General features: G+C 33.4%; 2 protein-coding genes across 2 annotated transcripts; both read right to left on the reverse strand.

Moving 5' to 3' along the window:
- Positions 1–31,912: 31,912 nt before the first annotated feature.
- LOC139900288 (uncharacterized) lies at positions 31,913–32,839 on the reverse strand. The gene has a single exon (XM_071883075.1). It carries the CDS (start codon positions 32,837–32,839, stop codon positions 31,913–31,915), a length of 927 nt encoding a protein of 308 aa, XP_071739176.1.
- A 1,697-nt stretch (positions 32,840–34,536) lies between these two features.
- Positions 34,537–35,541, reverse strand: LOC139900289 (uncharacterized). The gene has a single exon (XM_071883076.1). The coding sequence runs from the start codon at positions 35,539–35,541 to the stop codon at positions 34,537–34,539; it is 1,005 nt and encodes a 334-aa protein (XP_071739177.1).
- Between the last annotated feature and the right edge of the window lie 36,548 nt (positions 35,542–72,089).

Below are 72,089 nucleotides of genomic sequence, written 5' to 3' on the forward strand. Positions count from 1 at the left end.
GACTTTGAGTTTTTGAGATGAAGAAGAAAGGCGTGGAAACAAAGAAATAAATATAGGTATAAGATGGGTTTAATTCCAGAAAGAAAGAACGGAGCAGCGGTCTGGGGTAGTTAATGTAATCGAGAGGTTCGGGGTTCGAGTCCCCAAAGGGACAGTATTTTTTGGGGAATTTCCTTTGAAGGTAGCTTCATTTCATTTATTATTATTATTATTATTATTATTATTATTATTATTATTATTATTATTATTATTATTATTATTATTATTATTATTATTATTATTATTTTTATGATCAATTATTATTATTATTACTATTAAGATTATAATATAATTATTATCATTGTTATTATTATTATTATTATATTTTTTATTATTATTATTATTATTATTATTATTATTATTATTATTATTATTATTATTATTATTATTATTATTATTATTATTATTATTATTATTATTATTATTATTACTATTATTAATATCATGAACATTATTATTATCACAAATATTATTATTATCATTAACATATAATATTCTAATTACTTTCTTGATCAAGCATATTTCCGCCTAGGATAGAAACACGCTTGAGTGCAATAGATGAGGGTTTTATTAATTCAGCGGCGTTAACCTCCGGTCCGGTTACCGTGATAACCCTAGCCGAGATGATGATCTCGGGAGGGTGGCTAAGGGCTGACCGCCGGCCGATGGATGGCGCTCCGATTGGCGGTGAAGGGAAAAACCCTACCAAGAGTGGTAGGTAAAAACCCTAGAGAAGAATGTGTATTGAATCTCCCCTAAATGCTTAGATTACCCCTCTATTTATAAGAGGGAATTAGGGTTTGAGGAGGAAGACTTGACCGCGGTCCATGGACCAAGTCCAATTACTCGGCCCGATGGGCTCCGCACATCATCAAGTCCCCCAAGTTCGGTGTGACATAGTAATGTCATATCGAAGTTACAAATATGCCACCCCAAATAACTCATCACATAACCTGCACCGACTACGAAGTCAAGCGCAATGCATAACGAATCCACATAGTAATGTGATGACTCGATGTAATAATTCCGCAAGCCATGCGGTGAGTGAGAATCCGTAGGGTGGAACCCTGCACAGTACGGCCCACACATCATAACTATGCGCGACAAAGCCTCGCGCATTGCAATTATGTGTGATACGAACAAATGTGACGCATGCATGTTAAACGCAACTACTCGCGATGCATCCTTGCATTTAACGCAATGCAGCGATGTGAGCATGCTAACTTTCACTACCATCCGCAATGCACAAAGCAGCGATGTAGCAAAAACAAAACTGAAGGGATACTGATAGTATACCATCACTCCCCCAGTTCGGTATGAAATGTGAAAACATGTCATGGCGAACTATAAATAAGACCACGTCAAAATAACATCCTGAAACAACTAGCTGATCAGAACTTATAGTTGTATACAAGGTATATAAGAGTCACGAAGTCCGGTCTCAGAGTCATATTGAAGCATCCCTACCACATATTTGTGAGGGGTATTAAGTAACCATGCGCTTACGCAGCGTAATCATGGACATTTATGCTTTTGATTGTAATTGCCTATCATCGCGAATTAAGACAATTCACACAATGCGCGCATAAGTTAACCAAAACTTATGCACAATTTGGGCACTGCGTAAAATAAACCAATATTTTAACAAAAAGCCCGTGTGCGAGTCCGCACGAAGAAAGTTTATACTCATAAGTTACAGCATCACTTGCTCTGTCACGTACTAGGGGTGCACTTAGTTGTGTGGTAAGGCAATGCTAACTAAAAACAAACCAATGTTTTTATACTTAAGAGTTTCCCCAAGTAAACCAATACTTAGGATAATTTAATATGCACAAGCAAACCAAAGCTCGTATTTTAAGTCGACTTGGCAGCCTTCTAGTATGCGTGGCGCTTGGCTAGGGGAAACCCAATTCCCTTCACCTGCCGTTATATTCTAGCCTTGTAACCAAACAGGCTTCTGCCGCGCGGGGGCTAGAGGACACCCCTTAAGTAGGCAGGAACCGCACAATAAACTATTGATAAAATATGTGCGAGAGATTTATTGGCATTTGAAAGTTATTATATCCGCGACGCGTTTAATCTTTCCATGAACAATTTTGAGGACAACAGGATTCCACTCTTCGGTTCGTAAACCGTAGACAATCCTAGCGGGATTACGAGTAATGTGGGGTTTAAGGATCTTAGAATTTAACTCTCCGGTCCTGCTACCGTGAATAACCCAGATCGATATGATGATATCGATGGGGTGGTTAAATGTTAAGTCCACCATCGATAACGTTCGTTGATTGACGGCCCAGTGAAGGTTGTAGGTTACCGTCATGAGAGACTCTCCTGTTAACCTTAACCACGAATGATGATAATGATGGTTTACGTAACTTGACTATCGATTCGATAAAGTATGGTTTACGTAATGTTGCGTCATGCGTCGAATGATCGTAATCATGTGACAAACCGGGAATAATCCGTATAGCTAATCATACAGTTAAAACCCAAAAACCAATCGCGAAGACTATTCTAGGCAAGGAAGTAGGCAAGAAGCCATATGAAGAAGAGGTGTATCGTGGCCGTAAAGAACATAAGATGATAATTTGGGTGATCAAGTCCTACTAGATATACATTACCTCTTTAATGTCGCCGCATGCCAAATGAGGTGTGGCCATGGGTTTACGCAGAGCCACCATGGTCTTAAGCAACGTGTGAAATGCACAAATGAAATGCCGCCATGGGCTTACATGGAGCCGCAATTGCGGAAAGTAAAGTGCGCGCAACACATGAAAAGTGTTGCGCTACGCACAAATAATCATGCAACCATGGCCTTACGCGGAGCCGCCGTGGTGCAAAGGAAAAGTGCGCGCAGTACACACAAAGTGTTGCGCAACGCACGAATAAGCTTGCGACCATGGTCTTACGTGGAGCAGCCATGGCACAATGCGTAAAAGTGTTTTAGGCTTAGGGTCGTCGCCAAAGGAAACAAATCTTCCCTATCAGTTAAAACCATATATCCATATATCCTGGTAGACCCCATTTCAATACTACTAAAGTATTTAGTGGTGTTGAAATCCAACATCAAGTTGACACCACCTTCAAGGGTGATACATAAACGCGCAAATAAATTCTAACAGAAAAGAACTGCGCAAAGCATTACATAAGGAACTGCGCTCGAATGGGCGCGCAAAAGGGGCAATGAAAAGACCGTGCATTGCGTTGTGTAAAATACCCTGCACAAATAACCGCTCAAAGAACTATGCAAGGTGCGCGAAGTAAAACTGCGGCCATGGGCTTATGCGAGGCCACCATGGCGCAATGTGCGCGGATCACAGAAACTGCGGTCATGGACTTACAAGGAGCTGCCATGATGCTAAGAATAGTGTGCAATGTGTTGCGTGTTGCAACTCGCACGAACAAATTGCAGCCATGGGCTTATGCGGAGCCGCTGAGGCGCAATGTAAGGTTGATCTAAGCATGTACAACGTACAATAGAGTCGCGAGAAGCGCGAATGGTGCTATGCGGGATTAATGCCATGGGTGACATTCAACGCGTAAAAGTAGTATGGAAAGATACCGTGTATTGTTGAAGCGTGTTGCGGAATATTTGCGTCATAACTCTATGCCTTTACCATAAAGAAGGAAATGAAGTGCGTCAGTTCCGACAAACTAGTATAGTCAATGACGACACAACGAAACATGAAACGGGAGCGACCCGGTGTTATATAGAGGCATAATGATGCTCCTTCCAAAGGGGAGATATTCCTAAGAACACAAATTATGTAACTGGCCACCAAAAATAAGTTATACTGACGCACATGACAATGGAACACGTCTTTTCCACTAATAACCTAGTACCATGCTAGCCCCCATTTCAATACTACGAAAGTATTTTGTGGTGTTGAAATCCAACATTAAGTTGAGACCACATTTAGGGACAATTAACGCGTATGGAATTTTAGTAGAAATACTAGCTATAATTTGTAAAGTAAGGACCGTGCAAATTACTGCACAAAGTGTTATATTAACCACCACGCAAAGGAACGGGTGAATGACCGCGTGGAAAACCCGAAAAAACATAGTGCGATGAAAAATTGCGCAAAAAGCAACGCTACATACCGCACCAAGAATCGTGCGAATGGGAGCGCGACGGGCTGGGGAAAGGATTGCACAAAGATCCGTGCAAATGCAACGAATAATCTTATAATCACTGTCTTACGCGGAGCCGCCATGAGTTTATTGTAAAGTGCGCGCAAAAAGCTGCACGAGTTGTGCAAATAGCGGCGTAAATGGGCTGGAGAAAGAGGCGCACAAGGCGAGCAAAGAACCGCATTAAGCATGGTGCAAACATACGTGCAAAGACCCACGCTACATACCGCGCTGAGAATCGTGCGAATGGGTTCGCAACGAACCGTGCAAAAGGATTTACAAGGATCCGCGCAAATGTGCCTTATAAACACCCTCACGGAAACTTGCACAAACTACAACGCAATGAGCCGTGCAAACGGGACGCGCAAACAAACTAGCAAGTTGTGCAAAAGGCTATGCGAATGTGCGCGCAAAGAGCACAAAAATACTGCACAAAGTGCTGCGAAAACGAGAGCTGCACAAGGGATGTGCGAAGGATCATGCAAAACATATAAACTGCACAAAGTGTTGCGCAACGAAAGTATACTGCATTTATGGACTTAAGCGGAGCTGCCGTGGAAAAATGCATATCACATCACGATTTAATTGGTGTATATATCTTGCCTATCAAAATTTAACCTCATACAATTCAAAATACCACTTCAATTATCTTATAAAAAGAAATTATGAGAATTTTGATATATATATATATATATATATATATATATATATATATATATATATATATATATATATATATATATATATATATATATATATTACGTGGATAAATAACAGAGATAGGTGTAAAACGTAAAATTTTCGGTACAACCATATATGTCTTCCTTCTAAAACATCATCAGATTTTATCAAATCTTTCCCAATATCACGCAAACGCGTCCGAAATACAATCCTGATAAATTTTATCAGTTTCGACGTGTATTATAATGGGATGAAAATGAATTTTGTGCAAATCAATTAAATGATCGAATAAGACGCAACTAGCCATGACAGCTACTAAACTCAAGAACCGCCGACTTCCCAATCAAATCACTGGAAAACTAACATAGTGTAGTAATTCATTTGTTTCAATAAATCCTGAACTGACGGAGTTCAAGCCATGGATGATATGTTGAACTCTCCATCGAACTACACAAAGGGTCGCGCCCATGAAGGCATAAAGCTGCATGGCCGCGCGAAGAGCGCCAAAGAGCTGCGCATATGCCGGGCAACGGGCACGCAAAGTGCTGCACAAATGCCGCGCAGAGGGTCGCAAAAACTGCGATCAGGCATAATGATGATAACCAATTGAACATGCACGTTCCACAAGGACACAATTTGGGTCGGTTAGATTGTCATGGTAATCCTACCATAATCATGACCATATAGTCCAATATACATGTAGTACAAGTAAAATGGCTACCTTCACAAATCCACAATAACATCAGATTCTCTGATTATAATAATATTTTAAATGTGTGGATTGTCTGTAATTTTGCTTCATAAAATGAAATCCAAATATAATTATATTTAAAATATATTTGTTTCCGAATATAGATTACACGTCGAGAAATATCACCAACAAACCCCAATCTTGGCAACATTGCCAACCCATTGAATAATTTTAAATAATTCCAATTTAAATTGATAAAAAATCACTTAACAAATTCAGATAGTTAGGCAAATCAATTAACTAATTTTAATCAATAAAGTGATCCCGTTAAAAACGTACATTAGTTAAGTAATAGTATCAAAAAAGATACGTGGGTTGTTTGCTAAAATCATGTGATATTCCGATCTCTTTGGCAGTTGTACCTTCATATATATTGTACTTTTCAACAATAAAATATGAAAACTAACTTACGTTGATATATTCCTCTAGAGATTTGTGAATCCTAAAATAACAAGAATACCAAACTAGAGAAATAGCACCCCCAAGTTATATTTGATTTTTAGTGTCAACAGCAAAGTTACTAATGTTATTATCAGAAGCGTAAATATTAACGACAGGCTTCTTTATACGGAAGGGATTGGAGCGGAATTTAATTCGTTCGATGTCAACTTATTTGACATATATATCAAGAACATGCAAGTCAAAACCAAAAAATTTCTTTTAGTTATCCGCACACCAAAGTCACTTGGGAAAAAATTATATATTTAGTTGATGTGTATCCTTTATTTGAAAAGTCAACATAAATATTTTTGTTGTTTCTGTGTTTCGTACATACCCAGAAGAATAAAGAAGATATGCTTCCGTTTACTTTAGAATTTTTTCCAAACTCTAAAATCATGACACTGTATATTGTGTTTCCATAACAGAAAACAACTTTTGATCTGCTAATGCAAAGTATGCGATAACAAAAATAGAGAACTTACAAATATGAGTTAGAACCGACTCATTAATTCACTCGATGATAAGAACACAAAACATGTTGTCTCAACTCTCAATGAAAGCACCACTTGATCAAGCATATTTCCGCCTAGGATAGAAACACGCTTGAGTGCAATAGATGAGGGTTTTATTAATTCAGCGGCGTTAACCTCCGGTCCGGTTACCGTGATAACCCTAGCCGAGATGATGATCTCGGGAGGGTGGCTAAGGGCTGACCGCCGGCCGATGGATGGCGCTCCGATTGGCGGCGAAGGGAAAAACCCTACCAAGAGTGGTAGGTGAAAACCCTAGAGAAGAATGTGTATTGAATCTCCCCTAAATGCTTAGATTACCTGATAATGCTAAAAACGAACATATATTTCATAGCATTATTCCTCAAGAAAGACAAGCTTTTAGTTGCAATTGTTCTATTTACAAGAGATATTCGTTTAAATAATAAAAGGTGAAGACAAAAGACAGATTCGACGAATTGAAGACGCAAACGACCAAAAAGCTCAAAAGTACAAAAGACAATCAAAAAGGTTCCAATTATTGATAAGAAACGTCTCGAAATCACAAGAGTACAAGATTCAAAACGCAAAGTACAAGATATTAAATTGTACGCGAGGACGTTCGAAAATCCGGAACCGGGACTAGAGTCAACTCTTAACGCTCGACGCAACGGACTAAAAATTACAAGTTAACTATGTATATAAATATAATATAATATATAATTAATTATATTAATTATATATATATTATATATATATAATAAAAACCGTCGGCAGCAAGAAACTCCAAGGGTGTGAGCTGTAAATACCTCTCCGCGACTCGCGGAGTTTTAAGGGCATTTTGCCGCGAGTCGCGGAGCCCCAATTTTCAACTCTGGCTATAAAGCCAACCGAATTCTGATCAAATTATATCATCTTTTTTTTTCTTCCTCTTCATACGTAAATATATTTATATTTATAATTTATATTTTAATTTTAATTATAATTCTAATAATAAGGGTATGTTAGCGAATGTTGTAAGGGTGTAAGTCGAAATTCTGTCCGTGTAACGCTACGCTATTTTTAATCATTGTAAGTTATGTTCAACCTTTTTACATTAATGTCTCGTAGCTAAGTTATTATTATGCTTATTTAAAACGAAGTAATCATGATGTTGGGCTAATTACTAAAATTGGGTAATTGGGCTTTGTACCATAATTGGGGTTTGGACAAAAGAACGACACTTGTGGAAACTAGACTATGGGCTATTAATGGGCTTTATATTTGTTTAACTAAATGAAAGTTTGTTAATGTTAATATAAAGATTTACAATTGGGCGTCCCTATAAATTACCATATATACTCGATCGGACACGATGGGCGGGGTATTTATTTGTACGAATAATCGTTCATTTAACCGGACACGGGAATGGATTAATAGCCACTAGAATAATTAAAACAGGGGTGAAATTACATTCAAGGGTAATTGGTGTAATTGTTAACAAAGTAGTAAAACCTTGGTTTACACGCAGTCGATAACCTGGTGTATTCATTAAACAAAGTATTAAAACCTTGTTACAATTCGAATCCCCAATTAGTTGGAATATTTAACTTCGGGTATAATAATAATTTGACAAGGACACTTGCAATTTATATTTATGACTGATGGACTGTTATGGACAAAAACCAGACGGACATATTAAATAATCCAGGACAAAGGACAATTAACCCATGGGCATAAAACTAAAATCAACACGTCAAACATCATGATTACGGAAGTTTAAATAAGCATAATTCTTTTATTTCATATTTAATTTCCTTTATTTTATATTTAATTGCACTTCTAATTATCGCACTTTTATTTATTTTATTTTATCGCACTTTTAATTATCGTACTTTTTAATTATCGCAATTTTATTTTATCACATTTTTATTATTCGCAATTTCATTATCGTTATTTACTTTACGCTTTAATTTAAGTCTTGTATTTATTTTATATTTTACATTAGGTTTTAACTGCGACTAAAGTTTTAAAATCGACAAACCGGTCATTAAACGGTAAAAACCCCCCTTTATAATAATAATATTACTTATATATATATTTGTATTTTTATAAAAGTAAACTAATATAGCGTTGAGCTTTTTTTAAAGATTTCCCTGTGGAACGAACCGGACTTACTAAAAACTACACTACTGTACGATTAGGTACACTGCCTATAAGTGTTGTAGCAAGGTTTAAGTATATCCATTCTATAAATAAATAAATATCTTGTGTAAAATTGTATCGTATTTAATAGTATTTTTCTAGTAAAATATAAACTATTTTATATACACCTCGTTCGACATCAAGTATATTTTTGGCGCCGCTGCCGGGGAACTATCTTAAACGCCGGAAGCGCAACGCTAATATAAAAAAAAAAGATTTTAAGTTACTTTTATTAAAAGTCGTTTTTGTAAAAATACGTTTTAATTATTCAAAAATATAAAAAGAAAAACAAAAAATATTAGTATTTTTAAGATTTTGTTAAATATTTAAGTTTTATAAGTTTCTTTATTTCTATTTTAGTTTATAAAAATATAAGTTTTATTTTAAAATCTTTTAATTATTTAAAAAAAAACAGAAAACAGAAAATAAGAAAAAATAAAGAAAACGCGTAAAAATTTCAAACCTGTCAACAGAATTTCTGAACCCCGCGACTCGCGGGGTTTTCTTCTTTAATTGCCGCGACTCGCGGAGGGTTTCTGACAGGCGACAAGGAAGCCCTAATCGAGCATTAATTACGGGATATTATTAATATTAATTATTAATTAAACCTTATTATTATTATTATTATTATTTTTAGTTTTAGTTTTATTTTTACTTTTTATTTATTTATGTATTTAGTATTAATTAAGTTTTATTAAAATTGTAAAATTAGTAGTTTAATAAAATAATAATATAAAAATAATATTTTTTATAAAAATTGTACTTTTTACAACTTTTTGTATATTTTTATATTTTGTACCTTTTTAATCGTTGTAGCATAATATTTGTATTTTTTAGCTCATATTTAATTTTAAACTTAGTTTTTGCTATAGTTATTTTTACTCCTAGATTTTTAGGCTTTGCCGTAGAATTCCTTAAGTGCTTTTTCTTTATACTAAGATTTAGGTGCTTTAGAATTTTGCGACGCCTTTTTAAGTTTTAGTTTCTTTTTAAGTTATTTCCATTTGGGATTTAGTTTTTCCTGTAAGCTTTAATATTTTTAGACCTTTTACTATGTATCAATTATCATTCCAATTAGTAATTTCAATTTGCGATTATAATTTTAAGTTAGTTGTAGTAATAAGGTTAAATTAGTTAAGTATTTTTAAGTTTTTATAAGTTTCTTTTATTTTTCCGTCACCTTTTATTTTTCAACCATTTTTTCTTTTTCGACATTTTTCGACGCGCAATCTTTTTCTCTCTTATTTCTTGCTATTCTAGTTTTTAGGACTTAGAATTTTTTTTTCTACTTCTTATCTAAATTTCTTAAAATTACGAAAATTTATTTTGAGTGGTTAAATTGATAGACATCAAAATTTTCTGGTTCGTAGTAATAGTTGGATTTGTACGTGGACCGGGTTATTGGAGCCAAACAGTCCTCAATTATATTGAGACCAAACGAATCCTGCCCCTCTGCTGCATCTTTTGGCTATTCGAAACGTGGGCAAAATCAGAAAAGTCTATTGATTGGATAACTTATTATAATTTTTCTTTTCTTTTTAAAAACTAATAGGATATTCAGTGAATGCACCGAGCAAGACGTTCATCACCTTTTGTACGTTCACCACCTGTAACTCGATCAAGACATCGTTTAACAAATATAACCGCCGTTGATTTTTCTTTAGAATCGTCATCCAGTCGACCAAGTACTTCAGTTCAAATTTCCGATAATCCATTTTTTGAACCCAACCTCACAATTGAGAATCCAAAAAATATTCAGGAACGGTTCGTAGATCCTGAACCATTAAACTTTCCTCCGGAACCACCAATCATTCAAACAGAGATTGTTGAGGAACGAACTATTAAAACAGAATCATCTAGTGATACCGATTCAACAAATTCAATTATGGAGAATCTGGAACCTTTAAGTATGGAAGACCGAATGAGAGCTAAACGCACTGGCCAAGGTCACGCAATTACTCATCCAGACATTAATGCGCCAGATTATGAAATCAAAGGACAAATTCTACACATGGTGACTAATCAATGCCAATTTAGTGGTGCGCCGAAGGAAGATCCAAATGAACATCTACGTACCTTTAATAGGATCTGCACACTATTTAAAATACGAGAAGTGGAGGATGAACAGATATATCTCATGTTATTTCCCTGGACTTTAAAGGGAGAAGCCAAAGATTGGTTGGAATCGTTACCTGAAGGGGCGATCGATACATGGGACGTTTTAATTGATAAATTTCTTAAACAATTCTTTCCTGCATCTAAAGCCGTAAGACTTCAAGCAGAAATTGTTACGTTCACACAAAAGCCAAATGAAACTCTATATGAGGCGTGGACAAGATATGGAAAGTTGTTAAGAGGATGTCCGCAACATGGTTTAGACACCTGCCAAATAGTACAAATATTTTACCGAGGATGCGACATCACTACAAGGAAAGATATAGATATAGCAGCTGGTGGTTCTATTATGAAGAAAACCGAAACTGATGCTTACAAAATTATTGATAACACTGCTTCCCACTCACATGAGTGGCACCAAGAAAAAGATATCATTAGATCATCTAAAGCAGCTAGAGCCGATTCTAGCCATGACTTAGATTCCATTTCCGCAAAGATAGATGCTTTTGAAAGACGAATGGAAAAGATGACTAAGGATATTCACTCAATACGAATTAGTTGTGAGCAGTGTGGAGGACCACATTTGACAAAAGATTGTCTCAGTATTGAATTAACAATGGAACAAAGAGAGAATATTTCATACATAAACCAAAGGCCTGGAAATAATTATCAGAATAATTATCAACCGCCAAGACCGATTTACAATCAAAACCAGAATTATAACCGAAATATTCCATACAACAACCAACAAGGTCCTAGCAATCAACAAGTATCCAATAATACTTATAATCAGCAAAGACCTAATTTTCAAAACAAACCACCACAACAAACCGATGATAAAAAGCCGAATTTAGAAGATATGATGACAAAGCTAGTTGAAACTCAAACGCAGTTTTTCACATCTCAAAAACAAACCAATGAACAAAATGCTCAAGCATTTAGAAATCAACAAGCTTCTATTCAAAATCTGGAACAAGAAGTAAGTAACCTAGCAAGGTTAATAGGTGAAAGAAAACCGGGAAGTTTACCTAGTGATACAAATGCTAACCCCCGGAATGAAACAGCTAAAGCTATTACCACAAGAAGTGGTACAACACTTAAACCACCTGAAATACCTGTAACTTCTGATGAAACTATTCCTACTCCACAAGAACCACAACCTGATCAAGATAAGGAAAAAGAACCGGTAGTTGAAAAGGTTAATGAAGATAACACAGTTAAGGATAAACCTTATGTTAAACCATACCAACCACCACTTCCTTATCCGAGTAAAATGAAGAAAGAAAAACTTGAAGCCGAGCAATCCAAATTCTTGGATATGTTTAAACAGATAAATGTAAATCTTCCTTTCATTGATGTGATTTCAGGAATGCCAAGATATGCTAAATTCTTGAAAGATCTAATCACGAATAGAAAGAAAATGGAAGAACTCTCGGCTGTTACTATGAATGCAAATTGTTCAGCAGTGCTGTTGAATAAGATACCAGAAAAACTATCTGATCCAGGAAGTTTCACAATTCCATGTTTTCTGGGTAGTCTTAGTTCAATAGAAGCATTGGCAGACTTAGGTGCTAGTATAAATCTAATGCCGTATTCACTATACGCTAAACTAGACCTTGGAGAATTAAAACCAACCAGAATAAGCATACAACTAGCCGATAGATCAATAAAATATCCTAGAGGGATAATGGAGAACATGCTAGTTAAAGTGGGTACTTTAGTATTTCCAGTAGATTTTGTTGTTTTGGACATGGAAGAAGATTCTCAAGTTCCTCTCATATTAGGAAGACCATTCTTAAACACGGCTAAAGCAATGATAGACGTGTTCGGTAAGAAACTGACCCTAAGTATAGAGGATGAGAGTGTTACCTTTTCAGTTGATAGAGCAATGCAACAACCACAATCTGCAGATGATACATGTTATTATATTCAAACTATAGATGCACATGCAGAATTATTAAAAGAATTTCCAGAATTACAAGGAACAGGAGAATGTTCTTTAGGAGAAGGTAATGAACCAATTGATGAAGCTGAAATGTTAGCTACACTTATAGCTAATGGATATGAACCAACAACAGAAGAAATTCAAATGCTAAAAGAAGAAGACAGATATCGATATAAATCATCGATAGAAGAACCTCCGAAATTAAAGTTAAAGCCACTTCCAAACCATTTGGAATACGCTTATTTACATGGTGAATCTGAATTACCTGTAATAATATCGTCTTCTCTTACTGAAAATGAGAAATCACAACTCATTTCTGTGTTGAAAGCTCATAAACCAGCCATTGCATGGAAGATTCATGATATTAAAGGAATAAGTCCTTCGTATTGCACACATAAAATCCTTATGGAAGAAGGTCATAAAACGTATGTGCAACGCCAACGAAGACTAAATCCTAATATGCAAGATGTAGTTAAGAAAGAGATTATTAAACTGCTAGATGCAGGTTTGATATATCCAATTTCTGATAGTCCATGGGTAAGCCCAGTTCAATGCGTACCTAAGAAGGGTGGCATGACTGTCATCACAAATGAGAAAAATGAGCTTATTCCTACTAGGACTATAACAGGATGGCGTGTATGTATTGATTATAGAAAATTAAATGACGCCACCAGAAAAGATCACTTTCCCTTACCTTTCATAGATCAAATGTTGGAAAGATTAGCCGGAAATAGTTACTATTGTTTCCTAGATGGATTTTCCGGATATTTTCAAATTCCAATAGCACCCGAAGATCAAGAGAAAACCACATTCACGTGCCCTTATGGTACTTTTGCTTACAAACGCATGCCATTTGGACTTTGTAACGCCCCTGCAACCTTTCAAAGGTGTATGATGGCGATTTTTCATGACATGATAGAAGAATGCATGGAAGTATTCATGGATGACTTTTCAGTCTTCGATGATACATTTAAATCATGTCTAGTTAATCTGGAACGAATGCTAATTAGATGCGAAAAATCAAATCTAGTACTTAATTGGGAGAAATGCCATTTCATGGTTAAAGAAGGCATCGTTCTTGGACATAAAATTTCAAAAGAAGGAATTGAAGTGGATAGAGCCAAAGTAGATGTAATTGCTAAACTTCCACATCCCACAAATGTAAGAGGAGTTAGGAGTTTTCTAGGGCATGCCGGTTTTTACCGACGTTTTATAAAAGATTTTTCTAAAATTGCCACTCCTATGAATAAACTCCTAGAAAAGGATGCGCCATTCATCTTTTCAGATGAGTGTATCAAATCTTTTAATATTCTTAAAGAAAAACTCACTAATGCACCGATCATGATAACACCAAATTGGAATCTACCATTTGAACTAATGTGCGATGCAAGTGATTTTGCAATGGGAGCCGTTTTAGGACAAAGGATTGAAAAACGATTTCAACCTATATATTATGCTAGTAAGACATTACAAGGAGCACAAACAAACTATACAACTACTGAAAAAGAACTCCTTGCTATTGTCTTTGCTTTTGACAAATTTCGATCATATCTAGTTCTAGCAAAAACGGTGGTCTATACCGACCATTCTGCTCTTAGATACCTATTTTCAAAACAAGATGCTAAACCAAGATTAATCCGTTGGATCTTACTCTTACAAGAGTTTGATATTGAAATCCGAGATAAAAAGGGAGCAGAAAATCTCGCCGCTGATCATCTTTCTCGTCTTGAAAATCCCGAATTAGAAGTTCTGAATGAATCGGCCATACAAGACAACTTTCCTGATGAATATCTATTGAAGATAGATTATAAAGAAATCCCATGGTTTGCAGACTATGCAAACTACTTAGTTTGTGGATTCCTTGAAAAAGGATTATCGTACCAAAGACGAAAGAAATTCTTCAGTGATATAAAACACTATTTCTGGGAAGATCCACATCTGTTTAAAAGTTGTCCCGATGGAATAATATGCCGATGCGTATTTGGAGATGAAGCTAGTAAAATTTTAAACCATTGTCACACAGGACCAACAGGAGGGCATTATGGGCCTCAACTAACAGCAAGAAAAGTTTATGAAGCTGGATTCTATTGGCCTACAATTTACAAAGACGCACACCTTCTTTGCAAATCCTGTGATGCATGTCAAAGGACCGGAAAAATAAGTCAACGTGATGAAATGCCACAAAATGTCATCCAAGTATGTGAAGTATTTGACATTTGGGGTATTGACTTTATGGGTCCATTTCCAAAATCTCATAATAATCTATATATACTCGTAGCCATTGATTATGTATCTAAATGGGCGGAAGCACAAGCTCTCCCAACTAACGATGCACGAGTTGTAGTCAACTTTTTAAAACGTCTTTTTGCAAGGTTTGGAACACCGAAAGCTTTAATAAGTGATCGGGGTACTCATTTCTGTAATAATCAACTTGAGAAAGTTCTTAAAAGATATGGAGTAACTCATAAAATCTCCACCGCATATCATCCACAAACAAGTGGACAAGTTGAAAATACCAACCGAGCTTTAAAACGTATTCTAGAGAAAACCGTAGGATCAAATCCGAAGGAATGGTCCATTAAATTGGAGGATGCACTCTGGGCTTTTAGAACAGCCTACAAAACTCCAATTGGAACCACACCTTTTAGACTTGTTTATGGAAAAGCATGTCATCTTCCAGTAGAAATTGAACACAAAGCATTTTGGGCTTTGAAGACATGTAATCTTGATTTACATGAAGCCGGACGTCTACGATTAAGTCAACTAAACGAATTAGAAGAATTAAGACATGAAGCATACGAAAATTCGTTAATCTATAAAGAAAGAACGAAGAAATGGCATGATAAAAGAATCAGAAGTTCAAAAGAATTTAAAGAAGGAGACAGAGTTCTTCTTTTCAATTCACGATTCAAGCTATTTCCTGGAAAATTGAAATCAAGATGGTCTGGACCATTCATAGTCAAAAGAGTTTTCCCATACGGAACGATAGAATTGATAAATTCAAATGGGATTGAATTTAAAGTTAATGGTCACAGAGTTAAACATTACATACATGGTCCGATGGAAGTCGACAACGAAGTTAATCACAATTTCGACACCACAGCTAACTAAGTGTGGGGAGAATCAAGTCTTTAAAGGATAATATGTATTTCTGTTAGAGTTAGATTGTCTGTTTTCGTGTAGTTCTCGAAAATGGAACACGTATGGTCTTTCCCTAGCAGACCCTAAAGAACTAGTCTTCTCCCCCCATTCTGAATTTTTATTTTTTTTAGGTTTTTACGAAATGAAGACTGCCTGTGAACTAAACCATGGTCTAATGCTACACGCTTTGATCACTAAAAGAAATAATGACATACTACCGAGCGAATTAGTATCAGTAATCAGAGAAAGAATGGACGGAGTTAGAAAAGGATCCAGATGCGAAGATAATAAGTTACAATTTGGTAAAGGAAAATCAAAATCCGCAGCGAAAAGAAGAGCACGACACCTAGAACGATGTCACAAATGCGGAAAATGGTCACATGGAGGTAAATGTTCAAATAATCAAACCTATTCAAATACCGAATTTGTTACTTTATGCAGAGACGGACCGTTCATATGTTTAGAAGAAAAGACAATGAATGCTCGAGGTTACGCCTATGCAGCCATGGAAAACCAATTAAACCGACTATCTTATGAATATAATAGATCATATAACTAAGAAATCTATTTCACAGGTATGTCTGTACAGTTTTTATTTTTATTTTTATTTTTAACCTTTTGATAATAAACGCTAATTTGTTCGCTAAAAAGTATTAAATTGGTATTAAATAAAATTAGGTTTGGCGACCGAAATTATTGATATCATTCAAAAATTTATTACATCACTGCGAAATTTAACGTTTATTCTTAAGGTATAAATATCTTTAATCAATCAACCCAAAATATTTCAAAAATTCGTCATGAGTTAAATTAGGTCTTGGAACCGAAATTACTTTACCGAAAAGAGGGGCGCATATTTTTGATAATATTTGATTGATTAAAGTGGGATAAAAAGAAAAAAAAAAGATTTTTAATTTTATTATGTTTTTTTTTTATCTTAATATTTAAATCTTAAATTAATATTGTAAACTTTGTAAAAACAATATATTTAAAATTGTAAATATTTGAAAAATTAATATAAGTTTGGTATGAATTTATAAATTTTTAAATTAAGTTTGGTGTGAATTTTTAAAATATTAATTTTTAATTTTATGCATTTTAAATTTTGAGCTTGGTGTGAATTTTTAATATTAATTTTGAATTTTATATTTATGTTGTGTGAATTTAAAAACAAAAATTTACTTTATCTCATTAAGTTAAAAATATGATTTTTAAAATTCGTCGTAAGTTGAAGACTAGGTCTTTGAACCGAAATTGCTTTACCCGAGGGAGGGACGAGAACTTTTATTATCATTATTTTTAATCTTGTTGATTTAAAGTATGCCAAAAACATTAAAAAACCCAAAAATCTTAGCTTTTAAAACAATCACTACAAAAAGACAAATTTTAAAATTTTGTCGAAGGACGGACTAGGACATCGATCCGAAACGACCTCGTCCTAAATAACAAGGGAAACAAAATTTTAAAAATTAATTTCTTAATTGTTTATAAGTTAAAGATTATATATAAAAAAAAAAAAAAAAAAAAAAAGGGTAAACTCCGCGACTCGCGGAGTTTGCAGTGCAAACCTCCGCGACTCGCGGAGGGACCAAAACCCAGAAAAAAAATAAAATGAGCTGCACGATCAGTTCACTCAAACCACACAAAAACACACGAAAAACACAGCGAAATAGCTGCGAAAACCACCGAAAATCACCCCCAAAAATCTCAATTTTTAACCGTTAATCACCAAATTTTTTGCTAAAATCATGTTGAGAAGGATGATATCTAAGAACTACTCAAGAAAAACGGTAAATTTCTACACCTAAACACCATTTAATTCGAATTTTAGTGTTCTTGAGCTATTTTTCCCCAATTTGATTTTGATGCTTTTTAGTGTAATTAGACTTAAATTGTTTATGTATTATGCTTGTATAACCTAGATTGATGCTGTTTAACATGATTAGAAGCCTTAAACTTCAAATTTTGAATAATCTAGGGTTTGTGTTCTTGAGCAATTTGGGGCTTTTTGATATAAACAGGTTATGGCCGATTTTTGTCATGAATTGTTGCTAAATTGAGTAGTATAACATGTCTAGGTAGTTAAATGATCCAAACTTTGAGCCTAAACATGATTTTGAGAATTAAAGTGGACTTTTTCAAGTCCAAAATTCATGAACTTGATTTTTGAAAGATAATGCCATTTGAGACTTGTTTATTTGCTAGTAATGATTATTTTGACATGTTATTTGAGTTGAATGCTTATGAACTTGGCAAAAATTTTCGTATATGCTTATTTGAAAAAGTGTAGATTTGATAAAAATGTGAAAATAAGCTTAAGTTTGATATAAATTGATAATGTCATTGTAATTATTTTGATTGATGATTTTGCTGACACTAATGCATATTTGGATGCACAAAATTTGTGTTTAATGTGTTTTGCAGAATGAAAGGGGTGAATCTTCATCCCAAGCCCGCCATGCTCCTGCTGAGAACTTGGAACAACAGGAGGTAGATAACTACTACAAGCAGGATGTACCTCATCCAGTCATGACCTTTTCAGATATGCACTTGGAACAGTTGCACCCGAACCTGCGATTTGACAGACTTTGGATAGATTATCCAAAATATCAACGGGGTTTGCATACTCTTCATTCCAAGGTTGTTGAGGTACCGAGGGTCATAGAATGGGGACCCTTGGAAGCTGTAGAATTGGCCGGGCCAATTAGGGAATTACTGATACAGAGGTATGGTAATTCTTCTTTTAATGACTGGATATGTTTATTCACCATACGCAGACCTGTATATAAAGTATGGTGTGAAGAGTTGTTATGTAGTATAGAGTTGAATGATCGGGTAGCTAGTTTAACCGATCGTTCTTTTATTAGATTTTTGTTAGGCGGTTCGATGCGCCACATGTCTTTACTGGACATGGCTCAGGCTTTACGTATATATACGCCTGAAGAATTAGCGTCTGCCGATTGTAGAGGATTGATACTAAACGGTAGAAGGATAGATGAGAATTTTGATACACACGGTGTGTGGAGTCAAATGACAAGCCATCACCGTTTCAAAGGGGGAAACTACTCTTATTTGGATATAGATAGAGCCGAATTAAGAGTAATACATAGGTTTTTAGCTAATTCGATTACACAAAGGGGTAAAAACAAAGAAAAGGTAAATGAACAAGATTTGTTTTACCATATGTGTATTCGAGACCCACAGAGCGCTGTAAGTATACCATATTGTGTGGGTTATTATTTATCAGCTATGGTTCGGGGGATGCGTCCACATAGCATAATAGGAGGTGGTATTTTTATTACTTTGATTGGTGAATATCTCGGTGTGGATATAAGTCGGGGGGGATTATTAGTAGAAGAGCCGGAACCCCGCGACACTATAGGTTTAAATGTATACCATGGTGCGAAAGTTTTGAAGCGGCGAAATAACGCCGCAGTACGATACAATGGTAGACATCCACAGGTAGAGAGAAACCAGGAACAAGGTAATGTAGGAGGGGGGAATGAGATGCAAGAAATGCATAGGTTTATAGCTTCTCAAGAATACGAAAATGCTAGACAGAGAGCATTTGAAGATTGGCAAGTTCATCAGAACCAGATCATAGCACATTGCCAACATATAGGTAGAAACTATATTCCTACACCGAAACCCGTCTTCCCTCCTTGGTCGATAGAGATGTAGCCACCATATCCTACGTATGACCCTGCCGAAGCATTCTATAGCACTTATGGTTATGCGTGGAACCCCTATTGGTACCAATATCATCCTTAGTTTACTTATTATTTTTTATTATTTTGTAATTTGTAATTATTGATACATTTAATATTTTTATTAATATTGTAATCATTTTTATAATTATCTAACTTTTATTCTTAGATTTTAATAATTTTTGAATGTGGGGTAATAAACCAAACTTCAAAAATATGTATATATGTTTGCAGTTTATCTTATGTACACAACAGGGTAAAACAACGCATTTTCAAAGACTGGCATTAAGTTCAGCAAAAGCAACTAATTTTGACGACAAGATGCAAAATACATGTGAAATAACAACAAGACGGAATGAACAAATGATGTGCACCATTTATCATTCAGCAAACAAACGCCAATATATTTGGAAACTTTGGTAAAAATTTAATCATTTTCACACAAATCACCCTCAATAATTTAAATTGTTACTGATTTCTTGCAAATGAGGGCATTGCAAGATCTTAAGTGTGGGAAGGGATTAAATTCTTTCGGATTTTAAAATTTTTATATTAAACACTTGGTTACCATTAAAAATACTAGTAAAGCAGTAGTTGTATTAGAATCTAGTGCTCTCTGATAATAAAGAACAGCCCTGGTCTTATATACTGACTACCCAATTCTAGTAAAATTTTTCAAAATTTTCAATTAAATGAATTCAAAATCATGTTTATACATATTTATGAACGATAAAACTAGGTTTTAACACCGAAATTATTGTTACCTCGGAAAGGACATAAATTGAGAAACAAACTAAAATGTTAAAATTCATTTAAAATGGAATAGAGGACGATAAAAAGAAAAATAAAAAGCCAAGTGTGGGAAAATTTACCAAGTTATTTTAAACATATGTCACATATATTTGTAACAAATAACTGAAAATACTTTTGCTTTGAACTAAACTAAACTGTTTTACCCGATGAAAGAAAAGAAGAGATGGATCTACACGATGAATCAATTCCATCATTAAAAGGAAGTAAAGTCTTCCGAAAAAGAAACGCGCTTCTTGATTTAGGTCATGAAGTTGTCGTCCAGACCAGCTGTAGGTTGACGAAAAATCTAGAAAAGTCATCACCAAAATCAGCAGGAAATCCACGGACCTCAGCATTAAACAGGGTCGCCAAGTGGTCAGATTTATCCTAACCATGAGAAGGATTTATCTCGTACAATGGGGAGGCACCATGCAAATTAGCTGGATAAGACTAATGAATCAGATCCCCAGAAAGGATAATCTCCTTAAAGATTAAAAATCAGCTTTTAAGACTGATATTACTCAATCCTAGAGATTGACCTTAAAGATTGAGAATTACAAACTCATGGAATTCGATGATATCTAAACTCGAGCTTAAACGAGAAAATATTTTGATCAAAATTATAAACCGATTTGTTTTCTGAAAACCCTATTTTCAATGCGTTCATTACCATTGAACGTAAAATCCTAGGAATTCACCTGGAATTCATTAGGTCACCTGAACCAAATCGGGTGTCAACCGTAAGAACGGTGGTTGCATAGCATGGTCAAAGACAGGACCTTGTGCCAGACCGACAAATTATAAGGGTGAGCTTTACTATTGCTCCTACCAAGGATAGTAATTGCGTCCGACACGTTATAAACCATAATCAAAAGCATGTCACGGGACATTGCCTTAACAGTTGCTTGTTCAACGCTTTCCTTTACAACCGGACGGTAGTTTGCCGAAAGGTAATATACGGGACAAGTAAACTGGACGTGTTGCTTTCCAAATACAAGGTTAGCAAGTGGGTGACACAAAACCGCAAGTTTTGAGCTAAAATTTTCAAATCTGTAACCCACCAAACCCACAAAAATATTTTGCAAACACCGGTAAAGGTTTATCCCGGAAAACTTATCTAGGGTAAAAACTAGATTTAATTTTCAAAAAAATCAAATGTTTTCATAAAGATCCAATTTCCTTAATGGATCTAAATTTTTATAGTCATGTGGGACTGTAAACCATATCGTTACTACCATTGTTTATACCGCCGTATAGAAATCACTGATGTACAAAGTGTGAAGAATAAAGAAGTGATTCTAGTATTTCAAGACGATATTGCTTGAGGACAAGCAACGCTCAAGTGTGGGAATATTTGATAATGCTAAAAATGAACATATATTTCATAGCATTATTCCTCAAGAAAGACAAGCTTTTAGTTGCAATTGTTCTATTTACAAGAGATATTCGTTTAAATAATAAAAGGTGAAGACAAAAGACAGATTCGACGAATTGAAGACGCAAACGACCAAAAAGCTCAAAAGTACAAAAGACAATCAAAAAGGTTCCAATTATTGATAAGAAACGTCTCGAAATCACAAGAGTACAAGATTCAAAACGCAAAGTACAAGATATTAAATTGTACGCGAGGACGTTCGAAAATCCGGAACCGGGACTAGAGTCAACTCTTAACGCTCGACGCAACGGACTAAAAATTACAAGTTAACTATGTATATAAATATAATATAATATATAATTAATTATATTAATTATATATATATTATATATATATAATAAAAACCGTCGGCAGCAAGAAACTCCAAGGGTGTGAGCTGTAAATACCTCTCCGCGACTCGCGGAGTTTTAAGGGCATTTTGCCGCGAGTCGCGGAGCCCCAATTTTCAACTCTGGCTATAAAGCCAACCGAATTCTGATCAAATTATATCATCTTTTTTTTTCTTCCTCTTCATACGTAAATATATTTATATTTATAATTTATATTTTAATTTTAATTATAATTCTAATAATAAGGGTATGTTAGCGAATGTTGTAAGGGTGTAAGTCGAAATTCTGTCCGTGTAACGCTACGCTATTTTTAATCATTGTAAGTTATGTTCAACCTTTTTACATTAATGTCTCGTAGCTAAGTTATTATTATGCTTATTTAAAACGAAGTAATCATGATGTTGGGCTAATTACTAAAATTGGGTAATTGGGCTTTGTACCATAATTGGGGTTTGGACAAAAGAACGACACTTGTGGAAACTAGACTATGGGCTATTAATGGGCTTTATATTTGTTTAACTAAATGAAAGTTTGTTAATGTTAATATAAAGATTTACAATTGGGCGTCCCTATAAATTACCATATACACTCGATCGGACACGATGGGCGGGGTATTTATTTGTACGAATAATCGTTCATTTAACCGGACACGGGAATGGATTAATAGCCACTAGAATAATTAAAACAGGGGTGAAATTACATTCAAGGGTAATTGGTGTAATTGTTAACAAAGTAGTAAAACCTTGGTTTACACGCAGTCGATAACCTGGTGTATTCATTAAACAAAGTATTAAAACCTTGTTACAATTCGAATCCCCAATTAGTTGGAATATTTAACTTCGGGTATAATAATAATTTGACAAGGACACTTGCAATTTATATTTATGACTGATGGACTGTTATGGACAAAAACCAGACGGACATATTAAATAATCCAGGACAAAGGACAATTAACCCATGGGCATAAAACTAAAATCAACACGTCAAACATCATGATTACGGAAATTTAAATAAGCATAATTCTTTTATTTCATATTTAATTTCCTTTATTTTATATTTAATTGCACTTCTAATTATCGCACTTTTATTTATTTTATTTTATCGCACTTTTAATTATCGTACTTTTTAATTATCGCAATTTTATTTTATCACATTTTTATTATTCGCAATTTCATTATCGTTATTTACTTTACGCTTTAATTTAAGTCTTGTATTTATTTTATATTTTACATTAGGTTTTAACTGCGACTAAAGTTTTAAAATCGACAAACCGGTCATTAAACGGTAAAAACCCCCCTTTATAATAATAATATTACTTATATATATATTTGTATTTTTATAAAAGTAAACTAATATAGCGTTGAGCTTTTTTTAAAGATTTCCCTGTGGAACGAACCGGACTTACTAAAAACTACACTACTGTACGATTAGGTACACTGCCTATAAGTGTTGTAGCAAGGTTTAAGTATATCCATTCTATAAATAAATAAATATCTTGTGTAAAATTGTATCGTATTTAATAGTATTTTTCTAGTAAAATATAAACTATTTTATATACACCTCGTTCGACATCATTACCCCTCTATTTATAAGAGGGAATTAGGATTTGAGGAGGAAGACTTGACCGCGGTCCATGGACCAAGTCCAATTACTCGGCCCGATGGGCTCCGCACATCATCAATTATTAATATTATCATTACTATTATTTTTATCATTATTAATATTAGTTTTAACATTAACATTATTATTATCATTATTATTGTTAATATTATAAAATTACCATTATTATTACTATTATTACTATTTATAAAATGGTTATTAGTTATTGTTGATATAAAAATATTACAACTTTTCATTTATCAATATTGTTTTATGAAAATATATTTAAATACATATAACATAACTATATGAATATATTTATAATAAATACTAATTATGTATCTAAAGTATATAGAATAAAAAAATAGCTAATTAAGTTATTAATGAAACATATTATTACTGAAATAACAGTTAATAATATTATATAAGTTTGTTCGATTACTATTATGTGTTTTAATATATACAAAACTAATATAGGTTCGTGAATCCGAGGCCAACCTTATACTTGATCAATGATGTTATATGTATTTTTACTACAAAATACAGTATGGTGAGTATATAGTCCCTTTTAAACTCTAAATATTTTGGGATGAGAATACATGCATTTTATGATTTACGTTATGGACACAAGTGATCAAAAATAAATTCTATGTTGAGTTGTACCATGGCATATTTCTTTATACTTGGTAGCTAATATTTACATGAGGAATGTAAACGCGAATCTTGTTGATAGATCTATCGGGCCTGACAACCCCAACCGGGCTGGACGACCAGTTTTCAACGGTTGCACAGTACTTCGTTTCTGTATACTACACTTGGTACGGTGTAGTGATTATTTAAGAATATGCTGTGATGATTTAAATGTTAAGTATGGTTACCAAGTGCTCAACTACTTTTACATACACTTGCGAGTGTATTATGTTTAAATATATGAAATCTTGTGGTCCATAGTTATAATGCTGCTAGCAACAAAACCTATATATATCACCAACTTTATGTTGACATTTTAAAGCATGTTATTCTCAGGTACGAATTAAGTCTTCCGCTGTGCATTTGCTCATGTTAAGGACATTACTTGGAATCGATCATCGCAATCTTATCAACTATTGTAAATCGTTTATAATCGATATGGACGTCGTTCGGATGGATTAGTAGCGGTCCTTTCACTTAATCCTTCTAACTTGACTTTTAAAATACTTCAACACATGTATTATGACAGTATGTCAAGCTAACATAAGGATATAAAACTTGTAAACACGTAGAACACCTTAAAACTGAACATACGCCGTCATAGATCATCGGGGGCTGTTTTGGGTTTGATTTTAAAAACCTATCTTAAACTTTGAATTAAAATATTTCCTTTGGTGAAAAATCTTATTTTATATGGATATGAAATATATCCAAAATCCATGGTTAAACTCTAACTGGAAGTATCTTTTTCAAAAGAGTCATCAAGATGTCGTTCTTACGACGGATATGACTATCTTCTTGTATTTGAAACCTAAGTTGTATTTTTGACTATAAACATATACTTTTTCTGTTTAGATTAATAAATAACGGTTCGATACAAAACCATGGCAAGTCGAATCACTCAAAACGGATTTGTAACGAAGAAATTATGGGTAAAACAAAATTGGATATTTTTATTTGTTTTTAGCTACGGTTTTGATTAATAAAAATGGATGCTAACCTTATCCTAGCTAACTTACCTTGTATCCTACATGTATTTATACATGTCTTGTTCCCGAACTTATGGAAATACAATTTATAACAGTCGTGATTAAGTTCTACGACAATATATTATAGTCTTAATAAAGATCGTAAGGCACTATATATATATATATATATATATATATATATATATATATATATATATATATATATATATATATATATATATATATATATATATATATATATATGACTTGATCACCGTGGATTCGTATACAAAGTTTTGACATATCATTTTGACTTCTTCTATATATATATTATTGGAACGAACTATTAGACACCATTGGCAGTAATCTCGAGTTAGCTGTGGGTCGAAGTGGATTCAAAAATATTATATACTTTGAGTTGTGATCGAGCCTGAGACATGTATACAATGGGTCGCGGATTACTTCAGACAATATACATATTATTATGTGTCTTATTATATTAAGACAATATATTATAGCGTTAGTGAATTCTAACACAATATACGCATTTATATTTATATATATATTTATACTGTTGAACTATTGGACTATTGGACTACGAACGTTGAACTACTAACAATGGACAATTAAAATTATCACAAGTATCATAAGTATGGAATATTAATTATATATATATATCTTGACACAAGAATATTATTATTAGGTTCGTGAATTTGTCAAAAGGCCAAGTCTTATCACCATCTATTCGGAAATCATCACAAGTGAGTTATAGTCCCATTTTTACTATCTAAATTATTTTGGGATGAGAATACATGCAAAATTTATAAATGTTTTACAAAATAAGCACAAGTTCATGGGACTACATTCTACGATTGATTTGTTATACCGGATATCTGTACTTATTATTATTATGCTTGGTAACCTAAGAATTAGTGAAAAACACTAATTGACGTGAATCCTAAAGGTAGATCTACGGGCACCAACCACCCCCATTTTCGAATAGTGGAAATGCTTTAGTACTTCGAATGGTTCTTGTCATACATTTGAATAGTGGAATGTATGATGCCAGATATCTTAAGCGCTCTATGTTAAGGTCGGTTACCAGGTGACTCATCGTATGAATGATTTTTGCAGTTGTAATGATCCTGCGCATTTAATTAAATGAAATCTTGTGGCTTATTAAATGTTATAATTACCATATAGAAATTAAACCTATGACTCACCAACATTTTTGTTGACATTTTAAGCATGTTTATTCTCAGGTGAATATTAAAAACGCTTCCGCTGTCGTATGCCAACCCAAGGTCAAGATTTGGAGTCGGCATAATTATTTATATTGTTTAAACTTGCATTCGGAGTATTTGTTGTAATATATTTGATCATGTTGTAATGGGTTATGTAAAAACTTATTTATTTGAGAAGATTGTCTTTGATAGACAATCTAAATTATGTCATTAAGACCTTTATTCAATAATAAAGGTTATGGTTGTTTTTAAAAACGAATGCAAGATTTGAAAAACGTCTCATATAGAGGTCAAAACCTCGCAAAGAAACCAATTAATATGAAACGTGTATAATTAATATGAACGGGGCATTTCAGAATATTTGTGCCGTTATGTCACCCACACATATATAAAGTTTAAGTACTCTTGTATAGTATGTAAAACATAAAAAAGCGCATGTATTCTAAGTCCCAAAAATAGTAAAGTAAAAAGGGAAGCTGTAACTCACAGTGAATGTGCGGTAAAAGTCGATATGAAAAGTATGCAAGTAGTAAGTCGGTCCGAAAGGTCGTCAACCTAAGTCAAAGGTCACTAAGTCAGTATATTGTCCCCAAAAGTTTAAAAGTGATTAAATTAAGTCTTAAGTATCATCATCATCATTCGTAAAAGCTAAAGTAAGTTTTCAACAAGAATAGAGATCGAAACAAAAGGCTGATTTCGGACAGCTGCTACGACCTCTATACAAACTGAAAAGATGCGTGGTCAGTGTCCAAGGCTCCGTATGTGAGTCCTCTAACCTCTTTCCAATTTTCAGATCCAAACTCAATGTCGTTTGACCGTGGTGACGGTTCAAGCGCGAGTAGGTTAGAATTTTCAGCACGTCGTTACAAAGGCGTAGTGACTTTCGGAAGGCTATAAATCCTAAACCGTATATCGAATTTAGGTGAGTCTTAAACGAAAAGTCATCTACTCGAAACGAACTATCTGAAAATAAATTTTCCAGAAGTCCTAGGTGTCTGATCAGACCCTGAAAAACCGTAAACAAGTGCTCCGGTGGGTTTCTTAGTGCTTGATGCTCATCACGGTTCTCATCCTTGATGCGTGTAAGCTTCAAGTGTACAACTCTTTGATGTTTTAGCATCACTTTGACCAAGTTTCAACCATCAACACACAATGTCAAGACTAAGCAAGAATACAACTCACTTAAGAGTTTTAGAAGGATGATGAACCAAAGTTACATCATGTTCTTAGTCTTAACACAAATACAAGTTCTATCTACAACTAAAGCTACAAACTTTCATTCAATCAAACAAGTAAGAACATAAATTTGATCAAACAAAGTAATGGAACCCTAAGCTAGAGAGCTTGGATCCTTAACAAAAGTTATGAGATTTCAAAGCTAGAAAGCTTGAATCTTTTATGTTCTTGAAGATCTTCAAAGCAAAAGGCTAGATCTTCAAGTTCCATGAAGATCATAAACACAACTTTTTATCTTTTAACAAAATAAAAGAGATCATAAGTTAGAAAACTTAGATCCAACAAAAGTAATGAAGATTCAAAGCTAGAAAGCTCGAATCTTGAATGTTCTTGAAGATCCTTAAAGCATGAAGCTAGATCTTCAAGTTTCATGAAGATCATAAACACAAGTTTTGATCTTTTAACAAAAATAAAGTGATCTTAAGCTATAAAGCTTAGATCCATCAAAGTAATGAAGATTCAAAGCTAGAAAGCTTGAATCTTTAATGTTCTTGAAGGATTCAAATCAAAGTTTGAATCTACAAGATATAACAAGATCAAAAAGCTAACAAGCTTGATCTTATAAAGATGATGATGATGTCGTGATTTAGAGAAGAAGAAGAAGAAGAAGAAAATTTAAAACTTACAATTTTTAGATTGAGAAAGACTAGAGAGAGAATTAGAGAGTAAGTGTGTGTAAAATGAGAATGAGATCAAGTGTAAAATGGATGAGAATAGTTTGGTATTTATAGTGGGTATTGGTGGTGGTGGCCGTAGGTTTTCATGGGGGACAAGGGGGATAACTTTTTGCTTTTTGATGGTGGTGGTCTAAAGGTGGTGCTTATTGTTGGGATCCCATGCAACATGTGTGGTAATGGTTAACAAAAATGCTAGTATATTGGCTCTTATAAATGGGTTTTTGTCCTACATCTTAATGGGTCATAATCCATTTAAAATTGGGCTAATTAAATGGTCCATTAGCTAGAATAGGGTGGGTTAAAGTCCAATAAGGTAGAAAGTCCAACAAGACTAACTAGTGAGCATAAGTAAATTACTAAGCGTAATTAAGCAACCAAAAATCCAAGTAATTGTTATTAGGAAATAACAATTAGTATTACGTAGTCATAATATTCCGATTATGACAAAAGTTAAACGTGTACCAAAACATATAGCTTGTTCTAAACGTCCAGTGACACTAACGGTCATAAAAGCATTCGAGGATCAAGTTAAGTAACTAAGTACTTAATGGCACGTTGTATGGTATTAATGAAAGTAATTAACATGAAATAAGATCCCAGAATATAAACAAACACAGTACGCACAAATACGCAGTTTCGTGAAAGTAACAAGTACAAAAGTAAGTCGAAAAAGTCGGGTCGTTACATTTATGGTGAAAACAAGTTACTTTTGGTTGTTGTCGTGTATTTATTGGTGCCATATGTGCGAAAAGATAGAAAAAGAAGCAAAGGTGTAGCAAATCTGAGCTTGGCGTGAAAACACGGCATACCGGGCGTGAAAACACGTTGGAGTAATTTTGAATTCAGAAGAGAAGAGTTGTGGGCGTGAAATGCCAGGTGTAAAAACACAGTATCATTGACGTGTTTTCACGTCGTGGTCAGTTTTTGAGCCGTTGCAGTTTTTCACAAGGGGGAAAAGTGTAAAACTCTAATTAGGGTATTTAAAGGATACATGCATGAAGTTTAGAGGAATTCGTCACTTGTTGAGTGCATAAGCCGTAACCTAACATGATCTCTCTTAAGCTCTTCAAACTTCGTCACTTTTCATCACCATGATACTTGCTATATATACTAATTGTGGAAGCATTATTAATAGTAATCTTGATGATATCTTGGTGACATCATAATGTCATTATACAATAAGTTTTATTTATTTATTTATTGTTTTACAACTTATATTAGTTTTATTAAAACTATGAGTATTGAACGATTAGGTTGTACGCTCGTAGTGAGATTTCATATCATAAATAAATTTGTAAAATATATTTAAAAGATATCACTCTTTTGTAACATGATTTTTTTAATTTTGTATGCCTACATATATTTATCGTTAATTTGTGTATTTTAGTTGTAAATTTTGTCTATTAGTATATATATAAATAAATTACGATATATATTAATCATGGAAGTCCCATTAATAGTATCCTCGATATATGATATCATAATATAATTATTTTTTTTACATTTTATATTTATTTTTCTAAAACTATGAATATGAATATCGAACGATTCAGTTGTACTCCAATAATGTTATGTATCATAAATTTATTTATAAAATATATTTTAAATACGAGTATATATATTTCGTACAACATGCTTTTTTTAATTTTTATATACTTCTTGGGACTATGTATATTTATCGTCAATTTTCCTGTATTATACTTATAAATTATTAACATTGTGTTTAAGGTATATACTTAAATCATTTCCTGTAACAACATGCGGACATCTTCCCGCCCGTTTTAATACTATTGGTTGATTAGAAGTTTTACTTAACAAAAGGATTTTTCAAACTACAACCTATACTGTTTGGATAAATCTTCCAGACAAAAGACACAGAAATTATATATATATATATATATATATATATATATATATATATATATATATATATATATATATATATAGGGAAACACTTTTGTAGGAGAAAGGGAAATAAATGTTGATTTTTTTTCTTTTTTTTAATTTTCTATATTTTCTTCACAAATATTAAGCTTGGGTGAAAATATGAATATCTAAAAAATATATTTTGTGATAAATGTTATTATTTCAACCAGAAAACGCTCGAAGAAATAACATTCATCGTGATGCATGTTATTCTTTGAGCGTTTTTTCATCTTATGTGAAGTGTTTTTTCTTCAAAATTTAGCTCGATTTAGAGTTTAGTGTTTGGACTTTAGGGTTTAGTGTATTAGATTTAGTTCCTAAACCCTATACCCTAATCTTTAAACCGTTCGTGTTAAAAAACTCAATCTAAATTCTAAACCATAATTTCTAAACCTTAAATGTCAAAGTAAAATTGGATTTTAACCGAAACCAAAATGAATTCAAATTCGGTATTCGGTTTTGGTTTTGATATTTGAATTCGGTTTCGGTTTTGTTTTCGGTTTTTATTATAAAAGTTTCAAAACCAAAAAAATCAAACTGAATAATTCGAAAATCAAAAACCGAACCGATGAACACCCCTTGTTAGATGCAGACAATCTTTTTTCCTATCATAAAATAAAAAGAAGTCATTTTTTCACAAAAAATTATAGTTTCTCTAATAATATTCATAGTCTATGAGTTATTATAACGACGACTTTTAGGAGTGTCGATAAAGTGTATAAAAGCTTTGTAAAATTAATAGCCCAGTGATTTAACAATATTAAAAATTAAAAGGTAAATAGTTCCTCTAGAAAGTGCGGGTGACCTACTCACTTATTCAAAACATATTGACAAGTTATTGGAGTGAAAAAGAAAATATGCAATGAAATATAATTGAACAAGTAACTTAACAACTTAATGATGACAATGTAAATTGAATATAAATAAACGGGGTCCAAACCTAAACAGGCCCATACATGTAAAAAGTTAGATTTTATAAGGTTGGGCCATAGTATATGACACCTCAACCAAGCCTCAAGGAGCCATGAAAGTTATGTACGTTATTAATTATTTGTAAGTCGATGAAGCATCCCATTAATTCTGAAAATTGTCGCCTTCTTATTTCGGCGATAAACAAATAATTTACATATAATAGATCTAAAGATCTAAATTGAATTACTGCTGATAGATCTAGTAATCTGTTTGAATATATTTAACGTTCTACGTGAGAAACCGTATATTAAACGAATATTTTTTTTTTTTTTTTTTAAAAGCAAGCAAGTATTATTGATAACAAAATAGAAACAATGGTGAGCCTTAACAATCAAAAGGACACACCAAACACAAAAAAGTAATTACATACTCGATATAATTAGGTTGCGAAGATATCAAACCCGCACGACATTATGGATTAAACTAGTCTAAGATACATACTAGGATCATTTAGCCAAGTAAGCCAATCAAGACGACGCCCTTTTGATCTTTTTGAAATCCATTCAAAAGATTTGATTTGAATTTCAATCAAACCGACTGAAGAGACCCATTTTTTCTCTCGAAAAATCATGTTGTTCCTATTCTTCCAAATTAAGTATGAGCAGACCCATTCGACGGCTTGCCATACCTTTTTACCAAAATTTGTAGTAGAACTCGGGCAGTTACCACGACAGATTTCGTTTAAGCTTAAATTCGACATATTACCAAATCCCCACCACGCAAAGACCTTATCCCAAACCTCCATAGCTTCTTTGCAAAAGACTAAAGAGTGGGATGTGGTCTCCAAATCATCATCGCACATCGGACATCTTACGGAGTGAAGATCTATCCCTCGATTATCAAGCTCCACCCTAACCGGAATACGACTTTGAACCGCATGCCACACGAACACTTCTAGTTTCTTTGGAACAAAATTATTTCTCATTGTCTCATAATTAAGATTATTGTTTTCAAATGCTTTTTCCTCAATAAGACCAGTGAGTTTTTTAACTGTTAGTTGCCCATCATTTGCAAAAGACCATTTCCATGAATCCTTGTGTGTACCATCAAAGTTAAAATTGGAAATAAGTGACAATAGTGCATCGAATTCACCTTTTGTTCTACCATACGGATACCGTAACCATTCCCAATTAAACATCAACGTTTCTGACTTCATGTTGACTCGATCGCATAACAGCACATCCTTCTTTGCTTCTAGCCGATATAACCTTGGGAACAACAGCTTTAGTTTTTCTCCCCCGGCCCAAGTTTCGTCCCAAAAAAGTGTTGAAGAACCATCTCCAATTGATTTGATGAAGGACCCTTTAAAGTTTATGTTCATATCATCAAGCTCGTGACCTGCCATAACAATATTACGCCAAGTGCTTGGTTTTGAAGAGCGAAGTGATTCGCTATCCAACCCCAAAGCACCACATGAACCGTAGATGCTTCGAATAATTTTGACCCAAAGTGACTCGGTTTCGGTTTTAAACCTCCACCACCATTTTCCCAATAAAGCAAGGTTTTTATGTTTTAAAAGCCTAATATTTAACCCGCCCAAATTATAAGGTGAAACGACACGATCCCATTTGACCCAAGAAATTTTGGAACCCGAACCCGACCCGCCCCAAAAAAACGCTCGCCTCACACTCTCAAGTAATTTAAGGATACAGTTCGGGGCACGAAAAATCGAGAAGTAATACAACGGTAGACTATTAAGAACCGATTTGATAAGAACCAATCTTCCACCAAATGACATCGATCGCATTTTCCAATTTGAGAGTCGCGTTTTAATTTTATCAATAACCGGAATCCAACATTTCTTTTTGCTCATATTTGCACCAATAGGCATCCCGAGATATGTGAACGGAAATGACCCCACTTGGGAACCAAATCGATTTGCCATACGGTTAACCTCATCTTGACTCACGCCTATACCATAGATACAACTTTTATGGAAGTTAACTTTTAACCCCGATGCCAATTCAAATCATTTGAGGAGGTTTTGGAGACTTAACGCATTCGCCCGAGATCATTCACCAATAAAAATGGTATCGTTCGCATATTGTAAATGCGAAACTAAAACTTTATCGTTCCCGATTTCAACCCCCTTGAACAAACCCTTCTCAATGGCCACTTTTGCTAAGATGTTTAACCCTTCCGCTGCAAGAATAAAGAGAAAAGGGGAAAGAGGGTCCCCTTGTCGAATGCCTCTACCTAAAGACAATTTACGCGTCGGGGATCCGTTTACTAAAATAGAAATAGATGCCGATGTAAGACATGATTTAATCCACTTTATCCATTTCGCCCCGAACCCCATACATCTCATAACATCCAAAAGAAAATCCCAATTGAGACAATCGAAGGCCTTTTCAAAATTGACTTTGAAAAGGATACTTTTTTGTTTTTTATCTTTTAAATATTCTATACTTTCGTTCACAATTAGAGCACCATCCAAAATATACCGAACTTTTATAAAAGCACTTTGTTCCGAGCCGACAAGAGATGGGATAACTCGTCGTAATCTATTTGACAACATCTTGGCAATTATTTTATAATAACTACCAATTAGACTAATAGGACGAAAATCACCGAGACCAAGGAGATCTGATTTCTTTGGTATTAATGTAACGAATGAAGAGTTACACCCTCACAAAAATTCACTTTTTTCCCCAGAACCACATTATAGCATTAACGGGTGCCTTAGAGCTCTCACAATCGAAAATTGCATCATGAATTTCTTTTTCATCGAATGGATGTTCTAACGCGGATGCTGAATCATTAGACAAGGAAGGATATGATAAATCTTCCATGGAAGGCCTTTCAATAATTGGTTCCGCAAAATTTCGCTTAAAATGTTTAAAAATTTCCTCCTTGATATCAACAGGCGAAACATTCCATGCACCATTAATCGTCAACCCTCGAATATTGCATTTATTATTTTTTTCTCCTAATTACTGAGTGGAAGTACTTAGTATTTTCGTCACCTTCTATCACCCATTTAATACGAGCTTTCTGTTTTAACATCTCCGTTTTCAGCCTCTCATTTTCTAACCATTTTTTTTATTCTTTCCACAAGGCCTGTTCTGTATCATCTAATAACACGCTTTCTGCCTTTAATTCTAAGTTAATCGCAACACTTTTCAAAGCCTCAATATCCCCATCAATACCTTTCATATTGTTATAACTCCAATCCTTTAGCGCACTTTTAACATTTTTAAGATGATTTCTGAACATACAATCCTTACGTTGAATCTCAGGGACCGAAATTTTCCAATTATCTTGAACAAGCTTATCAACACCCTCGTCACTAAACCAAGCATCGAACACCTTGAATGGTTTTGGTCCAAAATTTCTCTCATCATCTTTTAATACAATAGGACAATGGTCCGAAAATTTTCTTTCTAAAGCAACCACGGTTAGATCACTCCATATAAAATGACATTTATCGAAAACTAGGAACCTATCAAGCTTACTAAATTTAACCCCATCATCGCTAACTCGAGTAAAATTTCGCCCACCCAATGGAATTTCCATCAGACTATTACTTGCAATAAAATCATTAAATCTTCTAGCCTTGTATTCAAGGAATTCGCAATTGGACCTATCCGATTCTTCTCTAACTTCGTTAAAATCGCCACAAATTATCCAAGCTTCATTTTTTTTTCCTTCTAACATACTACTCATATTATCCCATAGTTTGATTTTTTTGGCATCATCATGGGGACCATAAACATTTATTATATTAATTACCTCATTTGTATGCTTTAGAATACCACGGATGCTAATTACACAATCAAACATGAAACAATCAGTAGCTTCAAAAAAACTTGTATCCCATATTAGAAGCGGCCCCCCACTCTTTCCAATTTTCTCTTTTTGCACAAAATTACATTCTGATGACCCCCAAAGTTTATGAACCCAACTATCCTCAACTAATTTTATTCGTGTTTCTTGTAAGGCTACAAAAGATGGTTTTTCACTTAAAATTAACCTTCTAGCCCACTCAAACTTATCAATCTTTCCCCCGAGACAAAAACCCCTTATGTTAAGCGAAACAATCTTCATGAATAAAAAAACAAAACAATTTTGTGATAAAGGTCTTTACTGGAAGGATTTTCTCTCCCTCCACTTGAGACCTAACTTAGTCCCATATTCCCTAACCCCAATCGAAGGGATTGACTGATGAGACTTAACAAAAACAGAATTATTTGAATTGCTATTAGATGATTCTGTTGATGACTTACTTTTTACAGCGCAACTGGAGCACTTCGAACGAAGAGGTTTATCATCAGGTTTCATCTTTCGCGCTGAGTTCTTTAAATTAATCATCTTAAACAATGAGAACCAAAAAATAAACAAAACGACTCAACAATAACCATTGATGTTTTTTGAACTCCCGCGTCTTAATTCATCTTGGCACAAGTGAAACACTACAAAAATGAAACGCCTTGAAATAATTGATGGGCATGACTTGTGAGACGACCCGTCCTAATCCATATGGACGAATACATTACATTTGGTAACATTGTGAGGTATTTGACCTCTATATGATACATTTTACAAACATTGCATTCGTTTTTAAAAGACAAACTTTCATTACAACGAAAGTTGACAGGCATGCATGCTATCTCATAATATATCCAAACTATGAATGACTTGTTATCAATCTTGATGAACTCAATGACTCGAATGCAACGTCTTTTGAAGTATGCCATGAATGACTCCAAGTAATATCTTTAAAATGAGCAAATGCACAGTGGATGATTTCTTTAATACCTAAGAATAAACATGTTTTCAAGTGTCAACCAAAAGGTTGGTGAGTTCATTAGTTTATCATAATCATTCATTTTCATCATTTTAATAGACCACAAGATTTCATATATTGACACGCGTAACTCGCGAATTAAAATTCGTTCATATGGTGAACACCTGGTAACCGGCCTTAACAGGATGCATATAGAATATCCCCATCATTCCAGGACTCACATCGGACATGATAAATCAAAGTACTAAAGCAGTTCAAATTCTCTGACTGGGGCTTGTTAGTGCCCATAGATCTATCTTTAGGATTCGCGTCAATTGGTGGCAATTATCATAAACACCAATTCTCAGGCTACCAAGCTAAAAAGGGGCATATTCGGTTTGATAATTCAACCATAGAATGTAGTTTCGATCACTTGTGTCTATTTCGTAAAGCATTTATAAAAGCAGCGCATGTATTCTCAGTCCCAAAAATATATATTGCAAAATCATTTAAAAAGGGAGCAAATGAAACTCACAATACTGCATTTTATAGTAAAAATACATAGGACGATACTGAACAATGTAGGGTTGACCTCGGATTCACGAACCTATATCATTTGTATATTTATTAATACACATAATTGTAAGCGAATACATTTTATATAAATAATAATTTATTAGTTGTATCATTTTTATATTAATGATATATATATGTCTCATATATTCTTTTTTTTATATGAAAATATTGATTTTTATTATGTTATATATCTTAATATATTTTTTAATATATATTAGTTGTTTGGAAAGATAGTTATTATAATTACACTAAATATGATAATCATTATAATACTGATAATGTTAATAATAATACTTAAATTAATAATAATAATGATTTCAATAATTATAAATATGATAATGATACTAATATTAGTGATAAATTTAATAAATTATATTATGATAGTAATAATAAAACTAATAATACTTAATGTTATTATTTAGTGATAACAATAATAATAATACTAATTATTCTAATAATCATATTCTAATGTTAGTTATAATAATGATGATTTTATTAATCATTTTGATACTAATGCTAATAATAATAATGGTAATACTAATAATAATAATGGTGATAGTAATAATAATAACAATGATAATATCTATAATAATACTTATGTTACTAATACTAATAATAATAGTACTAAAAATGATACTAATGCTAATATTTATGAAAACAATACTAAATTATATTATTTTTATAATAATTATAATAACAATTTTAATCATAAAAGAAATGATAATAATACTAAATGATAAAATTAGTGATAATAATTATATAAATAATACTTATAATAATACTAATGATAATAACAATTATAATACTTATAACTATGGTAATAATAATTATAATACTAACTATAACAATAACAATAATAATCATAATAATAATAATGATAATGATGATGATAATAATAATAATAATAATAATAATAATAATAATAATAATAATAATAATAATAATAATAATAATAATAATAATAATAATAATAATAATAATAATAGTAATAATAATAATAATAATAATAATAATAGTGAGACCTACCTCACAAAGAGTGCCAAAAAAATAACATTGCTGCCCACGCCCTGGCTCGGGCTTGAACCCTCGACCTCTCGCACACCCGAATACCCAGTTAACCACCCGTCTATTTCTGTTTTCCTGATTAGAACTCCATTCGATATTATTTAACCCATGATTTATTCCTGTTACAATTTCTTCTTCATCATCAACAAGACAATCGACTACAGATCAAATCTTTCGGGGTTATAATCAATAACAACAACTAAATAAAGATTTGATTTAAAACAAGAATTGAAACGAAATTGGGCTGTCAAGGTTGATTGAAAAAAAAAAATGAAACATAATCAAATACGAAGAACACGGTTCTAAACTCTAACTCTGATTTTGAAATTAAAGACGTTTGAGACAAAACTTTCTACATGAAATAGGTTTCATATCGTTCATAGAAACTGTATGAATCATCAATTGTTCCAAAATCATTAAAACGAACTCCAATTTATCCATGAACACTTCGGTTGACTTTTGAAAACCAAAACTTTGACCTTAAAATTTGAATTCGATAATAAAAATTGGAGATTAAGACTTTACAGATAGTTTTAGTAATTAAATTATAACATAACTGCATTTAAGGATTTACAAATGTTTTTAGAAAACAAGGTTTTGAAAAAATTGAACAAGAACAGGGCCTTTCGACAGTTTCATGTTATGTTTTTGGTTTAAATTAGAAAATTTGAATTAATTGTGGTTAGTAATAGATAATGATAGTGAAAAGGAAGTGGAATGATTCAATTCTAACTGTATTGATCGATTATATATATAAAATCGTGGGTGTTCAATTTTCTCAATCAGAGAAATAACAAAAATAATAAAACTCTAAAGGTTGATTCAGATTGCCGATCAAAAACAAAATGGATTAACAGTGTGATAGCAATATCTAACAAATTCGTTCACTTTATACAAAGTTATATAATTTATATGCATAATACAATTTTTATTTATATTTTTATATATGTCTGTATATATATATATATATATATATATATATATATATATATATATATATATATATATATATAATTGTGTTTATGTATCTGATTACATATATATATTTGTATATAATTCAATATTTTTGGGAAATTAACAAGTAATATTATATTAATACAATTAATATTAATAATAATAATAATAATAATAATATTACTAATAGATATAATATTATTGATAAAGGAATTAATAATAATAATTGATAAATAATAATATGATAATATTAATACTAATAAAAATGATAATTTTAATAATAATGATCATAATAATCAATTAATAATAATAATTCTTAATGATATTGGTAATATTAATATTAGGCAATAGTACTAATATTATTCATATTAGTTAGAATTATAACTTTACTACTAGTTATAATAATGATGATATTAACAATGATAACAATTATTAGTAATAACATTAATACTAATAATAATAATAATAATATATCAATTTATATATATCAACTTTCATATTTATGTATTATCTATTGATATTAATAATATATCTAACATTGACTTTAATAACAAAAATATTTTTATTGTTAATGGTACTAATAATATTATTAGTCATTAATTTTACTGGTAATAATAATATTAACAATAATAATATAAACATTTATATTTATCTAATTTCATATATATGTATATATATATATATATATATATATATATATACTTTATATAATAATAGTGATGATAAAAATATTAATATTAATGGTAATATTATTAATAATAATGAAAGTAATGATAATAATATTAATATAGCATTTAAACTTAACATTATAGTTTACTTTAATATGTTACAATTTATTAATTATATCATTTTTACCAATAATATAATATATTGAATCTGTAGTATTTATTTTATTTTTAATATTTCTTATGTATAGAATTTATACATACATATATATGTATATATATATATATATATGTATATATATATACATATATATGTATATATATATATATACATACATATATACATATATATATATACATATATATATATATACATATATATATACATATATATATATACATATATATACATATATATATATATATACATATATATATATATATACATATATATATATATATACATATATATATATATATATATATATATATATATATATTCATATGTATATATATTTACATATTTATTTACACATAAATGTTCGTGAATCGTCGGGAATAGTCAAAGGTTATCTGAAACCATGTAAATAGTTCAAAAGTTTTGAGACTCAACATTACAGACTTTGCTTATCGTGTCGACATCATACAAAGATTAAGTTTAAATTTTGGTCAGAAATTTCTGGATCGTCACAGTACCTACCCGTTAAAGAAATTTCGTCTCGAAATTTGATCGAGGTCGTCATAGCTAACAATAAAAATGTTTTCATGACGATTATGAGTTGATAAATAGAGTTTTATCATCATTGAATAATATGGATAAAATAATTTGATTACGCGATGAGTATAAGTGAAGCTATCACAAAAGAACGAAATGAGAAAAATAAAGTCTTGTCATATCTTTTGACGTAGACATGATTGATTTTCGAAGTTTAAGGGATTTAGAGAAATCTTTGAAATCCGAATAAGATTTGATTCTTCGGTGAATAAGAAAATTAAGATCTCTTTAATTAAATGCGAGCATCTGTCTTGATTGCTCTGTCTGATATTTCCAATATAAATTATCTCTTCCGTTCCATTATTCTCACCATTCCTATACTTTCTTTCTTAGTTCATACATTCAAAAGATTGTGAAAATGCTTAATCCCGTTCTAATCCTTGATATTTTCCTAATTATCATTTATGTCATCCTTCTTTTCAATCTTCCACCAGAAAAATCTGTTTACTTCTACTATTACCTTGGGTGATATTATTCTTAATTATACCGTGTCTTTATATTGCTATTCGTATTAATATCCACGGTTTGTAACCTCCGTGTTGTTATTGGGCTTAATATTTTCTCTTATATTTTGCAGCTCTTTGCCTTTTTATTCTCTTCTCGACCTCTAGTAAAGCGAGTAACGGTCTAGAATTCCTAAGTATGGAGTTTCGAATGAACTTAATGTTCTAAACAAGAAATAACGTAATAGCACAATTTGACTTGTCAAATTACCAGAATCACTGAGAATAGAACTATCAAGAATATACTTTCTTGATATTTTCAGAAGTTAAGCAGAATGAAAGATTTATGTAACATGGCACATGATGACGTTATGATCTGTGAATCATCACGTTCCATTAGAACTCAGCATGACTTACTGTAATATAATCACGTTGATCAAGTGTCATTATATTATACTAACTCATGCTTCAGTTCCCAACACTACTTCAAAATCATTCATATTTTAAACTCAAAGGTTTCAGAATTTAGAAACTAAAACAGTTTCCCTTCTGACGTAACACTGATATCACGAAGAGATAAATGATTTCAGATAAGAATAGCTACGAAAATATCTTCAGAAATATGGAATATATTTATAATGAAAGATATGATGGTATCTTAGAATTTCTAATATCGATTGATGATGATGAAGATTGTCCGTAAAGGTTTAGAGTCAGGAGCAAGGTATTCGTTAATGACTTCGACAGATACTGAATCATTTGGATTCTTTTAAGGCACGTTTAGTCCTTGTGATTTATCCACAGCCTCCTTCATGGTTTGCTCAATCCATTTTCCAGTTCCAACTTTTCTGAGCTTTGCCAACATACTATTCTTTACCATTAAACTTTCGTCTGTTAGGATCGTTTATAGTTTTTGCTGCTTCATCAGCAATTTTCAAAATTCCGTGTATTGATTCGTAGACTGGGTGCTTTTCAGAATGGAAGGTCATAATTCTAAGAGATAAAGGTTATATGTATACATATAACTGTTGTTGTGGACATGCTGCGAAGTTTCAAAATACTGATTGATGATTCTCGGTAATTGGTATGGCAATTCTCGTTATAAGATGTGGTTGAGTATATGATAGGGTTTCGATAAAGATGATGATTTTTTGGAAAGTTAAGGATCAACAAAATTGTTGATAAGTTTACTACTAAAGTAGTGGTACATAAACGGTTCCTCGGTAACGATGACGAAAGGCAACCTTATATATCAAATTTATAATAGAGTTTATTCGAATGAAAAGTCGAAATTGATTTGCTGAAGCTGTGACAAAATTGGCTACTTTGGAAAGGGATTGCAAAGTGATTTTTCGGTAATAACAACACTAAAGGAGCTAACACAGATACGTGTTAAACGTTTACTCAGGTTCCGAGTGCTTTCAGTTGCATAACTATATGTATCAATCTTTTCTTCCGTAGATGAAGTGTGGTTGGTTCATTCTCTCGATTGAGGTGTTTTCAAGAATTATGAAAAGTTTGAACGCAGATTGTAATCGTCAAGATACAAATGAGGTTTAAGATGAAATCAAGTGGCAAACTTGAAGGAATGTTTAGTTTCATATGTTATAATCAATATTTTAATCCATTTTAATTGTCCAATGTTGGTAGTCCATAGTTAACAGTCCACAGTTAGTAGTTCCATAATTCATATGTATTTTAATATATAATATTCGAATTAATTAATACGTATCGTGACCCATTGTATACATGTCTCAGACTCGATCACAACTCAAAGTATATATATTATTATAGAATCAACCTCAACCCTGTATAGCAAACTCAAACATTACTGCATATAGAGTGTCTATGGTTATTTCAAATAATATATATAGATGCATCGATATGATATGTCAAAACCTTGTATATGTGTCCCGATATTTAAAATGCGTAAATAACAGTATTTAAATGACGATAAATAAAGTGCGTAAAATAAATAACAGAAATTAAATGACGATAAATAAAATTGCGAGAATTAAATTTGCGATAAATGTAATAAGGAATTAACAGTTAGCTAGGAACAGTTAGCTAGGATTTTGTTAGCGTGATTTCTTAACAAAATTTCTCATAGTTAATTTGTTTGTTTCTAACAAATTTTATTTTGTCCAATGTTTTCTTCATTATGCCACTTGTTGGATTCTGATAAGTCAAAATCCAAATATGAAATTGAATGAAAATGGTTATTCTGGGGTGAACGGTGAAATGTCCCGTTCATATTGATTATAAACGTTCCATATTAATTGATTTCATTGCGAGGTTTTGACCTCTATATGAGGCGTTTTTCAAAGACTGCATTCATTTTTAAAACAACCATAACCTTTATTTTATCTATAAAGGTTTAAAAAGCATTACGTAGATTATCAAATAATGATAATCTAAAATATATCGTTTACACACGACCATTACATAATGGTTTACAATAAGAATATATTACATCAAAAATAAGTTTCTTGAATGCAATTTTTATATAATATCATACAAGCATGGACTCCAAATCTTGTCCTTATTTTAGTATGCAACAGCGGAAGCTCTTAATAATCACCTGAGAATAAACATGCTTTAAACGTCAACAAAAATGTTGGTGAGTTATAGGTTTAACCTATATATTTATCAATCGAAATAATAGACCACAAGATTTCATATTTCAATACATCCCATAAATAGAGATAAAAATCATTCATACGGTGAACACCTGGTAACCGACATTAACAAGATGCATATAGAATATCCCCATCATTCCGGGACACCCATCGGACATGATAATTTCGTAGTACTAAAGCATTCCAAATTCCAGAATGGGGCTTGTTGGGCCCGATAGATCTATCTTTAGGATTCGCGTCAATTTGGGGGTCTGTTCCCAAATTCTTAGGCTACCAAGCTAAAAAGGGGCATATTCAGCTTCGATCATTCACCCATATAAAGTAGTTTCATTTACTTGTGTCTATTTCGTAAAACATTTATAAATTTGCATGTATTCTCATCCCAAAATATTAGATTTTAAAAGTGGGACTATAACTCACTTTCACAGATTTTTACTTCGTCGGGAAGTAAGACTTGACCACTGGTCGATTCACGAACCTATAACAAATATGTCATATATATCAAAGTATGTTCAAAATATATTTACAACATTTTTAATACGTTTTAATGTTTTAAGTTTATTAAGTCAGCTGTCCTCGTTAGTAACCTACAACTAGTTGTCCATAGTTAGATGTACAGAAAATAAATTGATATATATTATCTTGACCCAATCCATAACCCAGTGTATACACGTCTTAGGCTAGATCACAACTCAAAGTATATATATTTTTGGAATCAACCTCAATCCTGTATAGCTAACTCCAATATTACTGCATATAGAGTGTCTATGGTTGTTCCAAATAATATATATAGATGGGTCGATATGATATGTCAAAACATTTACATACGTGTCTATGGTATCCCAAGATTACATAATATATTAGAATACATGTATAATACAATAAAAGTTAGCTAAGATATGATTTGTATAGAATTGTTACAATATTTCCCGTAGCTACAACAATCAAAAAATATCTAATCTTGTTTTACCCATAACTTCTTCGTTTTAAATCCGTTTTGAGTGAATCAAATTGCTATGGTTTCATATTGAACTCTATTTTATAAATCTAAACAGAAAAAGTATAGGTTTATAGTTGTAAATATAAATTACAAGTAATTTTTGTAAGAGGTAGTCATTTCAGTCGAAAGAACGACGTCTTGATGACCATTTTGAAAAACATATTTCCACTTTGAGTTTAACCATGATTTTTGGATAAAGTTTCATGTTCATAAGTAAAATCATTTTCCCAAAAGTACAAATTTTAAATCAAAGTTTATCATAGTTTTTAATTAACTAACCCAAAACAGCCCGCGGTGTTACTACGACGGCGTATGTCCGGTTTTACGGTGTTTTTCGTGTTTCCAAGTTTTAAATCATTAAGTTAGCATATCATATAGATATAGAACATGTGTTTAGTTGATTTTAAAAGTCAAGTTAGAAGGATTAACTTTATTTGCGAACAAGTTTAGAATTAACTAAACTATGTTCTAGTGATTACAAGTTTAAATCTTCGAATAAGATAGTTTTATATGTATGAATCGAATGATGTTATGAACATCATTACTTCCTTAATTTTAGTAGGTAAACCTACTAGAAAAGAGAAAAATAGATCTAGCTTCAAAGGATCCTTGGATGGCTTGAAAGTTCTTGAAGCAGAATCATGACACGAAAACAAGTTCAAGTAAGATTTCCACTCGAAATAAGATTGTTATAGTTATAGAAATTGAATCAAAGTTTGAATATGAGTATTACCTTGTATTAGAAAGATATCTTACTGTAAATAAGAAATATTTCTTGAGGTTGGATGATCATTTTACAAGATTGGAAGTAAGCTAGCAAACTTGGAAGTATTCTTGATTTTATGAAACTAGAACTTATAGAATTTATGAAGAACACTTAGAACTTGAAGATAGAACTTGAGAGAGATCAATTAGATGAAGAAAATTGAAGAATGAAAGTGTTTGTAGGTGTTTTTGGTCGTTGGTATATGGATTAGATATAAAGGATGTGTAATTTTGTTTACATGTAAATAAGTCATGAATGATTACTAATATTTTTGTAATTTTATGAGATATTTCATGCTAGTTGCCAAATGATGGTTCCCACATGTGTTAGGTGACTCACATGGGCTGCTAAGAGTTGATCATTGGAGTGTATATACCAATAGTAAATACATCTAAAAGCTGTGTATTGTACGAGTACGAATACGGGTGCATACGAGTAGAATTGTTGATGAAACTGAACGAGGATGTAATTGTAAGCATTTTTGTTAAGTAGAAGTATTTTGATAAGTGTCTTGAAGTATTTCAAAAGTGTATGAATACATATTAAAACACTACATGTATATACATTTTAACTGAGTCGTTAAGTCATCGTTAGTCGTTAGATGTAAATGTTGTTTTGAAACCTTTAGGTTAACGATCTTGTTAAATGTTGTTAACCCATTGTTTATTATATCTAAAGAGATGTTAAATTATTACATTATCATGATATTATGATATATTAATATATCTTAGTATGATATATATACAGTTAAATGTTGTTACAACGATAATCGTTACATATATGTCTCGTTTCGAAATCATTAAGTTAGTAGTCTTGTTTTTACATATGTAGTTCATTGATAATATACTTAATGATATATTTACTTATTATAATACCATGTTAACTATATATATATCCATATATATGACATCATATAGTTTTTATAAGTTTTAACGTTCGTGAATCACCGGTCAACTTGGGTGGTCAATTGTCCACATAAAACCTATTTCAATTAATCAAGTCTTAACAAGTTTGATTGCTTAACATGTTGGAAACACTTAATCATATGAATATCAATTTCATTTAATATATATAAACATGGAAAAGTTCGGGTCACTACAAACGGATTCGTATATCTTGTGGATGTAAGTAGGATAGTAAATGACTGTTGAATCAGATTCGAAGAATGTACAGTGTAACTTATTAGTGTGAAATCTAAATATTCCTCGGGCATTATCTACCCGTTAAAATATTTTCACCATTAACAGTTTGTACGAAAGGATTTTTAATTACAATCTTTATGAAATCCTATATACATATATATTTTCTTCAGATGTAATCATGGATTTAATGAGTCAATTATGATATTAATCTCATTTGATTTATCGTTAGAACTAGAATATATATAATCTCTAAAACACTAGAAATTACATAATCGTCATGCAGAACGAAGATAAATGAGGTAGAATGATACGTAGATAGATGATTATGCTCGAGGTACATAATCGATACAGAATGTTTCTCCAATGATGTTATAGATTAATACTTCATCGGTTTGTTGTTGGTACTCCTTGGTATCTATGGTGCGTATGATATTGATGTTCGAGGTACAGATCGTGATGTTGAGGTGTGTGATGTTGAAACTTGGGTTGTTGATGTTGGTGGTACTGTTGGTGCTGGTGATGTTGCTGAAGCTGGTAAGTTTTGCACCATATTCTCTAAATTGATTACTCGAGCGCGAAGCTCGTTGACTTCTTCTATTACACCGGGATGATTGTCGGTCAGAAAGAGCGGATGAATAAGGTTTAGAATTTTAGATAGAATATAATCGTGGTGAGATACTCTGGAAATGAGTGTGAAAATGGTGTTTTGAATGGGTTCGCTGGTAAGTGCTTCAGATTCTTTGACAAGAGGGGAACGTGCGGGATGGAAAGGTGTAACAACCCAAACCGTTACCCAACCAAAAATGTGCCATAAAAAAAAAATTAAACTGAACTGTCCAGATGGGGTGCGTGGCGCGCAGCCCCACCTGTGCGCGGCGCGCACAGGGCCTGGCAGCCCGCTGTCCACTTTTTCTAATTTTCGTAAAAAGATCTCTTGCTTCTCGACACTTTTGGACGAAACGATTTTAACCACATGTTATATTAGGTAAAACTAACACGTTCCAATAACAAAAAGAGTTTTACGACACCGGGCCCACATATGCCCAAATTACCCATTAAGTACAAAGTACAAGTTTCGACCACATGACTTTTAATACAAAATAAAGATCCAGCATGGTGATTGGGAATATGCTACCTAATCCTAATCAAATCTAAAAGCAAGATCTTCTAAGCAACTACGCAAGTCCACTAGTCCCCACGCTTACCCGAGCCACCGCATCCATGCAAATCTATAAAAATGTAAACAACGAGAGGGTAAGCTAACGCTTAGTGAGTGAAAATGTACTACATAAATATATATGCATAAAATGGACACGCCACACAAATAACCAAATACTGCATACCGGAGCATCCAAGCATAAAGGCAAGCTAAGCTAAGCATTCCGTACAATCACTAAGCAACAAGTTAAGGATACATCAACAAACATAAGTTCACCAACGACGATGTGAACAACACCAATAAGCTACACCCGGAGGTTTAGCTACATAACAACAATACGACAATATATATATATATATATATATATATATATATATATATATATATATATATATATATATATATATATATATATATATATATATATATATATATATATATATATATATATATAAAAGTATATATAAACGTCCACGGTTACCCCTTAACCCAAATACCGAAAACCGAATATCACAATGAAGATTGGCCGAACTACACGAGCCTTAGTAAATCCGCATACACACGAGACAACTATCTTCACTAGCACAACAACATCGAGGTTGGCCGAACTACACGAGCCTTAGTGAATCCGCAACCACACGAGATCACTACCTCAATAAGATGATCGAACTACACGCGTCATCGTGAATCCGCATCCACACGTGATCCACTTCACAACTCAATAAGATGACTGAAAACTACACGCGTCATCGTGAATCCGCATCCACACGTGACTCACTTCTCAATATCGAAACTCTTCGCCATTGGGGTTATATCATCCACATCACAACCACGTGTGATAACGTACACACAAGATGTGCACTTCGCCAAAGGTGGCCAACCAAAACGCACAACCGTGCCAATTGGACCTATACACAAGTCCATCAAATCCACCTATATGTGAAGTGAGCTCTATAACCAAGAACCACTTCACCCGACCCGCACCCATCCTACACATACATATGCGCACTGGATATTAACACTCACCTTATCGCCTTGATGAATGCCACCGAATAATCCGCAACCCGTCAATGGAAAGTACCTATTCCATTATCACAAATACAACAACACACTTAGAGTGGATTTACAAACTAACTCAATTCAACACTTAGTGCAAATTTGACCAATTGCACTTACAAACACAAAACGCGCCCAACCTAACCAATAATCACTAACACAAGTGAGAATGGTCCTTATATGCCAATTTAACCCAATCGTAAGTGTTAAACACTTATGATTCTCAAAATCACCCATAAACCCTAATTTTGACTTATTTCAAAATTAGTCTTTCAAATACACTATAATGGGTTCCAACACTTCCATAATCACTAAACCTAGTGATTAAACCCAATTACAAGTCCTAACCATGGCCAATTTGTTCATCAACCCAAAACCCACCAACAACAACAACCATAAACCTGATTACTAGCATCACTAAACTCACTTCAAGAGTTTAAATGGGTTTATCTACAATTTAAGTTCAAACCCTAACTTGAATATCAAAATCAAACAATGAAATTCGGAGTTAGAACTTTCCACAACAACCAAAACGTAGCTAGGAACGAGGTGAACAACTTTAACACTTGAGCTTTTGATCAAACCAAGCTTCTTCTTCTCCAAAACCCCAATTCTCTCTAGAAATCTCCCTCTCTCTAGATAGTTGAGAGTGTGTTTATGGATGTGAAAATTATCCAACAATGGATCCAAACTGATGGAATTCAACATAACAACAAGTTCATAATGTTTATATAATCACAAAACTAATTTTATGAGTGTTAAGTCAAGCGGAAGCATTATTTCATTTATAAACAAGTGTTTATGTTAAACCATTTTGATTGAATTCCATGTTAATATCAAGTCTTGAAAGATATGCTTACAAATAAGATGAGAAGATAAGAAATGTACCTCCTCAAGCTAGTTGAGGGTAGTTTTCAAGCAAGCAAGATGATGAAGAAGATGATGAAAATTGAGCTTCAAATGGATGAAACCTCAAGTGATTATACCCCAAACTTATCACCAACACTTTGCACTTTGGTTAGGATTTTGTCACACTTGAAAATGAACCTTCAAATAAACTCAAGACCACCTTCTTGATGCCAAAAGAATTCGGCCAGAATTACCAAGGAAAGAAAAGAGAGATTGTTTGATTTATTACTTGATATTTGATAATGCATGTGTGTCATTCTTTTGGTCAAGGAATAAATACATAAGGTGTTGTGCATTTTGAAACTCACAAACAAGCATGGGTGGACCTCTTGGTTCTCACAAAAACCGTCCCCCATGGGGATTTATATAAAATATTAGCCTTTAAATTTAATAAAACTAGTTCCATTTTAATTACCATGTATTTGTTACTTGTTCCATTTTAATTACCATTTTATAAAACCTTTTATAAAATGTATCATAACACAACTATTTAATCTTATAAATAATTAATTCCATATCATATAAATTATCCAAATAATTTATCTCAAGTAATAATATTTTAGAAAACCGATTTTCTAAAGTCCAAGTGTGGCGTATTTATTTAACACCCAATCGTTAAGATTAAATACATATAAGGTGTTGGTAAGTTTGTTATTGGGTATGACCCGACTTGGATCATAACACATTAGCCACATTAATTTAATATGTCTCTCGGGCATACGGAATACCTTCAATCTCCCACTTGCACGAGAAACATAAGAAATTAATGCAAGTGATGGATACCACCTAACGACCGTCCATCACCCCCAATATGTTATGACTTTGTGCCATTCAATAACATCATCCCTTTCGAGTTCCCACCTCGAATATGAATAGGTGAATCTTTCATCATTTCCTTTCATCCTAGATGTCATGTTAAATCCAAGAGATACATAGTGATTACTCTCTTCTAGATTTAACTTTATCAGGCCTTAGACATCTGACTCTCAACGAATAAGAGGGACAAATTCCATCTTGACTACATACGTCCTAAATATAAATACCTTGCATCATGCCTGAGCTCTTCCTTGTGAACTACCATATTTCAGAATAGCGAAGGAAGGAATCAAGGCACGATACCTGGTAAATATCTGAACCCAATATGTATCTCAGGTCAGAGGATACAATGACATTCGCCTTTACTCAAGATTACATGTGATCAACCACAAAGGCTCTATTCAGTAAATCTTGAGAGCGGGTCTTCCAATATTTGTATCCCACAAATATCTATGAACCTTGGTAGCAACCTTGCACCACATTCAACCTGAATGTATACCAATCCAAGTTCATAATAGTCTAAACCTCACACTTGTTCCCACAAATGTGATCGACTACGGAATTTAGAATAATTACTTATTCATGGATAAAATATGCAAAATGAGAACATAACTCAAAATTAATACCATAATTATATTAATGAGTTTGAACAATTTCGTTCCATTACAATACTTAAAACAGATCACAACCAATCACTAGAATATTGAAGCCCTAATGCACAAACATGCCTTTGATGTTTTGCACCATGTAAGAGTTTCGTGAGAGGATCCGCTATGTTAAGATCTGTGTGAACTTTGCGAATACATATCTTTCCCTTTTCAACTTCATCCCTTATGTAGTTGAATCTCCACTAAATGTGACGTGTCTTTTGGTGAGCACGAGGTTCCTTGATTTGAGCAATCGCACCCTCGTTGTCATAAAAGATCTCAAGAGGGTCCTGAATGGAAGGGACTACTCCTAAGTCGTCGATGAATTTCTTCATCCATGCAGCTTCCTGAGCTGCCAATGAGGCGGCAATGTACTCTGACTCTGTAGTGGATAACGCAACAACATCCTGTTTTGAACTCTTCCAAGAGACCGCACCTCCATTTAATGTGAAGACATAACCGGATTGTGATCGAGAATCATCACGATCAGTTTGGAAACTCGCGTCCACGTAACCTTTTACAGCGAGTTCCTCCTCACCAGACCCATATATTAGAAACATATCCTTAGTCCTCCTAAGGTATTTCAATATACTTTTGACAGCAATCCAATGACTGTTTCCCGGGTTATTCTGGTATCTACTTGTCAGGCTAAGAGCGCATGACACATCTGGTCTAGTGCATATCATTGCATACATGATTGACCCAATAGCAGATGCATACGGGACTTTATTCATTCTCTCTTGTTCATCTTTCGTGGTAGGACACTGAGATGAACTGAGAAGCGTTCCCTTTTGAATAGGTACCAAACCTTTCTTAGAGTTCTCCATCTTGAACCTTTTCAAGATCTTTTCAATGTATGCACTTTGATTCAAACCTATCAGTTTCTTGGATCTATCCCTGTAGATCCCAATCCCCAAAACGTATTGTGCTTCTCCAAGATCCTTAATGGAGAAGCATTTACTTAGCCAAGTTTTAACACCTTCCATTGCCGGAATATCATTTTCAAATAACAATATATCATCCACATATAGTACAAGGAACATGATAGTGCTCTCACTAGCTTTCTTGTATACACAAGCTTCATCACCATTTTTAATGAAGCCAAATTTCTTGGCCTCCTCATTAAAACGATGATTCCGCATTCTAGATGCTTGTTTCAATCCGTAGATTAACTTCTTTAACTTGCATACCTTTTTGGGATATTTTGGATCAACAAAACCTTCAGGCTGAACCATATAGACAGCTTCCTCAAGATGTCCATTTAGGAAAGCGGTCTTGACATCCATTTGCCATATTTCATAATCATAATGAGCAGCAATGGCAAGTAATATCCTAATAGACTTTAGCATTGCCACAGGTGAAAAAGTTTCATCATAGTCAACCCCTTGAGTTTGAGTGAAACCTTTTGCTATAAGTCTAGCTTTATATGTATCCAAGTTTCCATGTATGTCGGTTTTCATTTTGAAAAGCCATTTACAATCAACTAGCCTTGAGCCAGTAGGTTCTTCAACAAGTTCCCAAACTTGGTTGTCATACATGGATTGCATCTCAGCGTTCATGGCTTCCTGCCATTTATCCTTATCAATCCTTGATAAGGCATCTTGGTAGTTTGTTGGTTCATCCAAATCAACCACATAGCAACCATCCATAAGAAACCCATATCTCTCGGGAGGATTACTAATCCTACCAGATCTGCGAACGTCTTATGTATTTTGATCATCCATTTGATCACGCTCAACATTTTCATGTTGAGTGCTAGTGTCAGCCAATTGTGTATCATCTACTTGATCTTGAACCTCTTCAAGATCTATTTTCCTTTCACTATTTCCTTCCATTAGGAACTTAGTTTCAAGGAATTCCGCCTTCCGAGCAACAAATACATTCTGCTCGGATGGATCATAGAAATAGTATCCCATATCATCCTTGGGATACCCTATGAAGATACACTTCGTGGATCGAGCATTCAACTTATTAGGGACGTAACGCTTAGGGTAAGCTTCACATCCCCATACCTTTAAGTATGATAGAGATGGAGGTTTTCCAAACCACATCTCATGAGGTGTTTGTTCCACTTTCTTGGTTGGGGCCATATTTAGAATACGAGCCGCAGAGCATAGACAATAACCCCAAAATGACAGAGGTAACGAGCTTCTAGCCATCATAGATCGAACCATATCCATTAGGGTTCGGTTCCTCCTTTCGGAAACTCCATTAAGTTGGGGTGTTCCAGGAGGAGTGAGTTGCGAGATAATTCCACAACCTTTAAGATGATCTTGGAAAGCATCGTTTAGGTATTCACCTCCTCTATCGGTACGAAGTACCTTGATTGTCTTATTGAGTTGATTTTGTACTTCATTTTGATATTCCTTGAATGCCTCAAAAGTTTCGTCCTTGTGTCTTAATAAGTAGACATATCTGAAACGACTGAAGTCATCAATGAAAGTAACGAAGTATCTTTCACCATTCCTGGTTATGGACTTAAAGGGTCCACTTACATCCGAGTGTATTAATCCCAATAAGTCTTTATCCCTTTCATAGGTCCCTTTGAAAGGTGCTTTAGTCATTTTGCCTTGTAAACAAGATTCACATACGTCAAACGAGTCTTGTTCATTTGATTTCAAAAGTCCATTCTTTTGAAGTGTATGCATTCGATTCTTGTTTATATGACCAAGGCGACAATGCCACAAGTAGGAATCACTCAAATCCCTTTTGAGTTTCTTGGTGTTCGTATGGAACATTGAGCTACTGCATGAAGTGTCATTATGAACCAATTCATAAATACCATTCGAAGGCGAAGCTTTAAAATAGAACACATTTATCTAAAGAAACATGGATATCATCATTAATGAAATTAAGATTAAAACCATATTGTTTCAAACGGGATACAGAAATAATGTTTCGAGATAAATCGGGTGCATACAAAACATTTTTCAAAATAAGCTCCAAACTACTTGGTAGCTTTAAAACAAAGTCTCCTTGAGCTTTCACTTGCACCCTTGCTCCATTTCCCATGAAGAGACTTGTCATTCCCGCTTCTTGATCACTTCTTTTGAACCCCTGCAAAGAATTGCAAATATGAGTTCCACATCCTGTGTCTAATACCCATGTATTAGAAGAAGTAATACTAAGCTCAATGTATACCATATATACATTACCTGAGGTTTGCCCTACATCCCTCTTTTCCTTCAACTCCTTAAGGTAGACCGGGCAGTTTCGTTTCCAGTGATCCATTTCACCGCAACCGAAGCACGGATCTTCCTTGGGGTTAGCTTTACCGGTAACCTTTTGCTTCTTGTTGTTGGTTGGGGTAACCATCTTCCCCTTTCCCTTGCCCTTGCCTTGGTAGGCGTGTCCTTTCCTCTTAGCCGCCTTCGACTTAGGAGTGTTATTGTTTTTGGACCCGCCTTCATTGATCGTAAACACGGGTGAAGCCTTTTTACCCATGCTCGCTTCGGCCGTCTTAAGCATGGCATGTAATTCGCCAATGCTCTTATCCCATCCATTCATGTTATAATTTAACACGAATGTGTCAAACCTCTTTGACAATGAGTTAAGGATAAGGTCCGTGGCTAATTCATTAGACACGTTACAATTTAGACGGTTTGCTCGATCAATAAGGCTTTTCATCTTAAGGACATAAGATGAAACGGATTGGGAGTTGTCCATCCGACATGCATGAAGCGCTCAAACCGTTTCGAAGCGCTCGACACGAGCTTGTTGAAGGAACATCTCCTTCAACTGTGTGATCATGTCGTATGCACTATGATGCTCGAAGTCCTTTTGGAGTTCGGGTATCATAGTCCCAAGCATGAGGCAAGAAACTTGCAACGAATCGGTGCAATATTTCTCCCAATATGCCATGGCTTCCGTATCATCCTCGTCCGGTTGATCGAGAATGGGGTCCTCCAACACATACGCCATGTCCTCTAGTTTGAGGACAATTCTTAGATTACGGAACCAATCCATGAAGTTTGTATGGTTGAGTTTTTCTTTTTCGAGGATTGACCTCAACAATAGGTTGTTAAAGTTAATAGGTGCGTTAGGAATGTTGTTGTTGTTATTGGCGGCCATCTACAAAATTTAACAAAGTGGTTTAAGTATCAATTTAAATTTAACAATCAATACCCTTTAAATCCAATTGATATTTATTAAATCTTAGAATCCAACGGTAAACCAAATTTCGGTTAGGTGACCTTTATCCCGTCATTTGATTTAGCTAGGTAGTCATTATATGACAATTGCAATCCTTTTGCAACTTCTAAGTTATGGGATCATGCAATCCTTTTGCATGGCATATTATCCCATCAACGCCTATTTGTTCATCATGCTTCGGTGACCCTAAGTTCATGATTCCCAAATCAAGTCGTCCTACTTGTGCTAACGTGTAAATTTAACATACAAGTGGTTAGGTGACCTTTATCCCACAAGTGTGCGAAATTCACCTCAATCATATTAGTTTGCTCATAACGGTTAGGTGACCTTTATCCCATTAAGAGTTCCCTAATATTTTTAAGTGTTTGCACAAAAGGATGGCGTTTAACTTGTTTGCCTTGTTTGTTAAAGGGATTTTAAGTTTTCATAATTTCTAGTTTGAGAAAACTTTTATGCCATACACCAACATGCATTTAGTGTATGGTATTTATGAAAATCCATTTACATGTCATGTGATAAGGCTAAAAAGGAACATATATTTCATAGCAAAATCCCCCAAGAAAGATAAGATTTTAGTTGCAATTGTTCCATTTTCAAGTAATATTCGTTTATATTTAATAAGTGCGAAGACAAAAGGCGAAAACGAAGATTTGAAGACAAAAAGGTCCAAAATGCTCAAATGTACAAGATACAATTAAAAAGGTTCAAATTATTGATGAGGAACGTCTAAAAATGACAAAAGTACAAGTTACAAAACGCAAAGTACACGATATAAAATAGTACGCAAGGACGTTCAAAAATCCGGAACCGGGGCATGAACCAACTTTCAGCGCTCGACGCAACGGTGTAAAAATTACGAGTCAACTATGCACAAGAATAAAATATAATATTTAAATAATTCATAATAAGAATAATATTAAATAATAAAAAGTTGTTAATTGAGCATAGTTCAGGGGTCGTAAATGAAAATTCAATTTCATATTTTGCCTATAAAAGGCGATGATTGTCGATGTATTTTACGCACACCCTTTTCTATCCTAAATCCCTTTTCTATATCTAATATCAATATCTATAATTCTCTATCATAATGTTAATGTAATAAGATATAACAATAATCTTAATTTTAAGTTTAAATTATGATAATAATAAGATTTATGATAGAGATCGTTTGAGTATGTAAGTCGAAATTCTGTCCGTGTAACGCTACGCTATTTTTAATCATTGTAAGTTATGTTCAACCTTTTTACATTAATGTCTCGTAGCTAAGTTATTATTATGCTTATTTAAAACGAAGTAATCATGATGTTGGGCTAATTACTAAAATTGGGTAATTGGGCTTTGTACCATAATTGGGGTTTGGACAAAAGAACGACACTTGTGGAAATTAGACTATGGGCTATTAATGGGCTTTATATTTGTTTAACTAAATGATAGTTTGTTAATGTTAATATAAAGATTTACAATTGGGCGTCCCAATAAATTACCATATACACTCAATCGGACACGATGGGCGGGGTATTTATATGTACGAATAATCGTTCATTTAACCGGACACGGGAATGGATTAATAGCCACTAGAATAATTAAAACAGGGGTGAAAATTATGTACAAGGACACTTGGTATAATTGATAACAAAATATTAAAACCTTGGGTTACACTCAGTCGACATCCTGGTGTAATTATTAAACAAAGTATTAAAATCTTGTTACAGTTTAAGTCCCCAATTAGTTGGAATATTTAACTTCGGGTATAAGGATAATTTGACGAGGATACTCGCACTTTATATTTATGACTGATGGACTGTTATGGACAAAAACCAGACGGACATATTAAATAATCCAGGACAAAGGACAATTAACCCATGGGCATAAAACTAAAATCAACACGTCAAACATCATGATTACGGAAGTTTAAATAAGCATAATTCTTTTATTTCATATTTAATTTCCTTTATTTTATATTTAATTGCACTTCTAATTATCGCATTTTTATTGTTATTGTATTTAATTGCACTTTTAATTATCGTACTTTTTAATTATCGCAAGTTTATTTTATCGCACTTTTATTATTCGCAATTTCATTATCGTTATTTACTTTATGCTTTAATTTAAGTCTTGTATTTATTTTTAATATTTTACATTTGGTTTTAACTGCGACTAAAGTTTTAAAATCGACAAACCGGTCATTAAACGGTAAAAACCCCCTTTATAATAATAATACTACTTATATTATATATTTTTGTAAAAATATAGTTTTATAAAAATATAGTGTTAAACTTCACTGCGTCCCTGTGGAACGAACCGGACTTACTAAAAACTACACTACAGTACGATTAGGTACACTGCCTATAAGTGTTGTAGCAAGGTTTAGGTATTTCTCATCCGTAAAAATAATAAAACTTGTGTAAAATTTCGTCGAATTTCGTATTAAAAATAAACACTATTTCGTACCCCTCGCGACACACATCAAGTTTTTGGCGCCGCTGCCGGGGACCGCTAAAACGCTATATTTTTAATTTATATTTGTGAAAATATAAGTTTGTAAAAAAAAAAAAAATATATTGTAAAAAAAAACGGTTTTTTTTAAGAAAAAAAAATTCGTTTAAAAAAAAAATTGTAAAAAAAAAAACGTTTTTTTTTAAGAAAAAAAAAATTCGTTTAAAAAAGAAAAAGAAAAAAGTGTTAGTGTCCCAATCACAATTTCACCCACTTGACAAACGAGAATATTTATCTCCCATTCTTCAAATTTCTTTGCCTTTTGATAATTAAAAGCATTCTCAATTAATCATTGAGCCACCCACTTCCATTTTCTTCAGCCCACAAACGGACCTCTTCAACCCAAGTGGCGTAGCTACTTGTGTGGCACTGGGGTCAATTGACCCCATTCATTTCACTCGAAAGTCATTACATATGTATGTAAGTAATGTATACAGAATGTGACTATGAGCACGTGACCCCTTCCCACACTTAATTTATATTTGTAAAAAAAAAAAATTAAAAAAAAATTATATTTTTAAGATTTTGTCTATAAAATTAAAAAAATATATATTTTAAGTTTTATTACCTTTAGTTTTTTTTTTTAGACTATAGTCACAACTTTTAGTATTAAATTTAGTTTTTTTGCCGTAGTTATTTTTATACTACCAGATTTTTAGGCTTTGCCGTAAAATCCCTTAAGTGCTTATTCCTTAGACTAAGATTTAGGTGCCTTAGAATTTTGCGACGCCATTTTTCGTGCTACTTTCTTATTTTTATTTATCTTTCGACGCCGTTTACCTATGTATCAATTACAATTCCAATTAGTGATCTCTATTTGTAGTTTTAATTTTAAGATAGTGATAGTTATAAGGTTGGATTAACCGCGTGTTTACAAACCACTCTTCGTCTTTTTCATTTTTCGACACTTTTCGACGCGCAATCTTTTTCTCTCTTATTTCTCGCAATTCTAGTTTTTAGGACTTAGAATTTTTTATTCTGCTTCTTATCTAAATTTCTTAAAATTAGGAAAATTTATTTTAAGTGGTTAAATTAATAGACATCAAAATTTTCTGGTTCGTAGTAATAGTTGGATTTGTACGTGGACCGGGTTATTAGAGCCAAACAGTCTTCAATTATATTGAGACCAAACGAATCCTGCCCCTCTGCTGCATCTTTTGGCTATTCGAAACGTGGGCAAAAAATCAGAAAAGTCTATTGATTGGACAACTTATATAAGTTTTTCTTATTTTTTTTTATAACTAATAGGATATTCTATGAATGCACCGAGCAAAACGTTCACCACCTGTCATACGTTCACCACCTGTAACTCGATCAAGACATCTAGCCAATATTGTCGCCGTTGATTTTTCTTTAGAATCGTCATCTAGTCGACCAAGAACTCCAACGCAAATTTCCGATAATCCATCTTTTGAACCCGACTTCACAACTAAGAACTCGGAGGATATTCAAGGACAATTCCAAGATCCTGAACCACTAATTATTCCTCTTGAACCACAAACCGTTAAATCAGAGTCCTCTAGTGATTCGTATTCAACGAATTCAATTATGGAAAATCTAGAACCTCTAAGTATGGAAGATCGAATGAGAGCTACACGCACGTGCCAAGGTCATGCCATTATTAAGCCAAACGTTAATGCGCCAGATTATGAAATCAAAGGACAAATTCTACATATGGTAACTAACCAATGCCAATTCAGTGGTGCGCCGAATGAAGATCCGAATGAACACCTTCGTACGTTCAATAGAATTTGTACACTATTCAAAATCCGAGAAGTGGAAGACGAACAAATCTATCTCATGTTATTTCCCTGGACTTTAAAGGGAGAAGCCAAAGATTGGTTAGAATCGTTACCTGAAGGGGCGATTACTACATGGGATGATTTAGTTGAAAAATTTCTTAAACAATTCTTTCCGGCATCCAAAGCCGTAAGACTTCAAGGAGAAATTGTTACGTTCGCGCAAAATCCAAATGAAACATTATATGAGGCATGGACAAGATTCGGAAGGATGTTGAGAGGATGTCCTCAACACGGATTAGATACTTTTCAAATAGTACAAATCTTCTATAAAGGCGTAGACATCGCCACACGAAAAGACATCGACATAACCGCTGGTGGATCCATTATGAAGAAAACCGCAACTGAAGCTTACAAAATTATTGATAACACAGCCTCCCACTCGCATGAGTGGCACCAAGAAAAAGATATCTTTCGATCATCTAAAGCGGCTAGAGCCGATTCTATCCATGACTTTGATTCCGTTTCCGCAAAAATAGATGCTTTCGAAAGACGAATGGAAAAGATGAATAAAGATATTCACGCAATACGAATCAGTTGTGAGCAATGCGGTGGACCACACTTATTGAAAGATTGTCACATTGAACCAACGATGGAACAACGAGAGAATGTTTCCTATATGAACCAAAGGCCGGGAAATAATTATCAAAATAATTATCAACCGCCAAGGCTAAACTTAAATCGAAATCAAAACATTCTTTACAATCCAAAAGGACCCGAAAATAACTGGTATAACCAACAAGGTCCGAATAACCAACCGACTCAAAACAACACTTTCAATCAACAAAGACCTAGCTTGTATAAACCACCACAACAACCCGAAGAGAAAAAGCCAAATCTAGAAGAAATGATGGCAAAGCTGATTGAATCTCAAACACAATTCATTACATCTCAAACCCAAACGAACGAGAGGTTTGATCAGTCATTAAGAACTCAACAAGCTTCCATTTTGAATCTTGAAAAACACGTAGGTACTCTTGCTAGCATGATGAGTGAGAGGGAACAAGGAAAGCTACCGAGTAATACTGAAGTAAATCCTCGGAATGAGAATGTTAATATGGTTTCAACGAATTCTGAAAAACCAGCACCAGAAGATGGGAAGGTTTTAGATGAGAGTAACAATGAAGAAGTTACACCACCACCACCCGAGTATGTAAAGCCAGTGGTGGCACCATACAAACCACCCATCCCGTTTCCAAGAAAAGGAGTTGAGTATGAGCAAGTGATAGGTAATAAAGATTGTGATACCTCTGGAAAGAAGAAGAAGAAAAAGAATAAGAAAGTGCAAGAAACAAAAGCCGTAAATATAAACCCGGTGAAGACAGTTCCACCAAAACCTCCACCTAGGGTAGGTGATCCGGGTGAATTTATTGTTCCTTGTCTACTTAGTGATTGTGTCATGTATGATGCACTAGCATATTTAGGTGCAAGTGTAAGTGTTATGCCTCTTTCCTTATATAAGAGATTAGGTGTAGGTAAGTTAAGTCCAACGGATATGAGTGTTCGACTCTTTGATCAAACCATTAAGCACCCAGTTGGAATTGCTGACAACCTACCCGTTCAAGTAGGCAATTTAACCTTTCTAGTCGAATTTATTGTCATTGACATAGAAGAGGACCCAAACATTCCTCTAATTTTAGGTCGGCCATTCTTAGCGTCCACCAAGGCGTTATTTGATGTAGGAAATGGAAGAATGACACTTAAAAGTGGTGACAAATCGATCACCTTTATGATTCGAAAGTCTAAATCTCTACCAGCCAAAACCGTTGAACCAGCAAAAACGATTGGTAAGAACCATGTTGTTTTACCAACTCCAACGGTAATACTTAGCAATAATGAAACGCCTAAGTGTGGGGAAAATGAAGTAACACCTAATGATGACATGATAACAAAGAACCCCGTTGTTGATACGAAATTAAATGATCCCGTTATTAATAGTTCAATGAAGAAACTTATTAAACGGATTCGCGATGCTAGAACCAAGGGGAACTTTAAGTTATGTAACCGATTAGTATCCAATCTATCACCTAAAGAAAAGGAGAAACTAGTTGAAATTGTGGATATTACACAGGAATCCGACCAATGGCTTAAAGAAAAAGTCACGGATATGCAAGTTGATTATGGACCAAGAGAAATTAACGATGAAGTTAATCACAATTTTGACACCACGGCTACCTAAGTGTGGGGAGATTCAAATGTTCTAAAAAGAAAATGCTATCTAGAGTTAGTTGTTCTGTTCTCGTGTAGTTCCGAGAATGGAACCCGATTGGTCTTTTCCGCTAGCAGACACTAAAGAACTAGTTTTCTCCCTCCATTCTGAATTTTTGTTTTGTAGGTTTTTTTTATGAAATTAATATGCATTTTAATTTAAGTTTTTAAAAACAAAATTTACTTTAATTCATTAAGTTTAAAAAATGATTTCTAAAATTCGTCGTGAGTTAAAGACTAGGTCGTTGAGCCGAAATTGCTTTACCCGAGGGCGGGGTGACAAATTTTGTTATCATTTAATTTTATTGATCTAAAGTATGCAAAAAAAAATAATATTATATTCATTTTTGAACGTAGGGGTTATATACCAAACTTCAAAAATATGTATATATGTTTGTATTTTATGTTATGTACACAACAGGGTAAAACAGCGCACTTTCAAAGAATGTCATTAATTTCAACAAAAAGCTACTAATTTTGATGACAAGGCGCAAAATATCAAATGTGATGTAAAATAATATGCTTACAAACTGGGTATTTTTAATCACTTTTCTACAATAATCACCCTCATGAATTTATAATTATAGTCTGATTTCATGCAAATGAGGGCATTGCATGATCTCAAGTGTGGGGAAGGGTTATAAATTCTCTCAGGTTTACACTTAGTTTATTTGCCAAATTTTGTGAAAATTTAAAAAAATTTCAAGTAAATGAACTCAAAATCATGTTTATACATATTTATGAACGATGAAAACTAGGTGATAATACCGAAATTATCGTTACCTCGAAAAGGACATAAATTGAGAAACACCCTAAAACGCTTGAATTCATTTAAAATGAAATAGAAGAAAATAAAAAGGCAAAGAAAGAAACTAAGTGTGGGAAGAATGTACCAAGTTATTCAATTTAAAACATATATCACATATTTTTGTACAAGATTATTGCAGGTACTTTTGCTTTGGACGATACTAATCAGTTTTACCCGGTTTACTGTAATACATTTGAAAGAAAGATGGATCTACACGATGAATCAATTCCATCATTAAAAGGAAGTAAAGTCTTCCGAAAAAGACACGCGCTTCTTGATTTAGGTCATGAAGTTGTCGTCCAGACCAGCTGTAGGTTGACGAAAAATCTAGAAAAGTCATCTCTAAAATCAGCAGGAAATCCACGGACCTCAGCATCAAACAGGGTCACCAAGTGGTCAGATTTATCCTAACCATGAGAAGGATTTATCTCGTACAATGGGGAGGCACCGTGCAAATTAGCTTGATAAGACTAATGAATCAGATCCCCAGAAAAGGATAATCTCCTTAAAGATTAAAAATCAGCTTTTAAGACTGATAATACTCAATCCTAGAGATTGACCTTAAAGATTGAGAATTCAAACTCATGGAATTCGATGATATCTAAACTCGAGCATGAACGAGAAAATATTTTGATCAAAAATACAAACCGATTTGTTTTCTGAAAAACCATTTTCAATGCGTTCATTACCATTGAACGTAAAATCCTAAGAAATTCACCTGGAATTCATTAGGTCACCTGAACCAAATCGGGTGTCAATCGTAAGAACGGTGGTTGCATAGCATGGTCGGAGACAGGACCTTGTGCCAGACCGAAAAATTATAGGATGATCTTTACTATCGCTCCTACCAAGGATAGTTCTAGCATCCGACACGTTAATAAGACCATAATCATCTGCATGTCACGGGACATTGCCTTAACAGTTTCTTGTTCATCGCTTTCCTTTACAACCGGACGGTAGTTTACCGAAAGGTAATATACGGAACAAGTAAACTGGATGTGTGCTTTCCGATACCGGGATAGCAGTGGATTACACGAACCTAAAAGTTTTTAGCCAAAATATTGATCCACAAATATATTTTGCAACACCGATGATGGATCAAATCAGAAAACTTGTCTAGAGTAAAATCTAGCTTGAATTTTCAAAAGATCAAATGTTTTCATAAAGATCCAATTTCCTTAAGGATCTACATTTTCATAGTCATGTGGGACTGTAAACCGCCTTTCAAATGTGCACTTTGCTTTGGAAACTGAAAGTATATCGGCTATTTGATTGCAAGTGTCGTTGTCCTAAACCCAAGGCAACTGTGGATGACACACCCACCTTTAACCATATCGTTACTATCATTGTTTATACCGCTCTATCAAAATCACTGATGTACAAAGTGTGAAGAATAAAGAAGTGATTCGTGTGATGTATTATATTATTTCAAGACTGTATTGCTTGAGGACAAGCAACGCTCAAGTGTGGGGATATTGATAAGGCTAAAAAGGAACATATATTTCATAGCAAAATCCCCCAAGAAAGATAAGATTTTAGTTGCAATTGTTCCATTTTCAAGTAATATTCGTTTATATTTAATAAGTGCGAAGACAAAAGGCGAAAACGAAGATTTGAAGACAAAAAGGTCCAAAATGCTCAAATGTACAAGATACAATTAAAAAGGTTCAAATTATTGATGAGGAACGTCTAAAAATGACAAAAGTACAAGTTACAAAACGCAAAGTACACGATATAAAATAGTACGCAAGGACGTTCGAAAATCCGGAACCGGGGCATGAACCAACTTTCAGCGCTCGACGCAACGGTGTAAAAATTACGAGTCAACTATGCACAAGAATAAAATATAATATTTAAATAATTCATAATAAGAATAATATTAAATAATAAAAAGTTGTTAATTGAGCATAGTTCAGGGGTCGTAAATGAAAATTCAATTTCATATTTTGCCTATAAAAGGCGATGATTGTCGATGTATTTTACGCACACCCTTTTTCTATCCTAAATCCCTTTTCTATATCTAATATCAATATCTATAATTCTCTATCATAATGTTAATGTAATAAGATATAACAATAATCTTAATTTTAAGTTTAAATTATGATAATAATAAGATTTATGATAGAGATCGTTTGAGTATGTAAGTCGAAATTCTGTCCGTGTAACGCTACGCTATTTTTAATCATTGTAAGTTATGTTCAACCTTTTTACATTAATGTCTCGTAGCTAAGTTATTATTATGCTTATTTAAAACGAAGTAATCATGATGTTGGGCTAATTACTAAAATTGGGTAATTGGGCTTTGTACCATAATTGGGGTTTGGACAAAAGAACGACACTTGTGAAAATTAGACTATGGGCTATTAATGGGCTTTATATTTGTTTAACTAAATGATAGTTTGTTAATGTTAATATAAAGATTTACAATTGGGCGTCCCTATAAATTACCATATACACTCAATCGGACATGATGGGCGGGGTATTTATATGTACGAATAATCGTTCATTTAACCGGACACGGGAATGGATTAATAGCCACTAGAATAATTAAAACAGGGGTGAAAATTATGTACAAGGACACTTGGTATAATTGATAACAAAATATTAAAACCTTAGGTTACACTCAGTCGACATCCTGGTGTAATTATTAAACAAAGTATTAAAATTTTGTTACAGTTTAAGTCCCCAATTAGTTGGAATATTTAACTTCGGGTATAAGGATAATTTGACGAGGATACTCGCACTTTATATTTATGACTGATGGACTGTTATGGACAAAAACCAGACGGACATATTAAATAATCCAGGACAAAGGACAATTAACCCATGGGCATAAAACTAAAATCAACACGTCAAACATCATGATTACGGAAGTTTAAATAAGCATAATTCTTTTATTTCATATTTAATTTCCTTTATTTTATATTTAATTGCACTTCTAATTATCGCATTTTTATTGTTATTGTATTTAATTGCACTTTTAATTATCGTACTTTTTAATTATCGCAAGTTTATTTTATCGCACTTTTATTATTCGCAATTTCATTATCGTTATTTACTTTATGCTTTAATTTAAGTCTTGTATTTATTTTTAATATTTTACATTTGGTTTTAACTGCGACTAAAGTTTTAAAATCGACAAACCGGTCATTAAACGGTAAAAACCCCCCTTTATAATAATAATACTACTTATATTATATATTTTTGTAAAAATATAGTTTTATAAAAATATAGTTTTATAAAAATATAGTGTTAAACTTCACTGCGTCCCTGTGGAACGAACCGGACTTACTAAAAACTACACTACAGTACGATTAGGTACACTGCCTATAAGTGTTGTAGCAAGGTTTAGGTATTTCCCATCCGTAAAAATAATAAAACTTGTGTAAAATTTCGTCGAATTTCGTATTAAAAATAAATACTATTTCGTACCCCTCGCGACACACATCAAGTTTTTGGCGCCGCTGCCGGGGACCGCTAAAACGCTATATTTTTAATTTATATTTGTGAAAATATAAGTTTGTAAAAAAAAAAAAAAAAAAATATTGTAAAAAAAAAACGTTTTTTTTTAAGAAAAAAAAATTCGTTTAAAAAAAAATTGTAAAAAAAAAAAACGTTTTTTTTTAAGAAAAAAAAATTCGTTTAAAAAAAAAAAAAAAGTGTTAGTGTCCCAATCACAATTTCACCCACTTGACAAACGAGAATATTTATCTCCCATTCTTCAAATTTCTTTGCCTTTTGATAATTAAAAGCATTCTCAATTAATCATTGAGCCACCCACTTCCATTTTCTTCAGCCCACAAACGGACCTCTTCAACCCAAGTGGCGTAGCTACTTGTGTGGCACTGGGGTCAATTGACCCCATTCATTTCACTCGAAAGTCATTACATATGTATGTAAGTAATGTATACAGAATGTGACTATGAGCACGTGACCCCTTCCCACACTTAATTTATATTTGTAAAAAAAAAAAAAAAAATTAAAAAAAAAATTATATTTTTAAGATTTTGTCTATAAAATTAAAAAAATATATATTTTAAGTTTTATTACCTTTAGTTTTTTTTTTAGACTATAGTCACAACTTTTAGTATTAAATTTAGTTTTTTTTGCCGTAGTTATTTTTATACTACCAGATTTTTAGGCTTTGCCGTAAAATCCCTTAAGTGCTTATTCCTTAGACTAAGATTTAGGTGCCTTAGAATTTTGCGACGCCATTTTTCGTGCTACTTTCTTATTTTTATTTATCTTTCGACGCCGTTTACCTATGTATCAATTACAATTCCAATTAGTGATCTCTATTTGTAGTTTTAATTTTAAGATAGTGATAGTTATAAGGTTGGATTAACCGCGTGTTTACAAACCACTCTTCGTCTTTTTCATTTTTCGACACTTTTCGACGCGCAATCTTTTTCTCTCTTATTTCTCGCAATTCTAGTTTTTAGGACTTAGAATTTTTTATTCTGCTTCTTATCTAAATTTCTTAAAATTACGAAAATTTATTTTAAGTGGTTAAATTAATAGACATCAAAATTTTCTGGTTCGTAGTAATAGTTGGATTTGTACGTGGACCGGGTTATTGGAGCCAAACAGTCCTCAATTATATTGAGACCAAACGAATCCTGCCCCTCTGCTGCATCTTTTGGCTATTCGAAACGTGGGCAAAAAATCAGAAAAGTCTATTGATTGGACAACTTATATAAGTTTTTCTTATTTTTTTTATAACTAATAGGATATTCTGTGAATGCACCGAGCAAAACGTTCACCACCTGTCATACGTTCACCACCTGTAACTCGATCAAGACATCTAGCCAATATTGTCGCCGTTGATTTTTCTTTAGAATCGTCATCTAGTCGACCAAGAACTCCAACGCAAATTTCCGATAATCCATCTTTTGAACCCGACTTTTCAACTAAGAACTCGGAGGATATTCAAGGACAATTCCAAGATCCTGGACCACTAATTATTCCTCCTGAACCACAAACCGTTAAATCAGAGTCCTCTAGTGATTCGTATTCAACAAATTCAATTATGGAAAATCTAGAACCTCTAAGTATGGAAGATCGAATGAGAGCTACACGCACGGGCCAAGGTCATGCCATTATTAAGCCAAACGTTAATGCGCCAGATTATGAAATCAAAGGACAAATTCTACATATGGTAACTAACCAATGCCAATTCAGTGGTGCGCCGAATGAAGATCCGAATGAACACCTTCGTACGTTCAATAGAATTTGTACACTATTCAAAATCCGAGAAGTGGAAGACGAACAAATCTATCTCATGTTATTTCCCTGGACTTTAAAGGGAGAAGCCAAAGATTGGTTAGAATCGTTACCTGAAGGGGCGATTACTACATGGGATGATTTAGTTGAAAAATTTCTTAAACAATTCTTTCCGGCATCCAAAGCCGTAAGACTTCAAGGAGAAATTGTTACGTTCGCGCAAAATCCAAATGAAACATTATATGAGGCGTGGACAAGATTCGGAAGGATGTTGAGAGGATGTCCTCAACACGGATTAGATACTTTTCAAATAGTACAAATCTTCTATAAAGGCGTAGACATCGCCACACGAAAAGACATCGACATAACCGCTGGTGGATCCATTATGAAGAAAACCGCAACTGAAGCTTACAAAATTATTGATAACACAGCCTCCCACTCGCATGAGTGGCACCAAGAAAAAGATATCTTTCGATCATCTAAAGCGGCTAGAGCCGATTCTAGCCATGACTTTGATTCCGTTTCCGCAAAAATAGATGCTTTCGAAAGACGAATGGAAAAGATGAATAAAGATATTCACGCAATACGAATCAGTTGTGAGCAATGCGGTGGACCACACTTATTGAAAGATTGTCACATTGAACCAACGATGGAACAACGAGAGAATGTTTCCTATATGAACCAAAGGCCGGGAAATAATTATCAAAATAATTATCAACCGCCAAGGCTAAACTTAAATCGAAATCAAAACATTCTTTACAATCCAAAAGGACCCGAAAATAACTGGTATAACCAACCGACTCAAAACAACACTTTCAATCAACAAAGACCTAGCTTGTATAAACCACCACAACAACCCGAAGAGAAAAAGCCAAATCTAGAAGAAATGATGGCAAAGCTGATTGAATCTCAAACACAATTCATTACATCTCAAACCCAAACGAACGAGAGGTTTGATCAGTCATTAAGAACTCAACAAGCTTCCATTTTGAATCTTGAAAAACACGTAGGTACTCTTGCTAGCATGATGAGTGAGAGGGAACAAGGAAAGCTACCGAGTAATATTGAAGTAAATCCTCGGAATGAGAATGTTAATATGGTTTCAACGAATTCTGAAAAACCAGCACCAGAAGATGGGAAGGTTTTAGATGAGAGTAACAATGAAGAAGTTACACCACCACCACCCGAGTATGTAAAGCCAGTGGTGGCACCATACAAATCACCCATCCCGTTTCCAAGAAAAGGAGTTGAGTATGAGCAAGTGATAGGTAATAAAGATTGTGATACCTCTGGAAAGAAGAAGAAGAAAAAGAATAAGAAAGTGCAAGAAACAAAAGCCGTAAATATAAACCCGGTGAAGACAGTTCCACCAAAACCTCCACCTAGGGTAGGTGATCCGGGTGAATTTATTGTTCCTTGTCTACTTAGTGATTGTGTCATGTATGATGCACTAGCAGATTTAGGTGCAAGTGTAAGTGTTATGCCTCTTTCCTTATATAAGAGATTAGGTGTAGGTAAGTTAAGTCCAACGGATATGAGTGTTCGACTCTTTGATCAAACCATTAAGCACCCAGTTGGAATTGCTGACAACCTACCCGTTCAAGTAGGCAATTTAACCTTTCTAGTCGAATTTATTGTCATTGACATAGAAGAGGGCCCAAACATTCCTCTAATTTTAGGTCGGCCATTCTTAGCGTCCACCAAGGCGTTATTTGATGTAGGAAATGGAAGAATGACACTTAAAAGTGGTGACAAATCGATCACCTTTATGATTCGAAAGTCTAAATCTCCACCAGCCAAAACCGTTGAACCAGCAAAAACGATTGGTAAGAACCATGTTGTTTTACCAACTCCAACGGTAATACTTAGCAATAATGAAACGCCTAAGTGTGGGGAAAATGAAGTAACACCTAATGATGACATGATAACAAAGAACCCCGTTGTTGATACGAAATTAAATGATCCCGTTATTAATAGTTCAATGAAGAAACTTATTAAACGGATTCGCGATGCTAGAACCAAGGGGAACTTTAAGTTATGTAACCGGTTAGTATCCAATCTATCACCTAAAGAAAAGGAGAAACTAGTTGAAATTGTGGATATTACACAGGAATCCGACCAATGGCTTAAAGAAAAAGTCACGGATATGCAAGTTGATTATGGACCAAGAGAAATTAACGATGAAGTTAATCACAATTTTGACACCACGGCTACCTAAGTGTGGGGAGATTCAAATGTTCTAAAAAGAAAATGCTATCTAGAGTTAGTTGTTCTGTTCTCGTGTAGTTCCGAGAATGGAACCCGATTGGTCTTTTCCGCTAGCAGACACTAAAGAACTAGTTTTCTCCCTCCATTCTGAATTTTTGTTTTGTAGGTTTTTTTTATGAAATTAATATGCATTTTAATTTAAGTTTTTAAAAACAAAATTTACTTTAATTCATTAAGTTTAAAAAATGATTTCTAAAATTCGTCGTGAGTTAAAGACTAGGTCGTTGAGCCGAAATTGCTTTACCCGAGGGCGGGGCGACAAATTTTGTTATCATTTAATTTTATTGATCTAAAGTATGCAAAAAAAAAATATTATATTAATTTTTGAACGTAGGGGTTATATACCAAACTTCAAAAATATGTATATATGTTTGTATTTTATGTTATGTACACAACAGGGTAAAACAGCGCACTTTCAAAGAATGTCATTAAGTTCAACAAAAAGCTACTAATTTTGATGACAAGGCGCAAAATATCAAATGTGATGTAAAATAATATGCTTACAAACTGGGTATTTTTAATCACTTTTCTACACTAATCACCCTCATGAATTTATAATTATAGTCTGATTTCATGCAAATGAGGGCATTGTATGATCTCAAGTGTGGGGAAGGGTTATAAATTCTCTCGGGTTTACACTTAGTTTATTTGCCAAATTTTGTGAAAATTTGAAAAATTTTCAATTAAATGAACTCAAAATCATGTTTATACATATTTATGAACGATGAAAACTAGGTGATAATACCGAAATTATCGTTACCTCGAAAAGGACATAAATTGAGAAACACCCTAAAACGCTTGAATTCATTTAAAATGAAATAGAAGAAAATAAAAAGGCAAAGAAAGAAACTAAGTGTGGGAAGAATGTACCAAGTTATTCAATTTAAAACATATATCACATATTTTTGTACAAGATTATTGCAGGTACTTTTGCTTTGGACGATACTAATCAGTTTTACCCGGTTTACTGTAATACATTTGAAAGAAAGATGGATCTACACGATGAATCAATTCCATCATTAAAAGGAAGTAAAATCTTCCGAAAAAGACACGCGCTTCTTGATTTAGGTCATGAAGTTGTCGTCCAGACCAGCTGTAGGTTGACGAAAAATCTAGAAAAGTCATCTCTAAAATCAGCAGAAAATCCACGGACCTCAGCATCAAACAGGGTCGCCAAGTGGTCAGATTTATCCTAACCATGAGAAGGATTTATCTCGTACAATGGGGAGGCACCGTGCAAATTAGCTTGATAAGACTAATGAATCAGATCCCCAGAAAAGGATAATCTCCTTAAAGATTAAAAATCAGCTTTTAAGACTGATAATACTCAATCCTAGAGATTGACCTTAAAAATTGAGAATTCAAACTCATGGAATTCGATGATATCTAAACTCGAGCATGAACGAGAAAATATTTTGATCAAAAATACAAACCGATTTGTTTTCTGAAAAACCATTTTCAATGCGTTCATTACCATTGAACGTAAAATCCTAAGAAATTCACCTGGAATTCATTAGGTCACCTGAACCAAATCGGGTGTCAACCGTAAGAACGGTGGTTGCATAGCATGGTCGGAGACAGGACCTTGTGCCAGACCGAAAAATTATAGGATGATCTTTACTATCGCTCCTACCAAGGATAGTTCTAGCATCCGACACGTTAATAAGACCATAATCATCTGCATGTCACGGGAAATTGCCTTAACAGTTTCTTGTTCATCGCTTTCCTTTACAACCGGAAGGTAGTTTACCGAAAGGTAATATACGGAACAAGTAAACTGGATGTGTGCTTTCCGATACCGGGATAGCAGTGGATTACACGAACCTAAAAGTTTTTAGCCAAAATATTGATCCACAAATATATTTTGCAACACCGATGATGGATCAAATCAGAAAACTTGTCTAGAGTAAAATCTAGCTTGAATTTTCAAAAGATCAAATGTTTTCATAAAGATCCAATTTCCTTAAGGATCTACATTTTCATAGTCATGTGGGACTGTAAACCGCCTTTCAAATGTGCACTTTGCTTTGGAAACCGAAAGTAAATCGGCTATTTGATTGCAAGTGTCGTTGTCCTAAACCCAAGGCAACTGTGGATGACACACCCACCTTTAACCATATCGTTACTATCATTGTTTATACCGCTCTATCAAAATCACTGATGTACAAAGTGTGAAGAATAAAGAAGTGATTCGTGTGATGTATTATATTATTTCAAGACTGTATTGCTTGAGGACAAGCAACGCTCAAGTGTGGGGATATTGATAAGGCTAAAAAGGAACATATATTTCATAGCAAAATCCC

The sequence above is a fragment of the Rutidosis leptorrhynchoides genome, chromosome 3 (assembly GCF_046630445.1).
Source record: "Rutidosis leptorrhynchoides isolate AG116_Rl617_1_P2 chromosome 3, CSIRO_AGI_Rlap_v1, whole genome shotgun sequence".
Taxonomy (NCBI): Eukaryota; Viridiplantae; Streptophyta; class Magnoliopsida; order Asterales; family Asteraceae; genus Rutidosis; species Rutidosis leptorrhynchoides.

What these genes read in the sequence shown, in the direction of transcription:
- LOC139900288 (XM_071883075.1), bottom strand. Translation starts at nt 32,839, where the DNA reads ATGGCAGGTCACGAGCTTGATGATATGAACATAAACTTTAAAGGGTCC.
- LOC139900289 (XM_071883076.1), bottom strand. Translation starts at nt 35,541, where the DNA reads ATGAAGATTGTTTCGCTTAACATAAGGGGTTTTTGTCTCGGGGGAAAG.